At 35.1% G+C, this 60,058-nt stretch overlaps 1 protein-coding gene across 3 annotated transcripts; it reads right to left on the reverse strand.

Moving 5' to 3' along the window:
* Window positions 1-1,076: 1,076 nt before the first annotated feature.
* LOC115215506 lies at window positions 1,077-49,900 on the reverse strand. Of its 3 annotated transcripts, XR_003882001.2 has the most exons (6): window positions 49,418-49,900; window positions 16,368-17,054; window positions 13,659-14,002; window positions 5,149-5,512; window positions 2,799-2,880; window positions 1,077-1,965 (listed from the first exon to the last, which is right to left on the reverse strand). XR_003882001.2 is itself a non-coding variant. In XM_029784668.2 (4 exons), exons 2-4 carry the CDS (start codon window positions 17,035-17,037, stop codon window positions 5,207-5,209), a joined length of 1,320 nt encoding a protein of 439 aa, XP_029640528.1. In that variant the 5' UTR covers window positions 17,038-17,054; window positions 49,418-49,877; the 3' UTR covers window positions 4,781-5,206. The 3 variants fall into 3 exon arrangements, 1 of the variants encoding a protein (XP_029640528.1); XR_005000766.1 differs by lacking the exon at window positions 1,077-1,965 and having other exon boundaries at window positions 2,793-2,880; window positions 49,418-49,875; XM_029784668.2 differs by lacking the exons at window positions 1,077-1,965; window positions 2,799-2,880 and having other exon boundaries at window positions 4,781-5,512; window positions 49,418-49,877.
* Window positions 49,901-60,058: the final 10,158 nt, after the last annotated feature.

Consider the following 60,058-nt stretch of genomic DNA (forward strand, 5'->3'; position numbering starts at 1 on the left):
ACATGTCTGTTTTAATCTGTTACTTTTAAAAATTATTTGATAAAATAAGTATATTTTTAGAAATCGTTTTTTGTTTTCAAGTAAATATATATATAATATATATATATATATATATTATATATATAGATATATTATATAACAACACACACCACAGACATACACTATGAAAATTAGGAAACAGATATCTCAGGAACAGAAAGATTTTGAAAAACAAATATCTGCTTTAAACTCTATTTCTAGATGGCTGGAGATTATTGGAGATAATGAACATGGTGATGATGATAATGATAGTGATGGTAGTGCTGGTGATGGTGGTGGAAGAGGAGGTAATTGCAGCAACACCTTGATGGAAAAAAAAAAATTAAACCTAAAGGAAATGAAAACTTCCAGAAAACATCAAAAAAGGAATGGAACACACTTGATAAACTGAAGGTGTAGAAAAAGAAAACTGAGGAAATGAAAGACTATTTTTAATGTGTTACAATTCAAAACAAATTATCCATTTTCCCATATTACACATCAAAGTGAACTGATGAATAAGGAAAAGGGAAGGTGGATTAAAAGGGGCCATATATACTATGAATCACATATTATATTTATTTTAAAACTTTCATCATTCTCTGTTCTTATTTTATCTTCACCTTCCTATTTCTTTTTTTTTTTAATGTAAAAGTTTACACAATGGAAGGATAGCGGAGAACAAGTTAGTCTGATGTGAATGTGACATAACAGTAAGAAGAAGAATGATTCTTCTGGTGATAGACAGGCACAAAAGTAAGCTCACACATGCAACAATATTGACATCATTAGAGAAAGGTGTGTGTGTGTGTGTGTGAGAGAGAGAGGGGGAAGAAAGAAAAGAACATTTCATGTAAACTTACAACCACAGGTATACACATACTTGAAATTTTTGTAGGATCTTGTATATATCATCTTAATGTGTGTGTTCTGAGAGAGAAATCTCTCTAAAATACACACACCTAGCCACACACAAACTTAAATCTAAGAAGTGTTTTGTTTGCTTACAAAATAAAATGAATAAAACACAAATAAGGCTTCAATTATTAATATTTTTATCCTTTTTGAAGAGGGCTGATTTAATCCAACATTAGAAAACTAATTAAGTCTAATTTTATTGAAGTGAAACCACAAAATTAAATGCAATATCAACAACAACAAATGATTAATTTGTTGTTGAATAGACTGGATGCAACCATTTGATTAATAACAATGCATAGTGGTCCAATGGCATGGTGAGATTTACACTGGTCACAAATCCTTTAACGGTAGTTCTTTTAATGATGGGTTGGTGAGACTGCACATAAAGCAAAGACATCAGTCTACATAGCAATCAAACATAACACAACAGGCAAATGAATTGGTCAATCAGTTCAATTACAGCCATGCCTCCAAGCTGTTTTTTCCAGATACAACATTCATAGCAAGTAGTCTGAAATCAGAAGAGTTAGGTGACTTGCTCACGTATATGTTACAGTTTTAGTGGTAGAACTTCATTTGTAATCCAGTAGACAGAATAATGCAGCTGCTTCAACAATAATTTCTTATATTGGTACAAGGTCAGGAATTTATAGTAGAGACATATAATTGATCGAATCAAGCTCAGCACACAACTGGCACTTATTTTATTCACCCCAATCAACCTTGACATAATTTAAATTCAGACTGAAGAGTGAAAAAACATAATACTGTAAGGCACTTAATCCAGTATTCTTCTGTTTCTGCAGCTTCATCACCCCCTTCAAAGTAATAATAATGGTGACAATATATATCCTCACAAACCACAGAAAAATTTCAAAGCCACATTACTTATTTCCATAGAGCAGATGTGAGTTAAATCCCCAACTGGACAGAATGCCAATTATTGCAGGAAACATCCCTAGAAGATCTGGTAGCTATTCTCCTCATCCTTGAGGACTGAAGTCTGTAGAATTAATTGTTCTTTGCCTAGAAACACACAATGAAAAGTCTGCAGTGAGTATGAACTCATAACTTATGCATTCAGCAACGTCACCGAGGAACAAAGAAATGAACAAACATTAACTAAAATAAACTCTCAGAACATTTTTCTTTCTATGTTAGACGTTTATCAACCCTGTTATTTTGTATTATCAGTTGGTTGAGACAACTGACACTGTTCCCCTGCAATCAATTAATGTTCCGGTATAAAATAGCAAAGAAATCCTGTTTTGCCCTTATGAAGCCTAACTAGAATTTAAGGAAAATTTGAAGGAAAATGAACAGACTCACTGCCAGGAACATGGTACATACAAATCCCCAAATCAGCATAGAGTGACAGGCCTCTGTTAATAATAAATTATTATTTCATGTTATCACCCTGAGCACTGGAATAGTTTTCAAAAATTTTAATTTTAACAAGTGACTTGCTAGAGAAGGTAAGTCTTTTAAATGCAGCCCGGTGCTATGGTAAGTATATGTGGTTCCACCATCCAATTTTTAATACAAATTTTCAACATGGTGTCAGACCAAGGCAGAATTTTCCGAATGAAATTCTCAGATTCATAGTTTTGATATGTGTTTTACAATACTATACGATATTGGGAATTATATATTAATTTGGAGGTGAGGTGGATCTTAATTAAAATTTTTTGGATTTTTTTCAGTTACTTCTCGGGTAAGGAAGGGCTTTTAACCTTGTATTGGGAACCACTGAGCAAAAAGAAAAACCCCCTTTGCATTACAACAATAAAAGTTGATGGGAGAGCTACTTATTTTTCCAATAAGGTTGGGCTACTGCAAGTAGAATAATATTGCTTTACCTAGGGTCACAACACACTGACTGTAGCAAGAGTTTGAGCTAATGAGAAAACCAGATGCAGCCACTATGCCTCTTCTTTGTTGCTGAAAAATAATAGAAAAAAAAAAGAAAAGAAAAAAAAAAGAAAAGAATAACTTGACACAGCAGATATTCAAGAGATCTATATTTCATAATCATAATAACATTTTTTAAAAGAGAAAGGTGCCTGTCATGAGCAGCAGTTACAATTAGAGAAATGGTTGTCCTAAAATGTGATTTAGTAAAATTATAGGCAGCATGGGAGTGTATGAATGAATGAATGAGAAGTGGGATAGGGTTAATGAAATAGATGTTAATTCAGAACTACTAGTTACCAAAACAATGAAATATGAGTGTGGGGAGGTGAGAAGAAGACAAGGAACAAAGAAAACAAAAATATATGCCATCTATGTAATCTTTATATCTGCAGAGGTAATGCTAATATCTATACAGAACACATCCGATATATTATATATATATATATATATATATATATATCCACTCTACTCAATGTATGGAGTTCTATAACAGTTAATGTTTGCACTATGTAAAATATAAACTTTAATACACTTTACAGCTCTTAAGTTTCATATATATATATATATATACAATAAAAATTACATATATATATATTAATATATAATATAAGTATACATATAGTAATATATATATATATATATATATATAATATAAGTATACATATAGTAATATATATATATATATATATATATATAATATAAGTATACATATAGTAATATATATATATATATATATATATATATATATATATATATATATATATATATATAATATAAGTATACATATAGTAATATATATATATATATATATATATATATAATATAAGTATACATATAGTAATATATATATATATATATATATAAGTATACATATAGTAATATATATATATATATATAATATAAGTATACATATAGTAATATATATATATATATATATATAATATAAGTATACATATAGTAATATATATATATATATATATATTATATATATATAATATAAGTAATATAGTAATATATATATATATATATATATATATATATATATAATATAAGTATACATATAGTAATATATATATATATATATATATATATATATATATATAATATAAGTAATATAGTAATATATATATATATATAATATATATATATATATATATATATATATAATATAAGTATACATATAGTAATATATATTTATATATATATACATATATATAATATAAGTATACATATAGTAATATATATTTATATATATATACATATATATATATAATATAAGTATACATATAGTAATATATATTTATATATATATACATATATATATATAATATAAGTATACATATAGTAATATATATTTATATATATATACATATATATATATAATATAAGTATACATATAGTAATATATATTTATATATATATACATATATATATATAATATAAGTATACATATAGTAATATATATTTATATATATATACATATATATATATAATATAAGTATACATATAGTAATATATATTTATATATATATACATATATATATATAATATAAGTATACATATAGTAATATATATTTATATATATATACATATATATATATAATATAAGTATACATATAGTAATATATATTTATATATATATACATATATATATATAATATAAGTATACATATAGTAAATATATTTATATATATATACATATATATATATAATATAAGTATACATATAGTAATATATTTATATATATATACATATATATATATAATATAAGTATACATATAGTAATATATTATATATATATATATATATATATATATATATATATATATATATATATATATATATATATATATATACATACATATATATTAAATATAAGTATATATATATATATATACATACATATATACATACATATATATTAATATATATGTACATATACACATACACATAGTCACACAATTCACATATATATTCATAACATCATTTCCTAAGTAAAAACTCAGATGCAAAACTTGACAAATATGTGTGCAATGCGGAGATTCTCTATCCAAGCATCTGTAAGTGGCATGGCACATTCAAAAAAGAAACTGGAGGACAGGGCTAACAATCTCCTACCAACACATAATGTGGGGAAAGCACAGTGGCAGTGATGGCAACAGACAGACAGGGTGCGACCTGAAGTAGGAGGAGGAGGAGGAAGAAGTGGGGGAGAAGATGGAGGAGAGGGGCTATAGTAGCTCTTATGCCTACTGTGGAGTTGAATATACAAAAAAGGTATGTTGGTTAACCTACAAGGTCGTAAGACACAACAATACTGCCGTGGTGTTCGAATGAGGAGGCAACGGTGATGTCACAACAACTTCTCAATCTGCTGCACCAGACCAGGTAGCTGGTAGAATATGGCTTCATTGCGCAGTTCTCGCAAGACTTGTTTGCTGCGGGGCAAAGCTTCAAAGCTGTAGTCACTGTCCCTTAAGTAATTGAGAATGTAGCGAAAGTGTGTTCCATCCCGGTCAATGAATACACTACCGTCAACTTCGTGTTTTATCTCGTGACGTCCACTAAACATAGCGGCAAGCATGGAGTCCTGTACCTGGGTAAGTGTGAACACTGATGTGGTAAATTCATGTCCACCAACATCTAGTTTGATCCGACCCTAAAATTAAAAGAATAAAATATATCAAATCATAAAATAATTAAAACATATAATCCTTGCATAAGTTATCAGCAGACAGTTTAAGTTAGTTTTACTTCATTTGTGTAAAAATTTGTGTAAAAATCATGAACACCAGATTCTCTTGACTTCTCTTCCTGAAAATATGTAGTTTTGAATTCATAATTGAATCCATTTCCCTTTATTTATTTATTTTTTTTTAAGCTTTGACTGAACAGACCAATGATAAAAGTAGGTTCCAACTTTGCCTAGCCATCTGTTTGTCTTCTCACACTTAAAGTATTCTTTGAAATAATTAATGCAAAAATGTGATCTGTGTTAGATGTGACAACTATTTCTAGCTAAATCTTAATTTGTTTATGTCAAGTGATTGCATTAAGGTACTCTTGTCAGCTTGACAATTATCTACTTTATTTTGGGAAAGTGAATCAGTGCATGATACATGCACAAAACATTCTTCCTCTCTCTATCTAAGCCATTATTACAAGCAATAAATTCCAAATTATATTTGGCCTACTTCTGCGCTTAATTACGATTTATAACAAAATGTTTAGCAATCTCCAATAGTTTTTATTTTGTTGTCAAGATAAGTTGATTTTTATATTCTTAAAAAAACTAAAACAGTAACAAAGTCTTGGTGTATGTCTCATTAAAGTTTGAAAGTAATTTAGTAGAAATTAATTACAGAATTGTTAACCAAATATCATGTCCATTTTTCTGTTTCATAATTTGCCATCAGGACTGACTCAAATAAGAACTTTTCTTCAAGAATGACAATATTAGCTCTCAGATGAAGACTTCCAATGACACTGTTTACTCAAGTCAATATGATTCTGCACTTTTCACCAAAATGAACAGATGTAGAAAGGTTAAGAATTTTGTCAAAAACTACAGTGCAGTATCAGGAATGAGATAATGAACTCATGATGCATAAAATGAGAATGCTGATAATGTATCACTAAAACTCTTCTTCTTTTACTCAACACAACCATTGTATGAGTGCAAATAAACAAGAAAGGTTCAGAAGGACTGAGTAAAGTTCATTGTTCTAGTGCAAAAGACAACAGCTGCATCAAGATTTAACTCTTCAGCATTTAAATCAACCAGATCTGGCCCAAATATTCTACTTGTTCTATGTTCCAACTGGACATATCCAGCCTCACACATTCTAAAAATAAATAGTCACATAAATGAAATCTTGAAGGTACAAGATAATTAATGCATGATTAATACAAAACAATGTGAATAAATATGCATTATATTTGACAGATGAATCTGAATTCTAAAGGGTTAAACATATCATGAGGTTACTATATCAACCTCACAACAAGCTATTGTGAGTCATTCTGAATATATTAGAAATAAGATGATAACACTAAAGAAAAAATAAATAATTCCTAACATAATGTAAGACTTCAAAATTATTGGTAAAGATAATAAAAGGTGATGACCATAGTTTTTTTCCAAGAATGCAAATGAACTGAAATGGTTTCATACGTTAAGGTCACCTGATAAGTGGCAACTACCACAGAATACAACAAAATAATGAAGCATAACTCATGGATATAGACAGTTCCCAAATGCTACACTGCAACACACTAATGTATCATGAAAATAATGAAATTTTATTTTTTAAAAATGTGATAGAATACAAACTGAATTTCTAAATTCTAAGTCTCTTCCTCACTCTCATATTAAATGTGCATGAGAAAGAGAGATCATTGCACTGAAGGTGAAAGGAAGGTATGTTTATCTAAGTATGTGTCCAAATGATAAATATCACCAAAATAGTAAGATTCATTTGTAGCATAACAAAGTACTTAATTTTCACTACTAGGAATTATTTATAAGTACTGATTGTTTATAATCAGTACTAGGAATTATTTACAAAAAGTAAATAATTTTTGCATTAAATACATTTTTTAATTTATGCACATGGAGTTCTAAAACATTTCTATTAACCCTTAAGTACCCTACAAGTAGAAAGAAAAAAGAGAAAAAGATTTAGGAACTGGTGCTCAAAAAATATCTTTCTTGTTGAAAATATGAAACTTAAAAAAATTTTCAATGAATAAATTCTTTTTTTCTTAAAGTTTACAGTTTATATTTAGCGTAAATTCATACATTAAATACTATGACAAAAAGACAACTTGAAATATCTGCAAATGTAAAATAAAACAATATCAAGCATTGTAAAGTTAGGTTACTTATTATGTTAGAGGTATACAACTAATAAAGTCATTGAAAATATTTAAAAAGGAGACCTCAGAATCTAATGGTAATTATATTCAGAATTATTCACCTCACAAATGTCAACAATGTAGATCATAAAATAATTATTAATAAGGAATAAATGTGACAGTGAATCTTGTAACCCATAGTATAGGAAAAAATAATAATTGTCTTTTAAGCCGAGAAGAGTTTTTACAGGCTGGTTTTTGTGTTCAGTTTTATGATATGAATGATAAATCTTCTTTTGGATATGATAAAGGTCTCTTTCAAACAACACTAGCAGAGGACCTTCTTCATGGTGATTCTTGATAGATAAGTAAACTGAAGTGTGTAGAATTAAGAATACTGCTCAAACTATACACATGCAGTGAGTTGGAAGTGAAAATAATTGAAGTGGAAGGTGAACACTGAAGGCATGTTCTTCAAGAAGTGTAATCTAAAGCAAGTTGGCTTGGCAGAGTTCATTCTCTTCAAATTAAATTCACAGGAGCATATAACTCAGGTTTTCTTTACCTCTGCTAATTAAGCCTTTAGGGTTTATATATGTTTATATGTATTAAAGAAGACATCACACAGACACAGCACTTAGTGATGCTGTAAACTTTAGCTACATACAAGATTGCTGCAACAATTGGACTTCAATTGGGGTATCATGGACACCCCTATTGAAGAACTGCCACTTCTGTAGTTTCCCTTCCTCATAACTGTAAATGGTAAGTGAAACATCAAGACAGTGCCTATGCTTCATCTACCATGAACCTTTTTATGAACAACCATAAGTAATGACATGTATGTGATACGCATGTCTTAGCAAACAGACACTGCTTGTCCAGATTCAATACATAAACATTTATACAAAAATATTTAATCTATTAAATTGTTCTCTCTCTCTCTCTCTCTCTCTCTCTCTCTCTCTCTATAAATCTTCATAAACGCACACACAATAAATATATAAAGAAGGATGTACAATGTATTAGTAACAATTTAATGTCAGAATTTGAAGGTTCAATGTTTCCTATTGACCAAAGGTCTCAAAGTGAGCAGGAATCTTTGGTTTAGAGAAAATATGAAGTTATATTTATAGGGGAGTTAGGTTTGGAAGTGTGTGGATTGTGTATGGTATGGTGTAGGTAGGTTTCTAAGAGGAGTTTGCTTTTACCTGTTAATGGTGATAGTATTTGCATTTGTGTATGTTAGTTCATAAAATAGATAGATACATATAAAATTGATTTATCAGCCAGTTTTGAAGCTAAAACAGGCAATTAGGCTATCAATAACATGGTTATAAAAAGAAAGATTATTTAAGGAGATAGAATTTAGAATAAAGCAAAATTATAATTTTTGGTAGAATATGTTTGTTAGGGGTGTCAGTGTAATGATATACAGCAGTAAATTGGTGGACTGTGCAGTAGTTTTTATTGTACAAGCTTGTAGTGGGGTAAGGGAATGAATAGTGTAAAGGAAATCATGTGACTGAAAAATAGATGTTTGTGTGGTAGCGAGAGACAGAGAGAGTGTGTATGTGTGTAAGGGCAGGGAATGATAGTGGTTGTTTCATACAGATAGTCTTTATTGAGACTAGAAATATGTGTACATGCAAACATACACAGACTGAGAAAAAGCAACTCCATCATAAAATGGAATATTGTTGGAAAAAAAAAAGATTATAATGACCAAGGGAGCCACTATGAACTATGAGCATTGGAAAAAATCTTAAGATCTTGACTACATTGTGAACAAGAGAAAAATAATCCTTCCATGGATCTATGCAAAGAAATGTAGGTTTAAAACTTTCACTCACATTCCTGTACCAGTGGATTTCAAACTATAAACTGGCTGAACCCACAACATGTAGCTAACTAATGGGAGTAGCAAGAAATTTTACCCATAAAATCAAGTAGAAATTTAAGTAAAAAGTTGAACTCCTCCTCACAAAGCACTCAGAGGTATCTGGTGAGATGTATGCCAGAACTAGGCCCAGATGCAAGGCACAGTGGCCAGAGACTCCATATGTCAGCCACAGTCGCTACCAGTGGTCTGCTGGCTGACCCATCAGCAGGCTGCAGTCAGCCAGTCCAACGAAGGATCTAATGGCCTTGTTCATCAAATACATCTGACTGGCAGCAGTATGACAAGGATATTGTCCAAACATTGGAAGGGACTGCTGGCAGAGATGTGCGTCACTAACTGGAAACTATGGCCTCCATCACAGTGAACTTTGCAGTTAAGCATTTTGAGACAGTGGCAGGTAGGCCCATACCATGAGTTTACATGCTAAATCTCAGGGCAATGAAAACCTAGCATCTCAGGAAAGAACTTAAGTCACTTAGGAAACAGGGAAATTTGAAAATCCCAGTCTGGCAGATCTTCAGGCAATCCTCAGGAAGGAGCACCTAATACTGATGACAGCTCAGAAGGAGACCAATTAATTGACCTGTTCCACGGACACTATTAACGAGCAACACATGAGTGCTTACAGTGACAGTGAGAGGGACCAACCACCGAGCTCATGCAAAGCATTTATAACATTTACCAGGGCCAACAGTGGAATTCAACTTGGAAAAGCTTTGCTTGAGAAAAGGCCCTAGCAGAATCCTATACAAAGTCTACAAGAACTATCCAAAGCTATTTCAATATCTTTTGAAGGCTTTGAATGTGATTTAGAGGAGAGGGAAAGTTTCCCAATCATGGAGATATGCTGAAGGATTATACATACCCAATGAGGAAAAAGCTGAGATTATCAACCAATTTTGTGTCATCTTCTTGCTCAGCATAGAGAGCAAGATTTTCTTCATCAGTGTCCAAGACACTCTCCAACTTTCTGTTGAACAAGATTTATGTCATCACATTGGTACAGATGGGAGGCATACCAGGCGTCCCTGGGTGCCTTGAACATATAGGCATGGTGACCCAGCTCATCAGAAAGGTACAACAAGAGAGAATCTAGTTGTACTGTGGCTGGACTTGGCCAATGCCTCTGGCTTGATTCCAGCTGGTTGAAGTTACACTAGAGAGACATCATGTACCCAGAAGTAAAAGACCTCATCAGAGACTACTACAGCAAGTTCAGGTTGAGGGCTTCTTCTGGCTAGCTGACATCTGACAGAGCATGGATGAGTTTCAAACCTGCAAAGCATTGGTGCACAATTTCGAAGGAAGGGAAAGTCACCAATGAGTACTACTTCAGGGTAGGGAAAAATCAGATCCTCTCTGTCACAAAAAAAAAAGAAAAGAAAAAAAAAAGTGAGAAGTTTCAGGAAGGTCTTCAATCGCAGTTTGAAGGACAATGATGCCATCAAGACAGCCAGAGCAGACCTGGAGAGCTGTATATGAGGGAAATAGCCTGAATGCAATATTAGATTGTTTATTTAGAAAATATTAGAACATTTGGTGAACTTGGCAACTATCAAAATTAAGATGTTACACTAAGACAGAACAGGTAGGATATACTGAAAGAAACCTATGCTAAATGCAAGGATAGGAAGCAAAAGCCTTGCATTTTGATAGCCAAAGTGATGTTGACAGATCCCACTGAAGAATCAAGAAGGAAAGGTTATCCAGCTTTGGTGATCATGGCTTCTGCAGGTTCCTTCTGAAGGTTGATAAACAAAATGCTATGTGATATTTAGTTAGGTTGCTTTAAGTCCTGAGTTCAAATCTTGCTGGGTTCTAGTAATGCCTTTTTTTCCTCATAGGATGATAAAATACAATCAAATATTGGGTTGAATTAATAGAATATATATATGTCCTTCTCCAAATACATAGCCTTGTACCCATGTTAGAAATTGATCATGAACAAACATAAAAGATTGAAGGTTTTGAGGGCAAAACTGTTTTTCTTTGCTTTTCTTAATAACCAGTGCTTAGAGTATTGGACTTCAGACTGTGGAAGAGTTAGAGATCAAAGTAGGATTGATGGTATGTCTTTGCAGATGATTCAATGATTCATTGGACAATTTTGTCCAAAGTTTATACATAATGCCAGTGCCTGCTTCAATATGCTTGGTGACAGTACTTGTAATATTAACAACAGTGGTAAGACAGTGGTGAGAAGCAAATATAATGTTGGAAGACAGGTGGAGATTTAAGTGTTTTGTCAGAAGTGTATTGGGCTGGTTCAATCAACAAAATTCAATTCACTTAAAACTAGTCTTGAGCTAATTCAAGAAATAACAATTTATAATTTATATGTTTCACAATTAACAAAGAGAGGAATTAATTTTTTGAAGTGCACAGAGAAGAAGGAAAATAGCAACAATATCAACAACCCTATAAAAAAAACTATACAAAGGAGCCTCTATGTGGTTACTGAAAGTGCTAGAAATAACTATGGACCCCTAAAATTAGAAGGAAACATTGGATAATGTAGTTTTTGTTATACTAGCTGGGAAAAAAAAAAAGGCAAAATCGAGTCTGGAATGCCTTTGATCATAAGTCTGCTTGATTTGGAGAGATTTGAAGCTTACACAACAAAAACAATACTTTTCAATGAATAGATATGGCAACATTTAGTAAATAATATGTTACAGGACGTATAAGAAGCGCAAAAAATGGCAGCATTATTTTCATGTACAAAAAGACAACTATTATTTTCACTTCCTAGTTTCATAAATAAGGGAGGTAACTCTTGATTGAGGTGGGTTATTTTTTAAATTTATCTTTGCTCCAAGATTCCAGCCATGATCATCACATCTTATTTTGAAACATTGTTTTCAGGAGTACATCATCCTAAGTGTCTACCCAATTTTTTTAAGTCAGTAGAATAATTTGGAGAGAATTTAGTTGCTATTTCTAGCAAGTCAAATAGAGTTGCTCAATTTATTTTCTATTTCATGGTTTAGTAACAAAGGGAACCTCCCATAACATTTTTGAAAGGTTTCCAAAGCTAACAAAAGACTGTTAAGAGTTAGGACAGAATATTCTCATGACATTTATTTGCATAAGACTAACTCCAATGATATAAATGGATAACATCTGGATGGAAATGCTGCTTCTAAAAGAGTTAGGTCGAAGAAATCAGATCTAAGAATATGAGTTTAACAAATAAAATGATATAAGATCAAGAGACATGGCAAGATGTTGTATTAAAAATTATGCTCAACCCATATCAGCATAGGAAAATAGAGAAGCTCGCTAACACTCTGTAGCCTCTATGCCACATACGTTTTGTTTCCTCCTCCTACCTTTCCAATCACTATTACAGTGGTCTCCATTCCTGAGATGCAGATAATCTTGTGCCACACCCAATCAAGCCCTCCAGCCCAGCTGACTCAACTCATCCCTTCTCATCCATCACCGATGGATGAAAAGGGATAATTGTTCATCTTTTAGTACAGGAACTTAAAAGTTCCTGCACTAACCAGTGGCGTTCTGAAAAGGAACGATAAGGTACCATGTCTAACTCTTTTCAGCCCTCTGGAATTCTCATCTACCTTTGTTTTTCTTGACATTGTTGATATACAACTGTTCAAGAACTGTATTAACCTCATGGCTTGTGGAGATCCTGTAACAGTGATAGGTACAGCTACTTCTTCCAGATCCCCAAAATAACAAGCTGAACCATGAAAGACCATACAAACTGGATGCTAGAACTCAAGACTCCTCTGCAAAAATAAGACTAGAAAGACAATAATGTCTACCATACCACCTCAAATGAGAGAACCACTACCAGCTACAAATAGTAGCCAAATACTCTCAGCTTACACTCTAACATCTCTAAAAATAAGGAACAAAAATGAAGAGCATATCCAAAATGAGGAATGCAATGTAGTCTTGGATATACAAAAAGATAGGATGATCACAGTTTTGATCATATTTACCTTCCCAGTCATGCTGACCTGGATCTAAGAAATAGAAAATAAGCTTAACAGAAAACTAAAATGGAGAAAATATTTACCTTCTGTACTGTGTAGACATTTTCAATCCGGTTGTACTCATCCTTAAGCTGTTGCCAAAGACGGGATACTTCCTTGGTCTGTTGTTCACTGTCGGCATCAAGAGCTCGTTTACTTTTCTCAATTTTGTCCTTAAGATTCTTCAATTCTGCTTCTCTTTCATCAAGTTCCACAGCTCGGTCATTCATTTCAGCCTTCAGTTCCTTGGTTTTTTTCTTATCTTTCTGCACAATACGGTAGATCTTGCGAATTTCGTCTGCTTTACTTGAAAGACCTTCTTGTAAACGTTCAGTGGCATTCTGATAGCGAGATTGAAGGTCAGTTAGGCAGCCTTCAAGCAGAGATTCTGGAAGAATTTAAAATATATGAATACTAAGACCATTCATGTTATTTCTGAAACTTTAAATTTCTAACACACCAATATGATAGCAGTTGGAACACAAGCTTAATTGAAAGTAATAAATAGCTATTTGTCCAAAATATGTCAAAATAATAGATAGCACAAGAAATACAGAATGCAGACCTACTCTGGTGGATATACCCTAAGACTTATCAATTACTAACCTATTGCCTTGCAAGTGAACCTAGGAACAAAAAGGCTAGGAGAATATACTCAGAGGAAAAATAAACAGTGGTGATCAGCTTTAACCCTTTAGCATTCAAACTGGCCATATCCGGCCAAAATATTTAACCTGTTTTATATTGAAACTGACCAGATCTCGCCTCTCACCTCAGCCCTACCATGTCATTCTAAAACTAAAAAATCACATCACTGAAATCTCTGGACTACAAGATAATGCATGATTAATTCAAAACAATATAAACAAACAAATATCACATTTGACAGAATAATCTGAACACTAAAGGGTTAAGGTAGTTTCCCAGATTGCTGGCAGTTTCCTACACCTGGGAGGAGACCTATTTCCTTCACTGCAAAGATAATGATGCTGCTACATACACAAACCTAACACCATTACAAAGCTTCATTATGTAGATATCTTACCTTGTAATATGGATAATGAGTCTTGGATCTCAAGGCATTTTTGTTTGTATGATGCTCAAACAACCAAGTGTGTTAGTGAGATGCCTGAATTAAAAAACTGCCTCTTCTGTAGTTTTCTTGTTCATGAGTGTACCAAGTAGGTGAAACACAGACAATCGCGTGTGCGTGTGTGTGAGTGTGTTTGCGTGTGTGTGAGTGTGTTTGTGTGTGTACACACATGCGCATCTGTGTGAATCTCTAGTATGTGTATCTCAGCAAAAAATGCTTCCAGAAGCGACTTCGTCATCCTGGATGGAGGCTTGTAAACAACTATTGTCAAGTTATTCTATATCGAATAACATCAAGAATCTAATATTTTCAAGAATTTGATAGAGGTGGTGATAAATAGCTCAGTAATTGAACTTTTTATTCACAGATATGATTTATAACTGCAACTGCCATATATTACATATCATTGGATAAGACAGGGCATATTAACTTTACCCGAAATTTCCTGCACAATTATCTTTTCCAGCATTGCGTGAGACACTCGTCTAATTAAAGCCCTATGGTAGGAGTTTAAAGAAGGGTGAAGTTTAAAGTCAACAGATAGTGATCTAAAAAGTAATAAGGAAGCACTGGTCTGAGCAGAAAATCCACAAAACTTTGAAAAAATATAAATCTGTCCTGACCATTCATGAAGGAATGTAGAATGACCTCTGCCTATGCTACAAGACATAAAATATTGAGAGAATGGATGTGGCTTTAACAGTGGATTATTAATTACAAGATCATGGGTTCAAACATTGCTGCAATTCTGGGATTATATCTTTAGTTTTAGGCTCATATCTCACTAATTGCCTGATGTAAAATATTTTAAGAAAACAATGAAAAACAATCTATGTTTGGACGGTTAATTCATTTACAATTTGAATTTGCTGAAGACTTCAATGACAGAAAAGAAAATAATTACAGGCTTGGCTATATAGTTAAGCAGTTTGCTTCATAGCCCTGTGGTTTGGGGTTTGATCCCACAGTGCACAATTTTGGCAAGTGTCTTCAACGAAAGCCTTCACTTGATGATGCCTTGCAATTAGAATTCAATAGATGGAAACTGTGTGGGAACCTGATGGCAAAACCTTTGCAGTTCTTGGGTGGTAGATATAAACCATTGTGCAGTTAAATACTTTGTTGCTGGCATTCAGATCCCTAGGTTAAGAATAATATCCTTCCTTCCTACCACTTTCCCAGAGACCTTTAAAAGGGCAATGGGTGTTACCTTTGTTACATTTTCTCTTTTGAAGCTATGGAAACATTAAAAAAGACCCTCTCTACTGAAGAGAAAAGTTCCTGTTTTGGGATATAAATAAAGCTTTGAACACCACTCACCCTTATTAAACTATAAGTGTGGGGACATGTACACATACACAAATATATGAGAAACAGTGAGAAGTAGAACATCACATACACTTTAAAATGACATGAATTTGGGTTGTCTGTGCTAAGATCAAACACATAATGCATTATTATAACTCACTTAGGCTTTTCATTTAAATATGCTCTCAAATGACCCTGACCCTGGAATGAAATCATTTTTAGTTTGTAAAGTGATTAATAGAAAAAAAATAATATTGCTCATGAGAAAATACTTTAAACAGGTGACACTATTATTTAAACTTAAAATTTCCAAATAAGAGATTGAAATGTAGAAAACAAAAAGCCTACTTACCAAAATGACACTGCATTTCTTCAGAATCGCTATCATCCTCAACTTCATGATTATCAGAAGTGGGAGGCTGAGCACGATGAAAAGATGGAGATGGCGGAGCAGCAACAGCTGCAGCAACTGCTTCAGAAACTGCACCTGCAACGGCCACCTCCTGCTGTAGAGAGTCAGTGCTATGTCCCATTCGCACAGCTCTTGCTCTAGGCTGCTGATGCACTCTGACTTGGTGACTTGGCAACTGTGCTCTTGGATTGGGTCCTCCATCACACAAATGTATGCCTACTTCAGCTGAGTTCTGCAGGTAATCTCCACAAATAAAGCATACATCTGCATTGTCCTCTACGTGTCTTTGAACAGTGTTTCGGTGTTGCTGTTGATTATGGTGATGTGTAGCATTTCGATGGCCTCTTGGGTTGCTGCGGCGGTCCATGTTCCCAGTAACCATGCCACGTTGGTTTCCACGCCTGTAGTTAGGGAACCAGTGCGTTCGCTGTACATAACTTGCTGTATGAGCATTTCTACCTGGAGGAACACGTGGTCTGTGAGCTTCTTGAAGAGGTATCCTTCTAAGGATCTGCTGATCAAAACGACCGCGGGAGTTGTGATAACCCATCAAGGCCTGACGACTCCCATGGTTCACAAAGTGCCCATACCTTGCTCCTTGATTATACATAATTGATGTTATGTTCCCTGTTAAAGACAAGACAGCAAATATATACCAGATAAAAATTCATAACACAAAATAAGTAAATAATTAAGATTACTAAGGCACTACCTATGTAAATATGTATAATATTAATATGTATATATATATATATATATATATATATATATATATATAGATATATTGTAAGATACAAATAAGATGATGATTTATTTTCAAATGCAGAAATTCCATTAACACAGCAGAAATATTGGGTAAATTACCCTTACTAAACGGAAAAATTTGTCAACAAACAGCCATATATCTATATATATAAAGATGAGAATGTGTGTCTGTGTGAATCCCTAAAACTTGAGAACTACACAACCAATTTTGGTTTCCTGTAGCTTTGCTCTCTTTTACAAACCCAGTGAACATATATTTCCTATTTCAAAGAAATTCAAACAATAGATACAAGACCCAAGTTAAAAAAGATTCTCAACAATTCAACTTCTCTGGTTGACATTAAGACACCCACCTCCAATAGGGGCCTTAACTCTCACATTTTACAACTCCATGACCTCCATTTTTCAGGAGCAAAATCCTTTTAACAGGTTCTATAAGACTGGAGTTTTGGAATATGTGCATAAAAATCAGTAGTATGGGATACATGTGGCACAATTACAATTTTTTTAGGGTGTGTAAAGAGGGAAATAACCCTCATCTGCAATTTTGATGAAATTTGAAACATAGGTATTCCAGTTCATTACAGAAAATATAACAGAAAAGTCTATTTCGTCAATTGCATGTAACACGGGCAACACAGGGTATCTCTGCTAGTATATATATATATATACACACACATTTCTAATAATGATTTCTAATATATACACAAGGCCACACATTTTGGGAAGAGATGCAAGCTTCTCATATTGACTCAAATACTTTTACTTGTACTTATTTACCCTTGAAAGACAAAAGGCAGAGCTGATAAAACTGGGAATGAAAGATTTTTAACTACAGCAAAAGACCAAAGCCTCCCACCAGAAAATATCAAAAGCACATAATAAAGCAGTATATAAAAGTAACAACAGAATTAAGAATGAAGGTGAGGAAGAAACAATCACATTGGTTTAGGTAGCATAATCTTAACAAAAACAAGGGGGGAATATGTATGTAGATGAAGGCACAACAGAATTCACACTTTCAGACACAGAAAAAGTCTCAAAGAATAACAATGAGACTATACTCTAGGATATACCAATTCATACAGAGAGGGAGATTAAGGATAAGTGGCCAGATATTGTTGTCAATGACTCCCAGAAGAGAAAATATCTCTTAAATATTGTATCAGATGATAATATATATATCCAGAAGAAATGAAGAAATTATCCAATATAAAAATCTGGAAATAGCAATAACCAGAATATGAAAACAGAAATAATCCCTAAAATAAAAAGCAGCAAGGAAATTACTTAAAAAAATGTAGACAAACCATAATTTCAGACACAATCAAAATTTCAGTGCTTATACAAACTGCTACTTCTAATCACAATGTTTGATGCCTTACTTTACTTGAAAGCTGGTAGAAAAGTGTTTGCTATAAATTTACACATTTGTTTTGCATATTGAAGCTTGAATGTTCTGACTGAATAAAATGAGTGATTTTCAGCTACTGTTTTTTTTTTTTTTTTTGTAACAATTTATGTAACTAAAACATTGTATCATTTTAATAAATATTTCATAAAGTAGAGAAAACATTGAGATTCAGAAGCAATTGGTTTCAAATCATTATATAGCTGTGAGGGGGAGATCCCCGGCATAGAACAAGTTGAGCAACAGCGAGATATATTTTCAATGATTCTTCAAATTTAAATTTATGTGTTGTGTAAAGCCCAGAATTATACGGAAGCACAAGATAGGCAACAGATTTTTAAATGTATTTTTATAAAATAAACACATAAACAGATGTTTGAAACAGAAAAAGATGAGGTAACAGTCTCTTTAGATTGAGTTGCAAGGCCTGTTTGAAGACATTGTAAAAATACTGGAAGAGAAAGATTCTTGAAGATATTATTTGTATCAATACATTGGTTAGCCATATACACAATGATAGTAGTATTTTTTAAAATCCATTTCTTTCTGCTCTTGTAGTAAGGACTGCAGATGTTAATGTGACTATTTTTGACTAAAATACCAACCTTTCTGTTATTCTGGTTAGATTGTTTTTTTTCCTTTGCTAGACAAATAGAGTGATAGAGGCTAGCACAAAAACGGCATCATCTAAAAGTTGATTTGTTCAAGATGACAATAACATGCTCGTTGCTAAGGGAGCTGGACTCTATGCTCAAATTCTAAACAGGGCATTAAGAAGATTGCTTGTATGCTTCAGCATTTTTCTAAAAAGCTTTCAATCAATGAGTTTAGGTGAATGCCTGTTCCAAATTCAAGAGTTCTGAAGCAATCTTTATCATAAAGGGTCAGAGGAGAGACTGGAAATATAGAATTGCCTAATACTTTCTTCTAAATATAAACCAGCAGTAACAGCCTGAAATTTATAGTGCCTAGCAAAGCTGTAAAAACCTGTAATATAAGATGCAATTGATATCTGCAAGAAATTGTATTCTTGTTTACTGAAAATGCATGAATGCAATCATTGCAACAATACAGCCAATTCAATTTGCAACATAATAAAAGAATGAAGGTGAGATGAAGTTAGTGAGCCCTTTTGTTCACTTTAGTGTTGGAATTCAGCAAAATGCTGAATTTTCCAATGTGCTCACTCTCTACCTGATGAAGTGCTATCAAAATGATTTAGTCAAATTTTTTCATTGATGACACATTTCCAAGTTTTAGCTGAATAAATTGTTATAAGGAACAGTAGCCAAGGATCAATCTTTTACATTTTTTGAGAATTCAAAAAAATCTCAATTAAATTAAAGCCTATCACTTTTAAAAGGGAGAAAAACACATTGGTAGTTCTAGATAATCTTTAAAGGTGAGAGGGTCAAGGCCAGAATGCCTTTGACTTCATGCTAAATAACTTTAACAACTGAAAGACATTTATTTAAACTTGTCAGAATTCGATGAAACTATATTTATGGGTAAAATACAAGTTTAACAACACTTTTAATCTTTGGAAGAAAACAAAGTTATAGTAAAATGAGATAAATTCTTTTTCAGCAAAAGTTCTCTCTCTCTCTGAGTTTATCTGCCTCTAAGTTGAACCAAAGGATATAAAACCATGTTAACTAGTGTCTTATTTTCAAGAACACCAGAAAACTAAATGTTTAAATCTCTCATGAATGGTTTGAATTACTACTTTCAGTCAAGATGCATTAAGGTAGAAGGCTGGCAGACAGCCATTTGCAGTAAATTTGTACACTGAATTTAAACATTTTTGACTGAATGAAATGACTAAGTCTTGGCTACTGTTAAGACGTAACATATAGAAAATAGCATTACTAAGCACTGCACACATATCAAGCACAATACAATAAGCTCGAGTTGAGCAGTGACAGTTGAGCCACTGCCAGCCTCCCCTGATACCTGTGCCGGTGGCACGTAAAAAGCACCCACTACACTCATGGAGTGGTTGGCATTAGGAAGGGTATCAAGCTGTAGAAACACTGGCAGATCAGACTGGAGCCTGGTGCAGCCTCCTGGCTTCCCAGACCCCGGTCGAACCGCCCAACCCATGCTAGCATGGAAAACGGATGATGATATATATATATATATATATATATATATATATATATATATATATATATATATATATAGATGATGATATATATATATATGTGTGTGGAGGCGCAATGGCCCAGTGGTTAGGGCAGCGGACTCGCGGTCGTAAGATCGCGGTTTCGATTCCCAGACAGGGCGTTGTGAGTGTTTATTGAGCGAAAACGCCTAAAGTTCCACGCGGCTCCGACAGGGTAGTGGTGGTGAACCCTGCTGTGCTCTTTCGCCACAACTTTCTCTCACTCTTTCTTCTATTGGCCTGTTCGCTTAGCCAGCGGGGTGGCATCATTTGAAGGCTAAAACAATGCGAAACGCATTGTGACCAGCGATGTGTAGCAACATCTGATAGCCTAGTCGGTCACGGTTATATATATATATATGCACACAGACAGAGAGTGGTATGTTTCTATTTACTAAATCCATTAACAAGGCTTTGGTTGGCCAAGGGCTGCATCAGAAGACATATGTTCAGGGTGCCAGGCAGTAGGACTACAGTAAAAACATAGTTGGAGGGCAAGCTTCTTAAATATACAGGCATTCCCGTACATATATATAATACACACATGCACTCGCACACACACACACATATATATGAATCCTTATCATCATTTAACATCTGTTTTTCCATGCTGACAATGGCTGGACAGTTTGACAGGATTTGGTGATACTTCAGTATTTAGTGACCTTTATCTGACAAGATGCACATGGTTTACATATAATATGTTGTAATATTACTAAATCATTTATATTCATGTGGAGGCACGTGGCATAGTGGTTAGAGCAGCAGACTCCCGGTCGAGGGATTGCGAGTTCGAATCTCAGACCGGGCAATGTGTGTGTTTATGAGCGAAACACCTCAGCTCCATGCAGCTCTGGTAATAGTGAACTTCTGCTGACTCTTATATATATACTTTCTCGCACTCTTTCCTTCTGCATTTAGCAACTCACCTGTGACGGACCGGCATCTCATCCAGGTGGGGGAACCTATATGCCAATGAAACCGGGAAACCGGCCCTTATGAGCCAGGCATGGCTCAAGAAGGAACAAACAACAACAACATTTATATTCATATTTATACACAAGAAATGTGTGTGCCATGTAGTGTTGAAACACATGTAGCTAAAGAATCAAATATAATAACATAAATTCCACTATTTTATTTAATACATTTTCTCAAATATTTTACTGGGGAGAACAGCCAAGTCAACAACAGTACTTGGCATACTTGATTAGTATCCTATTTTTATCAGCTCAAGAAAAGCAAAAGACAAAGTTGATCCCAACAGAATTTGAACTCAGACTGTAACATATCAGGACCTTAATACCACAAGGTATTTTGTTCAACTCTTTTCCAAAACAAACTAGTGACATGAATCTGATGACTCAAAAGTGTCATTAATTTAAGCCAGACCATCTCTATAAGAAAATATGATTGAATATTTTTGAATATTCACAAAACCAAATTTGAAAAGAGATACATATAACATTGTAGAGTATTAATTAAATTTTCCTTAATATGTATAATCCTCATTGTTTACAATGGAGAAGGAACAACGTGGAAAACACAATTTCTTACATAGGGAAGAGAATTTAAATGAATAGGGGAATGAAAATAAAAATAGTACATTTCAGGTCTTTCCGCAGCGTATAGGTGATGCACATGAAGTAACTGCAAATGGGAATTGAAACAAAACAGTAAATATGATTAGCCACAAGCTAACAGTCAAGCCAATGTATCAACTAAGGAGAGAGGGAAAATTACAGATCACAACCCTTTACAAAAATATTTTAATTTATCAGAGAAGGGCTGAGACTAATATTTGTTATTTTTCTCAAGGATATTTGTAATGTAAATGAGAGGAAGAGACTACAACTAGAAACTGACTAGGAACTCACCTAAAATATACATTATTTGTGCAAGAAAGGTGGGAAAAACAACAACAACATCAAAAACTATAGCAATTTCTGCTTTAGGTACAAGACCAGCAATTTTGAAGGGAGATATTAATAATAATGAAATTATTGTATACAGTGCTCAGGTGCACCACAACTTGTCAGATCAACCCTAGTAATTGAATGGTAGTTTGTTTTATTGATCCCAAAAGGAAGAAAGGCAAAGTTGATCTCAGAAGGATTTTTAACATAGAATGTAAGGAGTCATTAACAAATACTGCAGAACATTTTGCCTGATGCTCTAATGATTCTACCAATCCACTACTTTTAATAATAATAATCCTTCCTACTATAGGCACAAGGCCTGAAATTTTTTAGAGGATGGAGTAATCAATTACATCAATTCTCAGTGCTCAACAATTATTTATCTCATCAACACTTGAAAGTATGACAAAGTCAACCTCAGCAAGAATTGAACTCAGTATATAAAGACGGATAAAATGCCACTAAGCATTTTGTCTGGCATGCTAACAATTCTGCCATCTCATTGCCTTAATAATAATCATCTTCATGATTACTATTAAGGTGATGATGATTTCAAATTTTTGCAGGTCAGCAAGTTCAGGGGAAGAATGAGTGAATCACATCAAACCCAGTGCTCAACTGGTACTTCTTTTATCGTCTCCAAAAGGATGAATGGCAAAGCTGACTTTGTGGAATTTGAACTCAAAATGCTGCTAAGCATTTTCCCAGTGTGCTAACGATACTGCCAGCTCATTGCCTTATTAATGATAATTTTTTTCTGACTTAGGCACAAGGCCAGTAGTTTTGACCGATTGGAAACTAATCAGTTAAATTAATACCACTAATTGACTGGTACTTCATTTTATTGACTCAAAAGGATGAAAGGCAAAGTTAACCTTGGTAAGATCTGAACTCAAGAGAGCAAAAAGGTGAATCAAATAATGTGAAGTATTCCAGCCAATGCTAACAATTCTGCCAATAATAATAATAATAATAATAATAATAATAATAATAAGAGCAGGAGTGGCTGTGTGGTAAGTAACTTGCTTATCAATCACATGGTTCCAGGTTCAGTCCCACTGCATGACACCTTGGGCAAGTGTCTTCTACTATAATCTTGGGCCAACCAAAGCCTTATGAGTGGATTTGGTAGACAGAAACTGAAAGAAGCCCGTCGTGTATATATATATATATACATATATATGTGTGTGTGTGTGTTTGTGCTTGTCCCCACACCATCGCTTGACAACCAATATTGGTGCGTTTATGTCCCCGTAACTTAGCAGTTCGGCAAAAGGTACTGATAGAATAAGTACTAGACTTACAAAGAATAAGTCCTGAGGTCGATTTGTTTGACAAAAGGCAGTGTTCCAGCATGGCCACATTCAAAAGACTGAAACAAATAAAAGAAAAGAATCCTTTCTATTATAGGCACAGGCCTGAAAATTTTTTGGGGGGGTTAGTCAATTACATTAACCCTGGTGCTTGACTAGTACTTATTTTATCAACTCTGAAGGGATGAAAGGCAAAGTCAACCATGGTGGAATCTGAACTCAAAACCTAAGGACAGAAGAAATATCATTAAGCATTTCACTCGGTGTGCTAATGATTCTGCTAGCTTGCCACCTTAATAATAAATTTGTCACCAGAGGATGAGGGGAGGATGATACAAAGACAGACATAAAGTGTGGGGATTTACATAGAATTATAAAGTAAAATTTATTAAAGTCAGTATACATAGTATTCAATATTAACAACAAAAAAATTAAATAGTGTAAATATGATACACATCATAAAAAAAGAGCAAGATGAATACAATTCTCCAGTCATAAGAGAACATCTAGGGCCAAAAGGACAAGTGCCCTCTTCAATTTTTGTTATCTGACTTACAGGTATATACTTAGAATAGTGCTATCCACTTTTGCCATTTTTACCACTTTCATATACCCTTCAATAAATTCACTTGAGAGCACCTCCCTCTCCACTCTCACCTTCCTTTTCAAGTAAAATGTGAAAAAGTGCATGAAGGACCAACCACAGAGGAAAGTCTCAGTCTTCATACCTTTAAGCCTAATCCACCAAATTCTTTCTTTCATTAAAACTACCAGATAATAATAAAAATACTACTATTAATAATAATCCTTTCTTCCTTAGGCACAAGACTTGAAATTTTGGAGGAAGAGACTAATTGATTGCATTGATAACCGTGTTCCACTGGTACTTAATTTACCAACCCTGAGAGAATAGACAAAGTTGACCATGGAAGAATTTGAACACAGACCATAAAGACAGAAATGCCACTAAGCATTTTCTCCAGTGCACTGACAATTCTGCTAACTTGCTGCCAATAATAATAATAATCCTTTCTACTATAGGCACAAGGCCTGAAGTTTGGGGGAGGGGGATATTTGATTACATCAACCCAAGTACTCAACTGGTACTTATTTTATCAACTCTGAAAGGATGAAAGGTAAAGTCAACCTTGGTGGAATCTGAACTCAGAACGTAGTGATGGGTGAAATACCGCTAAGCATTTCACCCAGCGTGAAAACGATTCTGCCAGCTCACCGCCTTAGATAATAATAATAGTAGTAGTAGTAGTAATAATAACAACAACAGTAACAACAAGCAAATACAGAAATTTCAATATAATTGAATATCTAGCCTAACCCAAAAAACAACAATTAAGCACAAAAAAATTTATATAATTTTTTTTTTCTTAAATTCTGCTAGTTATAATAAAATAATGCTTATGAGAAATTTGCCACCTAAAATTTAATTTTGAGAAAGCAGCAGGTCAAGTTAACATTGTAAACCAATTTTTAAATGCCAGTAGTAGGCGGAGACCATTTATATCAGATCAAATTTGAGTTGCTAAGTTGTAGAGCAAGTAAGATATTTTCTACGGATTGATCCAAATAGCAAAAGAAGCAATAAATTTCATAGGAAACATTGATATTTGTGAATTTGTCAGATTTTATAATAATAATAATAATGATGTTAATGCAGAAAAGCAGGAAGCAGAGGAAGGTAGTATAAATATAAATACATAAACAATTAAAAGATTTAACGATTTATAAATCAGCAAGAATATAAATATAGAGAGATAAAAAACTAAAGGAAAAAATATGCACTAAATGAGAATAGAGATTAAACCACTTGGAATACATTCTGGTTTAGTTTAATGTAAATAAAAAACAAAAATCAATGTTATAGTTAAAATCCAAAGATTTATTTTATGAGTCAGCTTTCTACATTTTTCTCTCTTTTATTATTTTTTCCTAATGAATTTTACATTTTAACTACTAGCTTGATTGGTTAGTTTATTAAAAGACATGCAAAAAAGCTGATCAAAATTGACTGTACTGTGAACACTAGTTATTTATCAAATTTTAAGCAAGGTTTTCAAATCTTGACTGTGGTCCACCATAATACAAACCATAGAGTTTATTGAAATTCGAGGCTTGTTGTAGGTTAAAGAGAATACAAGAACACTATATCTCTTTTTAAATTTAAATTTTTATTTTTCTCAAGCCTACAGGTAGAGCTTATTCCAAATTCTGTGACATTTAATTGACTGAGAGTACAGAAGTGTCCCTTGAAGATGCCAGCTTGTTGCAAGGTTAACTCCATATTTCACCTTTTGCTGGTTTTCAACAAAGCGAACTAAAGCAATGTGAAATGAAAAACCTCGTTCATGGACACAGTGTGTCTGAGAATCAAATCCACAACCTAATGATCTTGAGCCTAACACCAAAATCACTATACCATGTATCTTCACAATAAATAGCTGGACTATCACAAGCTTGGGTCTCTTTAGATTCTTGTCTGGCCCAGTATATGTGTCATTTTCTTAATTTTAGAAGTAGACAATTTATAAACAAACTGTTGTATGTTAAAGGCAAAGTTGCTTTGATAAAACGTGATGAAATTAATTACATAGTAGAATGGCTCTCACAGCAATTTTCTGGTCATTAAATGAACAGGGCTATCTACTTACTCTATTACAAAGTAAGTGATACAGTATTCCACAAACACCAGTATTCTTTGTATAATCCCCAGGCAGACTCAACATGAAATTGTAACTAAGCAAGCTGTATGAATTGTAGTCATGATCATTCTGATGCTCTTCCACAGTTTCCATCTACCCTATTTCACTCACAAAACTTGGATTAACCCAAGGCTATAGTAGAAAAGTCATAGTGGGACTGAACTCAGTATCTCATAACTGCAAAGCCACCATTTTACTCATTCAGTCATACCAACAACCATTAATTATGTAATATACTACACCTCACATGAATGTGGTCTTTTTTGAAAATATAGTCAGTATATAACTGAGTGTTTATAAGGTATTTGTACGTAATTCAGAGAGTATGTGACTCGGATTTTCTTGGTTTGGAGAGAGCCAAAGGGTATCCAACACTATGATCGTGTAGTACAGTGTTTCTCAATCAAGGCATTCCCCGGGACCCAACAAGTTCATGAAAAATAATCATCATCATCATCGTTTGATGTCTATTTTCCATGCTGGCATGGGTTGGATGGTTTGACATGGAGCTAGCCAGCTGGGAATTGTCCAGACTCCAACTGTTTGTTGTGGCATGGTTTCTACAACTGGATACCCTTTCTAACACCAACCACTTGACAGGATGTACTGGGTGCTTTTTATGTGCCATTGGCATGGGTGTGTTTATACAGCACTGGCACAGGTGCGTTTATGCAGCACTGACACAGGTGCTTTTTATGTGGCACCAGCACCTGAAAGGACAAGCCTGTACATGTGGCAGACAGTGATTTTACTTAGCTTAACATTTCTTATCAAGTACAGCAAATTGCCACATCTCCTGGTCCCCTGTCATTTCCTCAGTGAGGCACAGCATCCAAAGATCCTCTCTCACAACTTTGTCCAACATCTTCTTGGGTCTACTCCTTTCATAGGTTTCCTCCATAATTAGAGCTTGGTACTTCTTTATGCAGCTGCCCTCATCCATATGCATCATATCACCAAACCAGCGCAGTCTTCTCTCTTGCACACAAAATCTGATGTCTCTTATACCCAGTTTTCCTCTTAAATCATTTATACTCTATTGTGCATGCACACTGATATTACCCATCCAGCAGAGCATGCTAGCTTCATTTCTTCAAGCCTTTGCAAATCCTCTGTAGTCGAAGCCCATGTTTTACTGCATGTAACATAGCTGCACATACACAGGCATCGTACAATCTACCTTTCACTCTGAGGGAGAAGCCCTTACTTATCAACAGAGGTAGAAGCTTTAAATAGGTTAAATGCATTTTGAGTTATATCTTGTGTTTAATTTTATATTTGTAATTTTACTATATACATATGATACATTTGAAATACTAGCATTATAAGGCAAAGAAACCTTAAGGGAAAAATGACCTCTTTATAGAGAATTGTAAGGGAATTTAGTTTTAACAAAATCACAGTTAAAATGAAATCTCTTAAACCTTCTTGACAGCATCTAACAAATTTACCAATGCAAAGCCAATGCTAAACTTCCAAACAGATTTACCAATGCCAAGCCAATGCCAAACTTTCAAAGATAGTTTTGTGGCTTGTTTAACCATTTAACTAATTTTATGAAAGAGGAAGAAAAGATTTAATAAGAATATATAGTAATTTTTATGTAGGATTTCTTTAAGATATGGAATGTATTCCAAGGCTTACCCAGGAATAAAAAAAGTTAGGAAATGCTGGCCTGCTTCTTAATAACTAGCTCTCATTTAACTTTGGTTTTAAACTAAAACAATATGCATGGTATAATGTATAATTAGGGCAATGAGTGTCAAAGTAACATCCATTTTGCTCATAAGAGAACACTTATAGTGTCTACACCTAAATCTGAGAGCTTGTGACTCATATATAGTAGACTACAAACTGTAATAGTGCTCTTCCTGGTTATGTATCCTCATTAAGTTTTAACACAAGACAATCTACGTATACAAGATTACTCATTTGTGACAATGTTCAACATAATGACTGTAGCAAGGATTTGAAATATAACAGCTGTGAATAAGCACAACAATGCAATGACAATTACAAACCACTGAACCATTAACTAAGAACGAGAACATTTTTCAACAAGGAAAATACAACAGCTGCATAAAGGCTGTACAGCAGTTGTGATATTTGCTTCAATATTAAATGATTGCTCTTTATCTGTTTAGATACAGTATCTGGGTCTATGTAACTCATGGAATACAAAATTTACTACTACAAATATGGTTGGTTGTGTATGTGTGTGTATTTATTGTGGTAACGAACACTAAAGAGATCGTCTTCTTTAGACTTTGATAAGTCAGTTTAATTTGGATTAATCAATTTCCTAGATAGGTTGCCATCATAATGTAGTTTGAAAAGCTTTGCCAATACTCTCTGAGAAAGAGGAAAAGAGCAATCAATGAAAATTGAAGTAAAATAGAATAACTAGATAAAGCAAGAATCACTCCATATAATGAAATAAAGTTGGCAATTCAATGAAGCTTAGAAGGTGTGTTTTATTAATTCAGGTCAAAGTAATACACAGACACAAAGCCATCTTAATGTACTACTAGACTACCCATGATCCATTGGGTCACAGGGAAAGTCTGAGTTTCCCAGCAACGGAGTTTTGTTTCATGGTTTTTTTTTCTTCTTTACCAGGTTATTTTGCATGCTTTCAACAAATGTGACATCGAAATCACGCATAAGCAGCACCTTTCCCCAGAAAAGGAAAGATTTGGCTGCTATTTCTTGCACGCCCTGCTACCACGTAACAGGTATTTTGGGTCCTTTATTGCAAATAGCAGTTACGTGGTAGCAGGGCATACTAGAAATAGCAGCCAAATCTTTGGAAATGAGATACATTGAATGCACTCGAAAAAAAACTATGGAAAAAAATGATTTCACATCAAGGGTATGAACAGGTCTTTTATGAAATATTTATGCCAAAAAAAAATTTTGTAATGTTATTCACTTGAAAATAATTTTAAAAAACATTAAAATATTGTCTGTTAAAAGAAAGCTAAAATATAAATACTTACTGTACAAACAACTTACAGTTTTGAAATCACATTCACGTATAAATATCTCTAAATGATTATTTACTGTAAAAAAAAAAACTGTATTTTTTCGTTGTCAAGTCACTGTCTAATTGAAGGGTAAGAGTTACTTTCATTCATAATTAAGTTAATTTCAGAGACTTTTCCCATTATGCACCGTTTTGGGTATTTATATCTGAAAAACCTTTAATATCTTCACGATTTATCCAATTTACGCAAAATTTGTTTCATTCCGTTCATATTTACATTTCAAGGGAACTTAAGTCACAGTATTTTCCCATTTTGCGCCAGTTTGACTGGATAACATTGCAAGCACTCAAGCAAGCAAGCAAGATTCAGTCTGACTTTTAATGTATTATAGATTGTAAAGGTTGCAAAAGTTCATCTTCAGCTCAGTTGCAAATAAAATCAGAACTCTCTGTTTTGGGGAGTTAGCCTGCAGTAGACTAACATCCTCTCCCAAGAGATGATGACACTTTAATCCATATGAGTCATTATGTCACACAAACCAAATAAATTAAAATAAAACAAAGATTGCTTCTTATTAACATTGTCACACACACATGCATGCTTATGCACAAACAGGAATCAATGACTCCATTTCAGCCATCTCTCTCTATATCAGGAATTGTAATAAAAGTACGATATTGGAACCTTTTCTCAATACCTTCTGCTGCAACTGTTATTTTCAATGGCAGCAGAAAAATTTAAGAATAAGAGGTAAACATTGGTTTTCTCAAACTATTAATCCACAACACTTTAATTAATGCCACTTCTTTAAAATATAAACCTTACTCCCCTCATCCAATTTCTCCAATATATTTCATGAATCAGTGGAATTCTAGAGTTGCAGTGACTCTATTGACCGAGTGACAAAAGTGAAATGCTAGCTAAGTGCACCAAGTTCAAATCCTGCAAAGCCCAATATATTTGCAATCTACTTCATTACAAGAAGGTAATCCCTGGATATAATGTAATCTATTATTCCATCAATCCATCTTGTTATGCAAATAATGTTGATATAAAGAGCATACGCATTCAACAGGAAGAGGAAGAGAGAGAACGGCCAGGACTATGACTAAAAATTAGTTTCTTTGAACCAGGATTTACTGGTTATACATTACAATCAAAGAAACTAATTTCTGGAAATACACAATTGGGAAAAGTTGCAGAGCAGTCTATAGAGAAATTTGCGAAAATATGTGAACGCTATGGAAAGATACTTGAAACCTGACAGATTGAATGTAGACCCAAATTCTACAAATGCTGATAAAACTTTTAATCACTGGTTTAGAACTTTCACCAACTTTATAGACTCACTACCAGAGCAGGAAGGTAGGATTATCAATAAACTCAATCTTTTGATTAATTATGTGGAACCCAACGTATACGAATTCATCAGTGAAGCTAAGATCTACGAACAGGCTGTGAATACACTAAAGAGTGTGTACATTAAACCAAAGAACATCATAATGGCACACCATCTTTCAGCCACAAGAAAACAGAAACCAGGGGAATCTCTAGATCAGTTTTTAAGCGAACTCAAAATATTAGCGAAAGACTGTGACTTTGTTGCAGTGAGTGCTGAGCAGTACTGGTCTGAAATGATTCGAGATGCATTTATAAATGGGCTCACTTTGAATCAAATACAACAAAGACCATTAGAAAACAAAAGTGTCAACCTCAGTACAGCCTATGATCAAGCACGTTCACTAGATGTGGCACAACAGAGTTCCAGTGTCTTTCTAAACTCTGAGTGTGCCAACTTCAGTCCAACTGCACCCATTGTAGCTAAGCCAGTAGATTCCCCAAAGCAGGAAGGAAAACACTCTGCCATGACCCGAAAAGGAGACCCCTCTCAATGTTGGTTTTGAGTCTATTCCAAACACCCGCGGACTCACTGCCCTGCACGGAAAGCAGTCTGTCACAAATGCCAAAAAATAGGGCATTCTGGAAAACTATGTAGGAGCAATGCAGCAACTGTAACACAGGATGACGGTAAATATGATTTGCCATTGGCAGTATCAGCATCAGCAGGTTCACCCTCCTGAGTAACCTCCATGGTTATACTGAACAATAGCTATAAAGCTGAAGCATTAATTGATAGTGGTAGCACTGGTAAGAGCTTCATCAGTGAGAAGCTAGTGAACACACTCAACATGAAGACGTCAAATTGAAGAACGTCACTGGTATGGCTTCTGCATCTCTTTCTGTGGAATCCAAGGGACACCGCACTGTTTCACTAACCCTGAATAATCAGAAGTACTACCAGGTGAAACTGTACATGCTCAGAAACTTGTGCACTGACCTAATTCTGAGTACTGACTTCCAGAATGGCATGAAAGTATTACCATACAATACGGAGGACAGAGACCACCGTTAACATTTACTGCGCTAACAGCTATGAAAACTGATCCTCCAAAGCTATTTGCTCATCTCAGAGAGGACTGTAAACCTATTGCAGCCAAATTACGAAATTACTCAGAACGTGATCGACAGTTCATCAGGACAGAAGTACACCACTTAGCAGATGCGAATATTATTAAACCTAGTACTCCCCTTGGAGATTGCAAGTGTTAGTAGTTCAACAAAAAAAAAAGGCGAAGAATGGTGATTGACTACTCAGAGACGATTAACAAATATACACAGCTTGATGCCTATACTTTTCCTAAAATTGATGAGTTAGTGAACACTATCGCCAAGTATAAAGTCTACAAAACTATAGACTTACATTTGGCACACCATCAGATTCCTCTATCAGAGAAAGACCATCAATTCACTGCCTTTGAAGCTGATGGTAAATTATGGCATTTTACTAGGATGCCATTCAGAGTAACTAACGGCAGCGCACGTTTCCAACATATAATGGATGACTTCGTCACTAAATTCAAGCTGCGAGATACATTCCCATTCATAGACAATTTAATCATATGTGGGAAAGATCAATGACTACGATAAAATTCAGAAAAATTTGAAATGGCAGCAAAAAGTGAAAGGCTTACCATGAATGAAAACAAATGCGTTTACTCAACAACTCTTGACTTTCTTGGATACCGTATCTCACACAATACCCTCAGCCCTGACCTAGAAAGGCTTGCTCCACTCTTCAATCTTCCTACACCAACTGACCAGAAATCATTAAAACATATAGTCGGTATGTTTTCTTATTATGCTAAGTGGATCTCCAAATTTTCAGACAAAATATATCTTCTAAATAACCTATCAAAATTTCCTCTAAACAGCCAACAAGTAAAAGCATTTGAGTCATTAAAAGTAGAACTAGCCAATGCTGCCATTCAAGCAATAGATGAGAACATTCTATTTACTATTGAGATGGATGCTTCGGATTTTGCCATATCTGCGACACTAAATCAAGATGGAAGACCAGTCGCATTCCATTCTCACACACTGCAAGGTAGCGAACAGTACCACTCCTCAGTTGAAAAGGAAGCCCAAGCAATTATCGAATCAATTCATCATTGGAGACACTTTCTCCTAGGTAGACATTTTACATTAATTACTAATCAATGTTCTGTTGCATTCATGTATAATTATAAAGCAACGAGCAAAATTGAAAATGATAAAATTATGAGATGGCACATTGTGTTATCTCCAAACTCATATGATATTCACTATCACCCAAGATCCAGCAACATCGCTCTAGATGCATTCACAAGGGTACGCTGCTCAGCAATTAGTTCACATTCACTTTATGAGTTACATGCAGCACTGTGCCGTCCTGGTGTAGTATGTTTACATCATTTCATTCGCAGTAGAAATCTTCCATATTCATTAGAAAACATGAAACAAATATGTAGGAATTCCTCATGAACGTCTTTTTAACTATCAAAGACGTTCAGCAACAGGAACATCTATGCCAACATGGCTTCTTAACCCAGGAACTGCACTTGTTCAAAGGAACAATCGCACTAACAAGTATGACCTTAATGTGGAGCAAGTTGATTTAATCGAAGCCAATCCTCAATACGCTCATGTGTTACCCAGATGGTTGTGAAACCACAGTACCCACAAAACAATTGGCATCACCAGGGAAGATTAACCCAACTGATAACCTAACCCACAAGAGCCAGGCAGAGAGCCAACTGAAATTTCTCTTCCTTCTAGAGATAACCATCAAGAACAAAAAGAAGAATCCCCTCAGCTGCGTCGATCACAAAGGATTCAGAAAGCCCCGGAAAGGCTTGATCTATGATTCTCTTTTCCTTCTTTTTCTAGGAAGAAGTGAATGTTATGCAAATAACGTTGATATAAAGAGCATGTGCATTTGATGGGAAGAGGAAGAGAGAGAACAGCCATTCGGAATAACGTACAAGACTATGACTAAAAATTAGTTTCTTTGAACCAGGATTTACTGGTTATATATTACACATCTCTAGATTCAAGAGAGATCAGATGTTAGACACATATCTACTTTATCACCTTGAGTAAGTTTTTTTTTTGTGTTTTGTTTTTAACTATAAACCTGAATATATTGAATGAAAAATAAGATGGGATGGTCATGGCTGGAATGTTTGATCAAAGCTAACCCAGGATAAACAACAATTGTATGATTGCTGCATGTACACCAACCTTCTTAAATATTTAAAAACAAAAATTCAAATTGACCACTGACCTAATATCTAGTTATGGTATGGAAGGAAAATGTCAGCACACAAGCAGGTATCTACTTGTTCTGTGGACAATAAATATTACCAACTTCCAAGTCATAACCAATCATGCTGTTCTAATTTTGTATGTACAGCAGTAGCTGATAAATCAATGTGATCGAATAGTGGAAAGGTTTGATTTCAATCAATTTCTTGCATATATCAGGTGACAACTGAATGTCAATAATCACAAATACGGTTGTCTTTTACCAACACACTTACACACATAAGACTATCAGTATATGGAGAAGCAAAGAAATACACTATATATTTATATACAAAGTATATAGATGTGGAAAGTCAGTATACATAATATATGAACACAAATAAAGTGTGTGTGTGTGTGATAAAAGTAATGTATTTGCAAACTTTACACTTGCCATACAATCAATACAAAGATTATACAGTGCATAAAACAAATCTATTAAAACATTAATAAAAATAACACCAACAATATTAATAATGATAATCCTCAAGATTTCCTTTATTAAGTGACAAGGTATTGAAAAGATATTTAACATAAACAATTCCAGTAGATTACTAGAACGTGTTATAATCCAGAAAGTATCAATATTGATTTTAAATTTTGGCACAAGGCCAGCAATTTCTGGGGAGAGGATAGTTGATTACATCGACCCCCATGTTCAACAGATACTTGTTTTATCAACTCCAAAAGGATGAAAGGTAAAGTCAACCTTTGCAGAATTTGAACTCAGAACATAAAGATAGAGGTGTTGTGAAAATCATCTCTATATATATATAAAACTGAGAATGTGTGTCTGTCTGTGTGTTTCCCTAAAACTTGAGAACTACACAACCAATTTCATTCAAATTTTACACATGCCTTACTTTGGGGCCATGTAGTTTCATGGGCAAAAAAAATGTTCAACTTCTTGCTTAGGGCAAGCCCATAACAATATCATATCTTCTCCACTATTTCAGTATTACGTGTTAAAAGTGAAACAAAAACATTTCTCTATTTTATGTCAGATACTTTCACTTTAACAATAAAAATTAGAGATAATAATAACAATTGAATTATATGTAGTAAGTAATAATTAAAATCAAACTAAAGTATAATATAATCGTAACATAACAAAAGTAAAAATAGCAATTGGTATAAAATTGCATCAATGACTTGAACTTGAATAAGTGGTTTCACATGAATGGGAATAAATTAAAAATAAAATTAGCATGCAGAAATGGAATAGTCCAGATGGACTATTATACATAAAGGACTATAGCTTCAACTGCGTACTGCTTTTTGATTCACCGTAAGGTTTGTTGTTATTATTATTACTGTTTAACTATTGTTATCACGTTTGTTGGTTCCTCATAAGGGAAATGCTGTTGTGTTGCATTTGTTAAATAATTGTAAACTGTAACCCTCCCCCTTTGGGAGAAGGAGCTTTAGTTATTGTTTAAAAATTGAATTGTGTCCCTGTTTGGGGAAATTGACAATATTCTCACCGTTTACATGGAAGCATTTTTGTTAGAATGCCTTCGATAGAAGAAAGTCCAAAAATGAATTTCACTGCAGCTGTCGGCGGGCGCGAACTCATTAAAATTAAAATGGAAGAAATACAAACCTATTTCGGATTGATCACCGACAAAGACGGTGAATCTAGGATAACACCACCAAACGAAATAAAAAATTAAATTAAAGAAAAGACTATTGACTATAAAGTATACAATGTAGAGAGAAAAAAAAAGATTTGAACACCTGGAGGAAAGCACCATCGAAAAGTGTCTTGGTGTGACTATGAAAGATATCTAACCAGAGGCGGTAAATTCGCCACAATAGAAGCAAGGTTCGAGTCAACGGAACGTGCAAGGGAGTACTCGATTTGAACCTTGCAAAGTGGAAATATTTTATTTTCACCTTTATATCAGGGACGTAGGACGTGCTGGATAAAAATTAAAAATGTCCCCCCAGAAGTAGAGGTAGGATGGATTGTAGCCGCACTTCTATACAAGAGGGAGGACAAGATACAATTGATTGAAATTGCAAGAGACGGGCTTACAATTCCAGTTTGTTATATATTTTGAGTATTGTTATCACTAGCGATATCAAGATATAACTTTGTATTTTGTATTTTATGTGTAGATGTATATATATATATATATACACGCATTTTTTTCTCTCGTTTCTCTCCGTGTTTCTTTTCTGTGTATCTTTCTGTTGAAGAGCGTAGGCTCGAAACGTAAAAGACTTGTTTTATTTATATTCCTGAGCACCATACTAATACAATTGTTTGTTTGTATTCCACCTGCCTTCGTCTTTTGTTTATTTTCATAAAGCTTCCCGTTATATATATATATAGATGTACATGTAATATGTACACATATATACATGCATTAGCACTATGACCCAGCAACGATGGGTCATAATGCTAGTTTACTATAAACTGTTTAGATTGACCCAATGAATTCCTTGTTACCTATAAGAAAATTTCTAAAAATGGACTGATCAAACAAATGACTACATTATTTTAGTAAAAGATCAGATTCATTTTTTTGCATTTTCTCTAAATGATAATAAAGAAACTTGTTCATGAGGATTAACAAGCATTGCTGAGTTTCACTGTATGAATTTATTCATTTGTGTGTTGTCTATGCTGGCAACTAAGGGTTATGTTATTATTCATAGATTCATCTGAATAAAGTCTTCAGATAAAGTGCTTTTCTGTTCTACAATATAATGCATATATGATTTCAATTTGTTAAGAAAATTATCTTTGCTGGTTTATAATTTATAAACCTTACAACTGTATTTTGTACCCATTTCAAAAGTATATATACATCATGTGAAATTAATTCATTTTAGAATACTGTAAACCAGTGCTACTCAAAGTAATGGTCTGTGGACCAGGACCAGTCTACAAGCCATCAGCTGCCGGTACACAGCGAGTTTCCAGAAAAGAAAGAAACATTATAAAATGCTTATGTAATATTGTATTATTTGCTTACAAAATAAATATAAAATACAAAAAATTGTCAACTTTTATTATATTCATTATATATATTGTTTCCAGTATAAATTAATATTACTAAGAAATATTAGCAGTATAGGCGCAGGAGTGGCTGTGTGGTAAGTAGCTTGCTTACGAACCACATGGTTCCGGGTTCAGTCCAACTGTGTGACACCTTGGGCAAGTGTCTTCTACTATAGCCTCGGGCTGACCAAAGCCTTGTGAGTGGATTTGGTAGATGGAAACTGAAAGAAGCCTGTCGTATATATGTATATGTATATATATATATGTGTGTGTGTGTGTTTGTCCCCCCAACATCGCTTGACAACTGATGCTGGTGTATTTATGTCCCAGTAAGTTAGCAGTTTGGCAAAAAAGACTGATAGAATAAGTACAAAGAATAAATCCTGGGGTCGATTTGCTCAACTAAAGGTGGTGCTCGAGCATGGCTGCAGTCAAATGGCTGAAACAAGTAAAAGAGTACCTGGCACACTGGAAAAAAAAACTGCCAGTAGTTTACTGCTGTAAACCATTCACCAATTTCCAGTTAATTTAGTTCTCCAGTAACAAATTAACTCCCTTCCTGATTTTTCATTTTGTTAGTGTCTAAAAAGAATGTGTTCTTTGTTTTAATTTTCAGTGTCCTTTTTGTACAGATGGAAGATCATGATCTACGGAAAACTTGTTGGGATTTATACTCCTTTAAACAGTTTAGTCATCTTTGCACTAGCAGACTGCATGCTGTGCCTTGTCATCTGTCTTTCATGATTTCCAATTCACCGCCTTTGATAATTAGTCAGACAAAGTTGAAATTTATTCAGCTCTGATATCATACAGGAAGAGTTTTATCCAGAAGGCATCAGTTTCAGAGATAAACATGGAAGTAACAATGTCATGAATTGAAGCTGCATGTTTGGAAAAGAGGATCAGTCACATACATCAGATCAAGGGCATCATGGTTAGCACAGCCTATCTGAAAATCTCAGAAAAGACTTTACTTCCATACATGTCAAGAGTCATTTGGATTAGTTCAACTTGAAGCATATCACAGAAAATCGAAGAATTTATCAAAAGCAAGGAAATCCAACTGTTGCAGTGGTCAGTACAATCTTTCGCCTTAAATCTAATAGAAAACTTATGCAAAACGGATTGACATGATAACTCAACTGAAGAAATCCAGGAAAATGAATGCATTGCATAATTTGTATCACGAAAAAAAAAGGGGGAAAAATATTAATGCTTCGAATAATTCAATTTTTTGTATATAAGATTCTATGTTGAGAATTTCAAGTATCCAATCAAGTATTAGTACCATAAAATTTTATTCTTTTGATCTTTTATGCTTGTGTTCCAATTTATTGAGAAAAAGATATGCTTTAAATGTTCTTAAATAAAAAGGCATTCATTATTATGGCATTATTAACACTGACAACAATTGCATTAGGCTAATTTAAAATTCTTGTATTCAAATTTACATCATTTAAAAGAGTAAATATTTCTATTCATATATAGTTTGAATAATAAATTCATTAAAGAGGGATAATTAACATTCAGTCATCACTATACACTTGTCTTTGAACTGACACCATTGTTTATATATGCACAAATACACACATATACATAAACTTGAACTGAGCAGATTTATGATCAAGGATTCAGATATGACCATCCCATCATTTTGTAAATATAAAACAGAATCCAGTATTTTCCCTTAAGGTAGGGCACAATTTGAGGAAAATTTAGCTGCTATTTCTAACTAGTCAAGTGGCCACATAGTCTCTGTCACTGGCTTCATGTGTGTGTGGGCCTATGTGCACATGCATATACATACACACACATATATATATATACACATATCTCTATGTATGCATGTGTGTGAATATGAGTGTGTTAGCTTCCTTTTTTCGTTTATTTGAATTCTGCCTTTAGAGAAGAATTTAGTTTCAAAGAAACAATGCTGTATTACTGGAATTTAAATAACAACAGTGAAGAGCTACATTTTAAATTTTAGAAAAGCTTTGCATTTTTTTACAAAATGCCCTACCACTAACCACACAACTAAAAAAAGTCTTGTATATTTATGCATGTCTGTATATATTTCTGTTGCTTCCCATGCTTGTGTAGTTCATTTGGGTAGTGGTACTTGTTTTCAGTTTTCATGATGTTAGTGAATAATACATTCCTTTGATATTCAATTGCAAGTAACTTTTCCAATTATTTAAGTCAACACTAAAAACTAACACAAATCCTACTTTAGTTTTGTAGGACAGTCACAGCTTACACTGCAATGAATGATACCACAATGGTACTGGAATGAAGCTTTGGGGATAAAGCCATTGAACTTAAATAAGCATACCTATGATTAGAAGCATTCCAGTCATGACCATTCCATATATTTTTTTCACATAGTTTGCATCTTCATCATCATCGTTTAATGTCCGCTTTCCATGCTAGAATGGGTTGGACGATTTTGACTGAGGGCTGGCGAACCAGATGGCTGCACCAGGCTCCAATCTTGACCTGTCAGTTTCTACAGCTGGATGCCCTTCTAACGCCAACCACTCCGAGAGTGTAGTGGGTGCTTTTTATGTGCCACGGCACGGAGGCCAGTCAGGCGGTACTGGCAATGACCTCACTCGAATCTTTTTACACATGCCACTGGCACAGGTGCCAGTAAGGCGATGTTGGTAACGATCAGGCTCGAATGGTGCCCTTTTACGTGCCACCGGCATAGAAGCCAGTTGGCTGCTCTGGCAACGATCACGCTTGGATGGCGCTCTTGGCACCCTACTAGCATGGGCACAAGCGCCAGTAAGGCGACGCTGGTAATGATCACACTCGAATGGTGCCCTTTTATGTGCCACTGGCACGGAAGCCGGTTAGCTGCTCTGTCAAACGATCACACTCATATGGTGCTCTTTGCACCCCGCTAGCATGGATGCCAGTCATCGAATTTGATTTTGATCTTGTACCTCATTATCCACTGCTTCAAAAATAGTAGGATGTGATAGGAGGGAAAATTGGCTGCTATTTCTATAAGTTTGAAGAACTGCATTGAGGTTACCTCATTGGATGTCTGAGCAGTCTAAGCCACCAATCTCAACATTACTGTACTTTACCATTGTATTTACAGCTAAAAGTCCTGCTAACCCTATCTCTATAAAATTTGAGTTAGAATGTATGACTTTAAAAAGAAAAGAGAAAAAGAGTACAACAAGGAGTAGAATCTAATACTTGATAAGCTGAGGTATACAAAATTACATACAGTGGCTAAAGCAAGATTTTTGAAATCCAAACTGTGATCCACACGTCTACAAGCCTCACTGCCAAAATATCTCTTGCCATAGAAATCATTACTAAGTTTAGAGGCTTTTCATTGAATATTTATGAATTTCTCACTCTTAACCCTCGTTTATTCGAATTTTCACTTATGTTCATACTTTTTCTTTCTTTTGATATATCCCTTGTTTTCTCCTCAGTATTTATCTCACCACATCACCGCTTTCATTATTGTTTTATAACACTGAGCAGACCTACGAACTAAAAGTAGGCCAGAATAGCCATCCTGTTTTTCTTTTTCTTTCATATAATGTATAACACACACACCAACAGAGGTATCCAGCTTCGCCAGAGAACTGAATATACAGAAACACCTTTTTTTGACTTAATTTATAGCAAGGTTTTATGTAATTATATTTGCATATATTTATTGTCTAAAGCTGAATGTTTCCAGCTTTCTGTAATGTGCAAAGCTTTTGAAACTGTGTTTATTGATAATTTTAATTTTGTGACTTAAGAAAATTCTATTATCGTTTTTACTTTATAAATGTCTTTTAATTCTAAATTAATATGCAACACAAAAACAAAAGTAATTCTAACAGAGATGTGAACCAAGGAAGCTATCCTAATTGATAAGCTTAAACCAGCCTTAAACAATGGACAAGAACATGAAGCAGTTTGCCTCCTATAAGAACACCAGTGTGTGCATGTTACTACACTCTTCAACATATCTGAGCAAAGATAACAGCTTTGTTTCATTTCCTATTTCTCTAAGTATCCTGATGAAGAGGTACTAACCCCAAAATATCCAAGAAATACAAGGTCAAACCTCAACTGTTGTTCTGTTTACGCTTTTGTATTTCATTCATTTTGCATTGTTTCAGCCTTTACAAGTTTCACTCTAATTTAACATTACATGAGGCTTCATCCAAACAATTCCATACAAATGTCATCATGCCTGGACTAGACTGAATTCACTGTATCAAATATAATGAAACTAATGGAGAAACAAGCAAAGATCTCACCAGATTGCTTTCCTAAAAGTTTATATTTCAAGTGTAGTTGAAATACATCATCGCCCTTAACACAATTAGAAATATCCATGTAGCAGAATGCTTTAACCTAGCAAGACACAAAATCTTTATTTTCACCCACAATTTCATTACTATAATACCCCTATACCAATAACCAATGTTCAGGGCTTCGTCGCTCCTGAAGGAGGAACCCCTTCCTGGATTCTTTCTACCACTGTCTGTCTCTGGCCAGTCGTGGCTATGTAGGCCCCAGGTTGCAAGTGAGATCATCTTGCCATTTTGTCTTTGATTGGCTTCTTGATCTTGTCCATTTTCTTTGTCCATTCAGTGACCCTGATTGTCCATCTGTTGTCCTTTAGTTGCACAATGTGACCAGCCCATCTATATTTGTTCTCCTTGATGGCTCTTATGGTGTCATTGACTCTCAGGTACTGTCAAATCCAGGCGTTGGTTTTCTTGTCTCACAATGTGATGCTGAGCCCAAGTCGTTCCATTTTCTGTTGGGCTGCGATGAGGGCATTTATGATGGTAGAATGTACTCATTGCAGATCTTTCTTCTAACTTTCATGGAAACCTTGAAACTTCTCATGAGGCTTTCCACCTTCTCAAAGGCCACCCAACGAAGTACTACTATTCTCTTGATTTCCGGGAGGAGATTTCCATCTTTGTAACCATTTTCTCCAAATAAACTCCTATGACACCTTCATATATGACCATTTCAATACACATTATCAATCTCGGGCCTAAAATCAAAACTCAAGCAACAATCAGACACTCCACTAGCACATTTACACAACATGATTAACCAATGATACCACAATAGTTTCTCCTATGAAAATCACCTTCATCTACGCTTCTAAGTTGAGGACCTAAGTTTATATTCATACATCTTATTGATAAGCTTAGACTATACAGGATAGTTTATCCATTATAATGAGTATTGGCTCTAAAGCATCTCTTACCTCCAGCCCATCCCCTCCCTTGTCCTCCTCTCTTTCTACTTCTCCTCCTCCTCCTCTTTTTCCTTCTTCCACTTTTAGACTTCCAACCTATCACCTTGACAAGCTGCTTCACCCTCATCTACATAAAGCTAAACTAGTAAGACTTAAACTTTCAATATTTAACATCTTAGATAACTCCACCTCGCTCACCCCGATCCACAAACCTTTTAGATCCCAAATCCATACCATACAGAATCTACAATCTAAGAACCTCAGACAAGAGGAACTAATAAGACTACATACGATAAATTAGCATTTCATTGATAAAACTACATATGACAAATTAGCACCAACATCTTAGTGACACCACACTACATGGAAAAGTCCACATCACACCTAGTCAGCTTGAGGCCACTATAAATGCCAGATGGACAAATATTTAAGTAACAGAAAGTTATGTATGCTGTTTATATAAGTCGGACTGGTGTACTTATTTTGATTGATACTTTCACTACGTTTTGGCTTTTGTATGTTCCAGCTTTTTTCAGGTGTTTTGTGTTGAACTCAGTTGTTATATTGGAATTTCGAACCTAACCCTTTATTTGATCTACAGGGGTACATTGGTCTCATTCCACTCTGTGTTTAATGACTTTTGTTTCAGTTGAATTATGCGAATTATTCTAGCACCTTGCCTATTGAACACAGAATCTTTAGGTGACTGCACTGCATTAACCAATGACTTTATCTACTAAACTAAGCCTGACTAATATAAACAATATACATAATATAAATTCCTCATCTCAACAATACATAATTTTATTAACAAAAGCTCTCTAATGAGATTAGACTAAATTTCACAAACTAAATAACAAACATATAGTCTCTGGAATTGATGAGCCTTTGCATAAAATTTCATGGCTTTCATCTAAACTCCTTAAGCTCTTACTATACACAATTCCTGGACACATTGATAGGTCCAACAAGCTCCCTAAAAGACTCAAAGAAATCACACCCCCACCACCATACTTAGATACTTAGGATGCAGTTTCCCTCTATACTTATGTCCACTCTTCCAGATGTTAACATCTTAATCAACTGCATTCCATCTAATTTACTTTCTCTCTCTCTCTCTGCTTCTTCTTCATCCTCCTCCTTTTCCTCTTCTTAACCAAGCTCCACTGCTTTGGTCTTACACTCTCAGACATTCACAAACTATAGACCAACATTGTATGAAACACATACTTCCAGTATGACAATATAGTGAAGAAATCTCAGGTCTACCGATGAGATCAAGAATATCAGATCTGCTAGCCATCATATACATGGGCCAGCTTGAGTACACTGTGCTTAGCACCTGCCTCTCTTACATAATGAAAAAAAAAAAAAAAATATATAAGAAATATATATAATGATTAAAGCAAACAGAAACAGCTATTAATACAAGAGACAGAAAATGAAAATATGAAGTGTAAAATGAAAATATTTCAAAGTAAGATAATGACATGATAGCTGAAGTTTCTAAGAGTAACCAGTCGTCATTTGATTATGTAAGTATAGATAAATCTCTCTCTATATAAAGCTGAAGTTGTCTGTGTGTGGCAGGTTTGGCAGCCTTCAACAAACACTATCTCCTCTGAGACCCTGCGGCGCAAGTTGACCAAAATTGAGAGCATGATAGAAGGCTTGCTCTTCCTTTCGTAGAAGAAAAAATTCAAATCGGACCATGTTAACACCAAAAATTATTTACATCAAAAAGGTGCTTTTTTTTTCTATGAAAATCCCTATTTTTTACGATTTTTTGACCACTGTGTCGCCATTTTTCGGTGTATTTCAACCAGAAAAATGTTCTCTTAAAGAGAATAACAAGCTATATAATGCAAAATTTTTACTTTTCAAAAATTCCAATTCTAAAGGGTCGAAACAAACCCGAGCAACGCCGGGCGATACTGCTAGTCAGAAATGAAAGGTAATATTAGTGAGAAATGAAATGCAGTCACTGTAAATTTAAATGTATTTATATATTCCTATACTACTCACGATGTGACATTGGTAAGCTACAACTACCGTGAAATATGTATCTGTCACTCTTGTGATCACTTCTGGGATGATTTCATTTCACTTAGCTCTGAAATGCATTGTTTTTTAACATGTTATATGTTTTTAAAGGGATTTTTGCTGGATGGAAAATCACAGCTTCTGGTGTTTAAACAACATATATTAAGTATTTTGTATCGGTAATATATAAATATATATAAAACAGGAAAAAGGAGTGTCAAAGAATCTAAAAAAGCTTATGATGTCAATAGGTTGTTTAAGCATATATATGTATATTGCTTATAGAAAATGTGTCTATGTGTGTGTAGAGCATACACATACGATGTATGTCTGTGTGAATATTTGAGGGTGCATGCATGTACATGCAGGAATGCAACCAGGGCTTTGAGCCCAGCCAAGCACGAAAACTCTAACAACTCTCTTGTCTCCTGTGAGTTTCAGGACATGTTCACCTGGTGATCCATAACCATAAAACCATTTTGTCTTCACCGTTTTGTTTGATTGATTAACATACATGAACTCCATTTGGTATTCCTCCACCTCCACTATTTTTTTGTGGCACTCTATGTCCAATTTTTGGTAAAAAAAAAAGTAGTTGATTAATTACTTTATTCTATCTTATTTGCTTCTAATTATGCATTTCTGTTTCAATATGTTCCAAAAATGGGCATTCTGGCATCTAAATGGGGTGCAACACTTAAACCAACCATATATGGCCCAAATAACTTACATGTTATATGTTCAAACCATCCGAATCCAACCTGTCACAGATACCTAACAATGTCACTTTAAAAAAAAACCATTACATCATCAAAATTTCAACATGATTAATTCAAAACAATGTGAATAAATAAGCAGTATATTTGACAAAGTAATCTGAAGGCTAAGGGTTTAAATATATATCAAGTTAACTACTATATTAAGAGAAGACAGCTTAATTCAGCAGAACCATATATTTACTACTCATAAAATGCACTAATGAGAAATTATATTCATTATGAAATAACACAACTATATATATGTGTGTGTATCCATATGCCTGCAGGATGCTTTAGCATCAGTGGTTTAACCAGATACAGATTATGAAACAGCCATAAACATATGGAATAAATATTTTATCTCTCACTTCTCTAAAATTTAATCGCAGGCACACACACAGGTTTTATGACACAAAGAGGATATTAGAACTCAAAACAAGATTATATATATTTTTTATTAAGTGGCAGAAGTTAGAGTGACCCAAGGGCGAGAGTTTCGTGCACTGCACTTATCAACGTGTCAGTGTGTGTATGTGTGTTTGTCCCACCACCACAGTATGACTATCGGGGTTGGCTTGTTTACGCTTTCATAGCCTAGTGGTTCGGCACAAGTTTCGACAGATTTAGTACCATGCTTTATTCGACTAAACCCCTCAGGGCGATGCTCTAGCATGGCCGTAATCAATGACTGAAACAAAAGAACACTCAAACACATGTATGTAGTATGTATGTATGTATGTATTATGTACCACACACACATGTGTATATGCATGTACCACACACACACAATGTGCTCACGGTGTAGCCTGTATATATGTGGTCACTCAGTATGCAAGAGACAGAAGCTAACTCTAGTTCAAACAACACACATTACGCACGCAATACCATAAGATATAGAAAAAAAAAACGTGGTGGTCATTGTTAGAATACCAAGTGTCAGTGGCTGGCCCTAGTGGGGATGACTTGGAATTAATCGAAACACACACATCTGTGTTTGTGTATGTGAAAGAATGTTTCCGTAGCTGACTGCACAACACGTATCTTGTGTAAATGTAGACACGAAAACAAAGGAAGTGGCACATAAGATCTTCATACAACATATTTTAATAACGCTAGTTTTTTTTATTGATGTCGCCACTTTCTAAATTTAGCACACACATGCATGCACGTTGATTTGAATATAATAAATCTCAACATGTATAGATAAATATTTAGCCATATATATATATTATAGGTACGGGTACGTTTTCTATCCAAATGCTTTTTAACCAACCAAATATTTACACGTTTTCACAGCTTTTTCTGCTTCGAGATTCAACATTCAAAACAAAATATTTATATGTACAAATTGAACTGGTTTAATCTTTTAGAGCACAGGATATATTCACATAAACATACAGTATATGTACACATATTAATTATACACGTAGTAAACGAAATCCGTCTATACGCGCGTATTTGTGTGTGTGTGTATATATATATATACACACATCTCTCTCTCTCTCTCTATATATATATATATATATATACACAATTGCAGCGTGGAAGGTGTTTATAAGCCATTTAAGAAACACACAAAAGCCGTTCGATTCACTTCAACATTTAAGTTTAATTTGTCAAAATATTTTCGTCGCTAAAATCCGCGACCTGTTCACTGACAAAAATCCGTGCTGCATCTATATATATATATATATATATATATATATATATATCTCTCTCTCTCTCTCTATATATATATATATATATATATATATATATATACACACACACACACACAAACATTGATATGTTTGCATGTGTGAATATATAGTGTACATTACATGTACAAACGATGGAGTCATGAATTTGAAAAACAAATCCATTTTTCTCTCCGTTATGAGGGAACTCAGCTGGGGTGGCACACTTGCGTTAGATATGCCACGGCGTTGTATTCGACGGCATACCTACACAAATGTAGGCATACCTTTTATATATATATATATATATATATATATATATATATATATATATATATATATATATATATATAACGTATGCACACACTTGTGTAGATGTGCCATGATATTATATATATAAATGCATGTTTATGCTTAGTTTTCACAAGTCAAACAATGGCACGCTTCCATCTTTTGTACGTACATTTAACGTACAACAGACACACATCCAGACATACACGAAGTCTGTTCAAAGTCTCTGTATGTATATATACACACATAAACATACATACACACACACACATACGTGCATGTGTGTGTGTAGTTTACGTGCATACACACCCACTATATGCCTGGATACAAATTTTCATATTACAGTCTCTCTCTCTCTTTATATATATGTTTGAGCATGTACGTGTGTGTATACACCAACCAACACATGGAACATACACAATAGACACCATATGTATAATAAATTAAGGCATTTCCTGTCGTAAATATACATCTTTACAACGAAACATACACACAGTTGTTTATATACATGCATACAATGCAGTAGATAATATGTTTGAAGCTGTTTTTCAGTTGCTACATATCTATATCAACGCTACACAATAAAATAACCTTTCAATAAATATCTTTGATATTTTCGCCTACACACACACACACATATATATTTATATATTATATATATATATATATATATATATATATATATATATATATATATATATATATATATACACGCACACATTGCTAATACTGCAATGCAAAAAAATGCCACCATAATTGAACTGGCTGTTTTTTTATATATAAGGTATAGAGTTTCGGGTAAGCACCTCTGTTTTGAAGAACAGCTAGCACTGAATGCAGTGATGCCAATTTGTGGTAACAACACCATCAACAACGAGCCATCATACGATCGTTTATCTTGCTGGAAATAATAGCCAATTCTCCTTCCAGTCAGCCCCAACCATCGAAAACACACATTTGAATATGCAGTGTTGAATATATGAAAAGATGAAATATTTATAGAAGGAACGCCCTTTAATAATAATAGGTTTGCTCAGTCAGGACTGAGCTAGGATTAAAAGCTTAAACAAGGATAACAAGAGCAGCAAAGACAGGGGAAATGAAGGATTCTTGTGATGGCATTAAGTCGAACAGAGCAAGTGTTGTTGTTTTGGGTGAGAAACACTCGAAAACAAGGTAAGACAACAAAATGAAAGATCAACAAACATCGAGATTAGCAACAATAATAAATAATAATAATAATAAAGAGTAGATTGAATAATGACGAAATTGAGGCTTTAGCGTCGACATATTTGACAAATCCAAACAAACCATTGCCCTCCTTGCTTTGTTGTCAAGTGATACTGCGACATAATTTATGGTCGGGAAGAAGAACAACAACAACAAATTTCAAATCTCTTATTATTAAACACTTTGTCAATTTTCTGTCTATCGTTTCGTTTGATTATGAAAATCCATTACATATACATTGATATATCTTTCTTTCCCATTATCCACTTATTAACCGTATTTTCTTTCACAAACACAAACATTCTGTCCGCTGTCCTTCAGTTACAGACACGATTACAAATAATAATAAATCGACAGAAATTGTCCATTCCTTTCCCTCTGCATCCACCTATTTCACTTCGTCTCTGTCATTCTCATTTTCCGTCTCAATACTTCCTTTTATCACAACATAACAACATACAATAATCTATTTTGTATTTCCTTCTCGATGTCTCTCTTAACACACATCTCCTTTCTTTTTCCTTTCACGATTATTTTTCTTTTTTGTTGTCATACATTTCCTATACTAGCTTTAGCTATATATATATATATATATATATATATATGTATATATATTTATATACTTTCTTTCTCGCTGTGTCACACAATAAACAAAACATCACGATGCAATATCCACACCAGTTATGTTACCATTCATCTGACAATTTAGGGAAACTGTCCACACACAAAACATATACATGGAAATATATATGTGTATATATATACATATGTATGTACATACCAGCTGTAGTAGTGCCACTACTACTATGAGTAGCAGCAGTAGAAGCAGCAAACCCGGTGGAGATGTTGCAGTGAGCAACGTAGACGCCTGGCCGCAACAATACGACGACGGTCCCTCGTGGCGGAGGAGGCGACGGATGGATTATTGGTACAAGTTGGAGTGGTGGTGGAGGTGGAGGTGGTGGCGGTGGCGGTGGTAGTACACTTAATGGTATTATTATCAATGCTGCTGTTTTGTTAGTGTTGTTGATAGTGATGATGATAATAGTAGTAGTAGTAGTAGTGATGGTGTTGTTGTTGTTGTTAGTATTGGTTGCCGTAACACTTTTCCCCCCGATTCTGAGCTGCAGTACGACCGCCAGACGTACAATGACGGGAGAAGAGTCAGTCCCGTCTCCTGGTTTTCCTTCTCCGATTCTCCTCCTCCTCTTCCCACCACGCAACACTACTATTACTAATACTACTATCACCACTACTATTACTACTGCTCAGTGCAATGACAATCTGTTGTTTGATTGAGTTTTGGTGAAACTGTAAGGAATAGCGAAGGATAAAAATCAAAAGAAATAATTGCAGATCCTAATATGACAAGTAAATATGAAAGAATGCGATGCAATGGAGCGGGCAGAAGTCTCTAATTAACTTGCAGCAGTATTAGTTTAGTAGAAGACAAAACTATGATTGTGATGCTGCTGATAATTGTTAATGATGATAATAATAAGGGTTTTGTTTTTATTTTCAAAACAAGGATGTCTTTATTGATAAAGTGTTCATTAATGCAGATAATTGCTGTGAGCATTGTAAGTGCATGCGTATGGAGGCAAAAGCTGAAGAATTAGGTCTACATTTATTAGAAGCAATTATTTGTTTAATTCATTATTGCTGCTGTCATCTGGATGCGAAGAAGAAAGTGAACGAAAATAGACAAAATGACAAAAAAAAGTTTAGATTTTCCTTCCTACAACGAAGTTGAAAACAGAGAAGAAGGAAAGTAAAGAGCGAAGGCTATGAAGAAATAGAAAAATAGACATTGAAAATAAGGAAGAAATATCAAATGAGCGGGATTGAGAGAAAGTGTGAGATTAAGAAGCATTAATGACATATAAATATAAAAGACGAGAAACGAAAAGGAATAAGAGAATAAGCCATTTCAAAAGCAAAAAGATTGTGATAGAAGTTAGTAGGAAGTGATAGGCAAAAAAAAAAAAAGTGGAGAAAAGAAAGAAGTGAAAGAATAGGTTAGAGAGAAAGAGAAAATAGATAGTGAAGAAAATGTTAGCGAGGGGGATATATAAATGTAAAAGAAAATACTGGTAAAATGAGTGAGAGTGGAGCGACGCGAGAAAAATTTAAAGAGAGAGTAAAAGTGGGAGAATGAAAGAGAGCTGGAGAGAAATGTGTTGTAAAAGTGATAGAGTATGAGAGATAGAGGGGAGTCAATTACAATTAGTTTTATGCGTTGAATGTTGGAAAAAAAATTGTTTACACTGATACATACAAAGAGAAAAGATGGCGAGATAAAAACGACAAATACGATAGATAGATAAATAAATAAAAAGGAATATGTGTCAATCAATTGACACTTAGTTCAACTCGTCGCTACTTGTAAACGGAGAGGGAAAATGTTGAGAGAAAGGAAGAGGAAAGAGAACAGACAGAAAGAGAGAAAATAAGGAGGGGGAGGAGAGAAAATAGAATAAATAAGAGAGGTGTTTCTTTTAATATCATTTATCTTTTGTCTCAGTCATTGGCTTGTGACCATGCTGGAGCACCACTTTGAAGGGTTTTAGTCGAACGAATCGTCCTCAGTATTTTTTTTTTCAGTCTGGTATTTATTCTGTTGTTCTGTTTTCCTGAACTGCTACGTTTTGTTTTTATTTTCAAAACAAGGATGCCTTTATTAATATAGATAATTGCTGTGACGTAAATGTAAGCAAATCAACACCAGTTGTCAAGCGATTGTGGTGGGCAAACACACACGACAGGCTTCTTTCAGTTTCCGTTTGCCAAATCCCCTCACAAGACTGGTCAGTACGGGGTTATTGTGGTTGGGAAGTAAACTTCTTATCACGCAACCATGCCTGCGCCCATAAAGGAGGAAATTGAGGAATTGATATATAAGTAAGGTAAGGGGGAAAAGTTAAGTGAGAAGTAAGATTAAGAAACGAAAAGGAGGGAAATAAACAAGAAAGAATAGCCAGAAAGTGAGAATAGGAAATGGAGAGAAATTTTAAAATAAGAAAATAAAGTAGAACAGGAAAAGGAAATAGTAAGAGAAAGAAAGAAATTACCAAATGACAGAAAAAAGTCAAAATACCGAAAAGTAGAAAAACAAATTCTACTCATCATTAACTACATATTTATTTTCATTTTATGCAATTGTTATTCGATAATTCATTCATTCAAAACACACATATATATACAGCAATGAGTATGTTTATGCCAGTGCAAAGGGTCCAAGAGGCAGCAGAGGAAAATTGTTGTAAAAAGCAGTGAAGTATATCTGACAGGGACAGTATGCTTGTTCCTCTGGCCTTGAACTTGACAGCTAGCCATAAGCTGATTTATAACCTGAGATTAATGACCCTCTGCTATGGGTATAATCAGTGTTATTACTATTATTTTCAACAATGAAATAAGACATTTGACTGAACAGTTACTGACCTAGTAAGCTCCTCTTGTTTGCTGTAGCTAACATCTTGCCAACTTCAAACAAGCTTATAATTTAGGGCAAAGAAGTGGGCTTGGCCTGAAAGTAGTGTGGGACAACTTCAACCTTGAACCCTTTTTTGACCACATATCCTAAAGGCCTGGGTGAAGGCTGATGCAAGTGGAAACATGACAAGATCCTTACAGAAATTTCAGAGTGGTTAGAATCTGTAGAGTGTTAAAGTCAACAACAGCAGGCATCACCAATTCAAAGTGTCAAATACTAAAGAGAATGTAATACAACTCCAAACGCAGGAGAAAACCTGCATTTTGAATCAAGTGTAAGTGGGAGACATAAGTGGACCTGGAGAGAAGATTCATCTTTCTGAAAGAGATGGCAGTAACATCACTTTGACCAGCCATAATTTTTCAACATCCAGGAGCATACAAACCATTTTAGTAGCCAAACACCTAGTACCCTGAGAGGAAAGACTCAACATCTCTTACCAGATATCAGGATTTGATTGATGAGGCTCTTTTCAAAGGATGATGCATCGTGTCATTCCTCATTGAGATTGGGTCTCACAGTTTTCCAGTGAGATCAATGCCCTATTGCTTGCAGAAGATCAATTTGGGATCCAATCAACTCTAGAAGGTTACTATGGAAGCTGAAGATAGTTATGGTTGAGTGACTGCAAATGGAGCCCATCTACAGCTGAAGGCTAATTTAGACCATGCAGTTCTACTCAAGTGAAGCTCATACATTAAGTAGTGAAACTCTTGTGACTTGAGATAGCTAATGAAGATTCAAAAGGATTCACAAATGCAAAGGCATCAGTCACCATCAAGAGAAGGAGCTTGCAACAACAACTTTAAGTAGCTCATGCAATTTCCACTTGGGGCAAAGCATCTCTGTTGTTTATTTCACACAACACACACATACACACACACATGAAGGCATGTATTTTAGTTCAAGCATGAGCAACTTTTTTTGAGATGCAGACTGCTTGAGACATGACTGATCATCAGATAGACTGCACTACTAAAAGAATGCAAGGTAATTTATCATTGCCATGCCATTCAGAAAGTCCTACAGCTGCAGTTTGCCCAAGACTGATCTAATTGATAGAGCGTTGTTGCTAATAATCATAAAGTCATAGGTTCAATTCTTAGATCAGGGGTATGTTGTGTCTTGGAACATGGCATTTTATTTCAAGTTGACCCAATCTACTTGGCCGCAATAAGCATGAGTAAAGTGCTGAAGACCCTTCAATCCCTGTCTCTCTCTTCAGTTATCTTGGGTGTTGCACTTGGTCAAGGGGAGAGATGGAATGAAGTTATCTATATCTGCTCACGACTACATACATAAAACAATTAGCATAAACATAGTATACACGACCAAGTCATTGATGATTTCAAGAGATGGCTGTATTTTTTTCATTTACTTATACATACATAAATACACATATATATGTACACTTACGGATGCATACACATATATATGCACACATATACAAACACACACATATAGAGAGGATAGAGGAACAATTATAATATACAGAAAACAGGTATGTTAATCATTGCTTTATAGAAGATACATGCATTTTACCAAAGTACTGTAATAATTACATAACAGTTGTAGAAACATTACGCAATCTTGCATTTCCAATTATAAAATTTGAAAGTGCTAGGGTTAAATTTTACCCTTTTATTATTAAATTTGAAATTATAATTTACTCCATGATAGATAACTGCACTTTTCTGTGGTACTGCTTATAACATACACATAGGTACAAGGGATGAATAGTGTATTCATATTCAGCTGTATAAATTTTGGAAGTGTTGGTTGGATATCTGTTGCATGATATCGCTTGATCGTGTGCATATTTAGCCCTAGCATTTTCAAATTTTATAATTGGAAATGTTGCACTGAAGAGAGAAGAAATTGAAACACTTTAATCTTGAAACTTGTCTGTGGCTGATTGGAGTCGTGTTGATTCATTGTTTTTCTCTTTGCCCGTGGAGATTCTTACAATAGTAGAAAAGGAATTTTTTAACTCCAATATCTAAATTCAGTATGTGGTGAAGCAATTAGCGGACCCTTAATTATAATATTTATAATTATAGAATATTTGTATAATTTTACCTATGAAGGTTATTTTAATGTGCCAATCTACTTGGTAAAATTATTAATTAATTTTAGCCTTTTATTATATATATATACACACACATACATATATGTATGTATATATATATATCATCATTATCATCGTTTAACGTCCGTTTTCCGTTTCTACAGCTGGATGCCCTTCCTAACGCTAACCACTCCGTGAGTGTAGTGGGTGCTTTTTACATGCCACCGGCACAAGTGCCAGGGGAGTCTGGCAGCGGCCACAATTGGTTGGTGCTTTTAACGTGCCACTTGCACGGAAGCCAGTCAAAGCGACGCTGGCATTGGCCACGTTCGGATGGTGCTTTTTACATGCCACCAGCACAGAAGCCAGTCAAGGCGGCGCTGGCATCAGCCACATTCGGATGGTGCTTTTTATGTGCCACCGGCACAGGTATCACAACTACTATTTCCATTGATATTTATTTCGATGTACTTGACTCAACAGGTCTCCTCAAGTACAGCAGTTTGTTCTGAAATCCAAGGTACTTTGAATGGGCTGGGGCTATGCGGAACTGGTGCAGGAAGCAGCCCGGGTCTTTGCAGTCACAGCATATCTCCAGAGATCTCTGTCCTTCGTCATTGTCTCTGTGAAGCCCAACGCTCTGTGGTCATGCTTGACTACCTTATCCCATGTCTTCCTGGGTCTACCTCTCCCCCTGATACCTTCAACTGTTTGGGAGCGGTACTTCTTCACACATCTATCCTCATCCATCCGCAGTACATGACCATACCATCGCAAGCGTCGCTCTTGCACACCACATCTGATGCTTCTTATGTCCAGCATTTCTCTCAGGGTGCTTACCCTCTGTCGTGCGTGCACACTGATATTACACACCCAGCAGATCATGCTAGCTTCATTTCTTTCAAGTTTACACATGTCCACTGCAGTCACAGCCCATGTTTCACTACCGTGAAGCATGGCAGTTTGCACACATGCATCATACAATCTACCTTTCCCTCTGAGCGAGAGACCCTTTGTCGCCAGTAGGGGTAGGAGCTTTCTAAACTTTGCCCAGGCTATTCGTATTCTAGTGGTGACACTCTCTGAGCATCCACCTCCACTACTAACTTGGTCACCTACGTAGCGGAAACTATCAACTACACACGCACACACGCACTCACACACAGTATTTATATGTATGTATATCATCATCATCACCATCATTTAAGTCCGTTTTCCATGCTAGCATGGGTTGGACGGTTCAACCAGGGTTTGGTAAGCCATGGAGGCTGCACCAGGCTCTAGTCTGATTTGGTAGTGTTTCTACAGCTGGATGCCCTTCCTAACGCCAACCACTCCGTGAGTGTAGTGGGTGTTTTTTACATGCCACCGGCACAGGGGCCAGAGCAGGCTGGCAAACGGCCACAATCGGTTGGTGCTTTATATATATGTATATATATGTATGTATATATATATATATATATGATAGGTATTTGTATATATGCACACATATATGCAAGTATATATATATATGTATATACATATTCATATGTACATATATATATGGATATATGTATATATACATGTGTGTATGTATACATATGTATGTATATATATATATTTGTATGTATATGTATACATGTATATAAATATATGAATGTTTAACTATTTGTATATTTATGTGGATAGATGGCTCAATAGAAAGATAAATAGATAGAGAGTTGTTTGTGTGTGTAAATTTAAAGATATATGTGTGTGTGTATAAGTATTTCATCATCATCATTATCATCGTTTAACAACCTCCTTTCATGCTGGCATGGTTTGGACGGGATATATGTGTATGTATATATATATATATATAAATCAACAAACCATGTGTGACACAAAAGAATTAGGCCTCACTATTACAATAAGCTGATGAAGAGCAACAACTTATGGATTATTGACACAGACATTTAAGGTCATAAATGTAAGTTTTCATACCTGTGCCATTTAACCTATATTTGTGTGTGTGCATGCGTGTGTAAAGGCAGCATGCTGGGAAAAACTGTTATGTAATTCTTGCAGCATTTTATTGAAACAAATGTATGCCCTATAAAGCATTATATATCATTCATATTTTCCTTATTATTATTGAGTGAGAGAGCAGCACATGCCATCAAAGTGACACTGGGGTACAATTATACGAAGCTCAATTATATAAAGGTGGCGAACTGGCAGAATCATTAGCATGCTGGGCGAAATATGTTGTGGTATTTTGTGTGCTGTTATGTTCTGGGTTCAAATTCTGCCAAGGTCAACTTTGCCTTTCGTCCTTTAGGGGTCGATTAAATAAGTACCAGTTATGCACTGGGGTCGATATAATCGACTTAATCCGTTTGTCTGTCCTTGTTTGTCCCCTCTATGTTTAGCCCCCTGTGGGTAATAAAGAAATAGAAAAAAAAATTATATGAAGCCCAGTATACCCATCATGACTACCTGTCTGATAAGGGCACGTGCATCACAACCATATTTGCACGACATGGTGATTTTATATCAAAATAAAGAGCACATGACCTTGCAGGTGAGGCCCAGTTGAGTAGCCCATCCTGCTCAAAAGGTCCCTGTATAAGATCTGTTAAAGGATGATGAACAAAACACCTATGTTTCCAGAGATGAATTATTCAAACCCCAAAGAATTCCTCTCAACACATGGCTATGATGCTCCCCAACTACTTCTGCTCATGATCAGAGATGCACATATCATTAACCACCAGCTGTTTCAATTAATACTCAGTAAATTTTAAGCAAATTTTAAATTTATATGACCTGAGCATAATATCTTCAGAGAGGAAAAATAATTATGCTCAGGTAATATAAATTTAATATTTATTTAATATTTACTGTGTATTAATTGAAACAGCTGTAGGGGCTGATGATTAATTTACAGTTACTAATAAACAATTATTAACTTCCTAATCTCCATTATCTTTTTCTTCTCTTATGTGTGTGTGTGTGTGTCTGTGTGTGCGTTTCATTGATTTTGAAAGGATGAAATAAGTACCAGTTGAGCACTATGTACAATATAATTATTTTAATCGGTGGAATTTACAATGACTCACTGGCTAGATTTTCGTCCACAAGACTTATCAAACATGGTTTGGTAAGTGTGATAGTTGAAACTGTAGTGGTACAAGTAGTTAGCGCCATATTGGATGAGATCCCTCGGCAGCCATTGCCATCTCTGAGACTGGAGCAAGACCTCACCTGCATCCATTTGCCATGCGTGAGATCACAACGAGGCTTGTGATGTCAAACTGGATATAAGGGCCCAACACAACAGATTCTATTTCCTCTTCACCACAAGCGCTTGCTGAACACACTTCGCTGGCTGGGTCTCTAGACTAGTCCTGTCTGCATGTCATATCTCCAGAGGCAATGGGCCTGCGTTAACGGAGATACAATGAGACGCACACAGCTTGAGATGGTATACTGCGGGCAACACACTTCATCTATTCTGTGTAACTTGTAAATAAACTGGTTGTGAATTGCATTTTTACTTAGTGACCAGGACCTCTGGAAATATGCTGTGCTGCAGAAGACTCAGCAAGCACAAGTGTGGCCATAACCTTGTGGCCTATGCTAGGGGTGTAACCAGTCCACTTGTGCATGCCTTTTCTTCATTGGACACTAAACTCTGTTTGCAAAGACCAGTTGAGGCAAGTGAAATCGAAGTCAAAATCAAACTCGGTGACTGGCATCCGTTGCTAGTGAAGCACTAAGAGTACCATACGGGTGAGATCGTTGCCAGAGCAACAAGCTGGCCTTCATGCCGATGGCATGTTAAACACACCATTCGAGCGTGATCGTTACCGCGTCACCTTACTAGCACTTGTGCTGGTGGCACGTGAAACATTCGAGCGAGGTCGTCGCCAGTGCCGCTGGACTGGCTCCTGTGCAGGTGGCACATAAAAAGCACCATTTGGGTGTGGCCATTGCCAGTACCACTAAACTGGCCCTCATACCAGTGGCACGTAAAAGCACCCACTACACTCTCGGGGTGGTTGGCGTTAGGAAGGGCATCCAGCTGTAGAAACTCTACCAGATCAGGTTGGAGATTGGTGCAGCCATCTGGTTCGCCAGACCTCAGTCAAATTCTCCAACCCATGCTAGCATGGAAAGTGGACATTAATTGATGATGATGATGATGACTTCTTTCCTCGCCTGCTGGAGCCTGAAACAACACAAAGAACAATTTTTAATGGTAGAAGGTGATATTCATCTGATATCATGAACCTTGCCTCCCATTATAAAATGGTGACCCCGAACGTGTAAAGGATCTCCGGCAGTCAAAAGGAGCTACAGAAAGCCAGAAGAATCAACTCAACTTCCAGCCCTCGTTCCTGTCTGCTGCCACATTTGAATTGTCCCACATTGAAAAAGACATTACCAGTCATGCGCCATTCTCTGGCGAATTTTTCAACTGACAAAAAAAAAGAAAAAATTTATTGCTACAAGCACACACATCAAATCACAGTGTTTTTGACATTTTTTTGTTTGTTTTTTGGCAGCACAACAACAGGTTTGGCACCAAAATTTTTTTTTCTTGTCTGTGCATACAGTACATAATTCAATAAATTTTTCTCAGAAAAAAATGTTTTCTTCTCGCACACACACTGTCCTTTTCTTTTTCTCCTCTGACAGAAAAAAAATGAGTTTACCTAATCTTCCTTCTTTCACAGGTGACGTCATGCTTTAGTTCACTCAGTTGGAACCGTATTTTACAGCACATGCGGTACCTTCGCAGCGACAATTAAATCTTCTCCTTTGTAGCATTCCTGCACCACTCGCTACTTCAGTCAGGGATCTCATCACTAATCCTTGTCCGGATGCGACTTATAAGGTAGTCAAATCTGAGGTTCTCCAACTGAACACTAAATCTGCGGAGTCTAAGTTTAAGCAGCTAATGCAGGATGAAGAGCTAGGAGCCATCTCCGTGAGCTCAGTGACACGACTGAGGACAACTTGCTCTTACAGAAGCTTTTCTTCTCCCGGCTACCTCCCAATGTGCAAACCATTTTAGCCACAGTGGTCGATACCAACACCATGGATCAACTAGCTACCATAGCTGATAAAATTTTAGAGTTCGCTATCCAGCCAGCATCTCGCCATGTCTGCTCTTGCTCAGAGGTTTCATCCACTGCATCTTCCTCATCACATGATGATATTGTGGAGAAACTTGCTTCTTTAACAAGCCGTATGGACACGCTTTGCTGAGGGCGCTCCAACTCTTCGCACCATCGCAGTTTGAAACCAGTCCCGTTCATGCTCGACCAATTCCTTTTCATTTAGTTCCGGTCTTTGTTGGTACCATGCCAGGTATCAGTATAGAGCCTGTAAATACATTCAGCTTTCTTCTTTCCAGTCGTCGGAAAACAACCTGTGGAGGGTTTGAGTACGTCAAGCACTTCCAGCCAATTATCCTCAAATCGTGCATATTTTGTGAAGTACCGCGTGTCTAACGAGGCGTTTATGGTTGACACGGGTTCTAGCTGCTCTATTTGGCCTTTGCGTCTCGCTACAGACAAGCCAATGCGTTCAGAGATCACCTTGCATGTGGTCAAATGGTCTCCCATTGCGACTTATGGTCAAGTTTCCTTACATATTGACATTAATCTTCGCCGGGATTTTAGGTGGATTTTTGTCATAGCTGACCTCGCCTGCTGGAGCCTGAAACAAAACAAAGAACAATTTTAACGGGAGAAGACGATATTCATCCGATATCGTGAACTTTGCCTCCCATTATAAAACTCTTGACCTTTGAGTCACTTTGTAACTTTTGCGGATTTAAGTCATACATACACACACACACACACGCGTGCGCGTATATGTAAAATATA

Source organism: Octopus sinensis, linkage group LG9 (assembly GCF_006345805.1).
Source record: "Octopus sinensis linkage group LG9, ASM634580v1, whole genome shotgun sequence".
Lineage (NCBI taxonomy): Eukaryota > Metazoa > Mollusca > Cephalopoda > Octopoda > Octopodidae > Octopus > Octopus sinensis.

What these genes read in the sequence shown, in the direction of transcription:
- LOC115215506 (XM_029784668.2), bottom strand. Translation starts at nt 17,037, where the DNA reads ATGTATAATCAAGGAGCAAGGTATGGGCACTTTGTGAACCATGGGAGT. An exon ending in AGAAATGCAGTGTCATTTTG is followed by an intron (nt 14,003 to 16,367) that starts GTAAGTAGGCTT and finishes AAATTCTTCCAG; the next exon opens with AATCTCTGCTTGAAGGCTGC. An exon ending in ATGTCTACACAGTACAGAAG is followed by an intron (nt 5,513 to 13,658) that starts GTAAATATTTTC and finishes TTTTAATTTTAG; the next exon opens with GGTCGGATCAAACTAGATGT.